The 65,302-nt window shown below is 44.1% G+C and overlaps 5 protein-coding genes, 1 long non-coding RNA gene and 1 pseudogene across 6 annotated transcripts in view; 3 read left to right on the forward strand and 4 right to left on the reverse strand.

The window, feature by feature from the left end:
* Positions 1 to 940: 940 nt before the first annotated feature.
* LOC117847116 (uncharacterized) lies at positions 941 to 3,402 on the reverse strand. Its single transcript, XR_004638542.2, has 2 exons — positions 1,775 to 3,402; positions 941 to 1,657 (listed from the first exon to the last, which is right to left on the reverse strand). It is a non-coding gene; the product is annotated as an uncharacterized lncRNA (long non-coding RNA).
* Positions 3,403 to 4,472: 1,070 nt separating this feature from the next.
* LOC117847114 (protein NETWORKED 1D) lies at positions 4,473 to 12,342 on the reverse strand. Its single transcript, XM_034728276.2, has 6 exons — positions 12,096 to 12,342; positions 10,361 to 10,590; positions 9,356 to 9,703; positions 7,953 to 9,274; positions 6,095 to 7,861; positions 4,473 to 5,911 (listed from the first exon to the last, which is right to left on the reverse strand). The coding sequence occupies exons 2-6, from the start codon at positions 10,458 to 10,460 to the stop codon at positions 4,784 to 4,786; spliced, it is 4,665 nt and encodes a 1,554-aa protein (XP_034584167.1). The 5' UTR covers positions 10,461 to 10,590; positions 12,096 to 12,342; the 3' UTR covers positions 4,473 to 4,783.
* A 7,710-nt stretch (positions 12,343 to 20,052) lies between these two features.
* LOC117850498 (uncharacterized) lies at positions 20,053 to 25,346 on the reverse strand. Its single transcript, XM_034732326.2, has 6 exons — positions 24,987 to 25,346; positions 24,784 to 24,849; positions 23,942 to 24,092; positions 23,759 to 23,851; positions 23,607 to 23,670; positions 20,053 to 20,768 (listed from the first exon to the last, which is right to left on the reverse strand). Exons 1-6 carry the CDS (start codon positions 25,238 to 25,240, stop codon positions 20,194 to 20,196), a joined length of 1,203 nt encoding a protein of 400 aa, XP_034588217.1. The 5' UTR covers positions 25,241 to 25,346; the 3' UTR covers positions 20,053 to 20,193.
* A 946-nt stretch (positions 25,347 to 26,292) lies between these two features.
* On the reverse strand, positions 26,293 to 32,422 carry LOC117849736 (protein tesmin/TSO1-like CXC 2). The gene is made up of 11 exons (XM_034731399.2): positions 32,229 to 32,422; positions 31,144 to 31,313; positions 30,335 to 31,058; positions 29,517 to 29,920; positions 29,366 to 29,437; positions 28,739 to 28,919; positions 28,436 to 28,531; positions 28,290 to 28,356; positions 27,309 to 27,474; positions 26,800 to 27,213; positions 26,293 to 26,678 (listed from the first exon to the last, which is right to left on the reverse strand). Exons 1-10 carry the CDS (start codon positions 32,274 to 32,276, stop codon positions 26,826 to 26,828), a joined length of 2,316 nt encoding a protein of 771 aa, XP_034587290.1. The 5' UTR covers positions 32,277 to 32,422; the 3' UTR covers positions 26,293 to 26,678; positions 26,800 to 26,825.
* Positions 32,423 to 46,114: 13,692 nt separating this feature from the next.
* On the forward strand, positions 46,115 to 52,228 carry LOC117848715 (methylcrotonoyl-CoA carboxylase subunit alpha, mitochondrial). The gene is made up of 16 exons (XM_034730237.2): positions 46,115 to 46,560; positions 46,895 to 47,016; positions 47,106 to 47,253; positions 47,434 to 47,571; positions 47,669 to 47,764; positions 47,909 to 47,968; positions 48,373 to 48,465; positions 48,586 to 48,697; positions 48,962 to 49,066; positions 49,155 to 49,291; positions 49,732 to 49,957; positions 50,046 to 50,209; positions 50,582 to 50,695; positions 50,793 to 51,035; positions 51,118 to 51,213; positions 51,878 to 52,228. The coding sequence occupies exons 1-16, from the start codon at positions 46,171 to 46,173 to the stop codon at positions 51,893 to 51,895; spliced, it is 2,262 nt and encodes a 753-aa protein (XP_034586128.1). The 5' UTR covers positions 46,115 to 46,170; the 3' UTR covers positions 51,896 to 52,228.
* Positions 52,229 to 53,776: 1,548 nt separating this feature from the next.
* Positions 53,777 to 58,217, forward strand: LOC117849374 (methylcrotonoyl-CoA carboxylase subunit alpha, mitochondrial-like; annotated as a pseudogene).
* A 5,604-nt stretch (positions 58,218 to 63,821) lies between these two features.
* Positions 63,822 to 65,302, forward strand: part of LOC117850633 (serine/threonine-protein kinase 52) — a 3,538-nt gene continuing 2,057 nt past the window's right edge. Inside the window, exons 1-2 of the mRNA XM_034732490.2 lie at positions 63,822 to 64,128; positions 64,384 to 64,793. Of these exons, the coding sequence (XP_034588381.1) occupies positions 64,529 to 64,793 (265 nt within the window). The 5' untranslated portion in view covers positions 63,822 to 64,128; positions 64,384 to 64,528. The remainder of the gene's footprint in view (positions 64,129 to 64,383; positions 64,794 to 65,302) is intronic.

A 65,302-nucleotide genomic window follows, 5' to 3' on the forward strand; every position in this document is an offset into this window, starting at 1 on the left:
CTTTAAAAACATTTTTTTAAAAAAGTACAATGTTATTAAAACTAAATAGATATACAATTTTTTGAAGATTCTAGAGAGACCACCTAAAGTTTTCTACTTTTAAAGATGTTTCTGGATAAAAGATTTTATACGTAATGGATATTGACATTGCTACATAAATATTATCGTGTACTCCCTCCATTCTCATTTGATAGGGTTATTTCCAAATCTGAAAAATTCTCTTTTAATAGTCTTATTTCAATCCAACTATCCATCATCTTAATGATTGTCTCGGGCTTGACGCGTGACCCTTCATTCTTCCACGCTTGTTTAAATATGAATATTGATAATAATCTTTGTTTCACTAAAAGAAAGATGTTCAAATTGTTTGAAGAATATGTACTAGAATGGTATAAATTTAGAAACAAAACATGAATTATTATGAACACTTAAACAAAATTTCACATATGTACTCGAGCGCAGCAGGACAGATATGTATTGTATAGACTTAGAACTGAGACCAAGATGTTGCACTAGTAGAGCAACGAATTGAGAGCCCACTGCTGATCCATATGGGATGCCTTCAGGGCGTTAATAATTTCTAGTCGGGAGGAGATAGCCATTGATCTGTAAAGACACCTTCACATTTATTACCATCGACTAGAATTGTGCCTCCTAGGAACGAACGGGTAGTACCAAGTGCTGTAATCGGCTGCCTTAACTTGATGTTAGGACTATTTGTTATTAAAAAATTCAAAAGAGCTTATCTAAGACTTACAATTGGTTTTGGTCAAGTTGGGGCTCCAATTTAAGGTTAGAAATAGCTTCAGCTATGAATTTGTCAAACAGAAATGCAACCAGAATCTCAACCTTTTTAGGTGACCGCAGAGGTTGTATCTGTCAACATACAAGATCAGCTCAAGTTATCAGGCTCATGTTACAAGTCCAAATGTAGTATAAGTGAACAAGGCAATACCCATTTCCATGAATAATCAAAACACATATGATTCCAGATAATATCCAGATATCTATTAACTTTACCAGACTTCTCAAGACAATCAGCTCCCATGTCACATAATTTCTTACAGAATTATTTTAGGTGTCCAACATAGATTGGGAGTTCTCCATCAAGCAAGAAATGCTTGTCGAGCATAGACTCGGTCACATTTTGTAAATCAGCCAAGAAATCCTTCAATATGGCATCAGGATTTGCAAGGAAATCAATGAAAAATTTGCTATCATTTCTCACCCGCATGTTTTCACCCCCAACTCTTTCCATTACCAATGAAAAATTTGCTATCATTTCTCACCCGCATGTTTTCACCCCCAACTCTTTCCATTACGGAACTAACGTATAACAACCCTGTAGGCTTGGCAGAGTAAATTAGTTTCCCTCCTCTTGGAGACCCGCACAGGGATTCTTAAGTGCAGCTTCAACCATCTCGCCAGTGTTCCTTTGTAGTACTGGCGCACCAATTCATCCACCGATATGTTCCATAACTCTGAGCCGCTGCTACTGGCCTGACCATTCTGGGGCTGATTTCTTTGGGGGAGCTTGCTCTTGGGCTGACTGGGGGTGGGGGGATTGCTTTTATGCTGCCTACTTTCAGGCCTAGCATCTGAGGTGACATGAGAGGTAGCGGATTAACTTGATCAGGGCCAACAATATGCAGGGATCCTGAAAATAACAAAGGTAACTATAATCAATGATAGTGCTTTCCAAGGGGTACATGAATCTGAACTGTGCCAACAAGACTGGATAACCCGTGCGGTGGGATTGGTGCTCATAAATTACCTTGGCTATTGGATGAGCCTAAGGAAGGTAGTGAGGTTGGCCAGTAGATCCACTAATCGAACTCTGCTCACTGAGGAAACGAGCTCCTAAAAACCAGAATGGCAATGGTAAATAGTGGTCGGGCTTGAATTTCAAGGAGGTGCATGAGCACAACTTTGTGCCACCGAGACCGGACCCATTTTTGGGCCTCAAAGTACATTAGGTGCTGCATGCTCAAAGATTAAATCAGCAGTTTCAAATATTGGATGTGATTTGCTTTGATGTGGCACTGTTTGCACAGTCGGTTGGTTGTAAGCTCCAAGAGGCCTATATTTTCTTGAAATTGCTATGATGGTTAAATTCCCTAAAATCATATCTGCTATTGGGTTTGGGGGTGAGATGGGAGGGAGATTTGAGAGGGAGCAGGAAGGTAGGGAGGGAGGAGGCGTGAGAGGAAGCAGAGATACTTGGGTTGGCGGGGATAGCGTAGAAGGCATCAAATTGGAGTGCGGACACTCTGCCAGGAACTAAAGGTGATTGGCTTTGATGAGGCATTGTTGGAATAGTATGTTGGTTGTAAGCTCCAAGAGGCCTATACTGTCCTGAAATTGCTGTGATAGTTAAATTCCCCAAAACCATACCTGCTATTGGGTTTGGGGGTGAGATGGGAGATACCTGGGTTGGTGGGGATAGCGCGTAGAAGGCAGGTGCGGACGCTCCGCCAGCAACCAGTCCTAAAGGTGCATTTGTTAATTTCTACCGAAATCTTGATGAGATGGGAGGTAGAAGGTGAGAGACTTGGGAGGAACTGGAGGTACGTGGGACCAAGGTGTACTTGTAGAGAAACAAATTCAGAGTCTGCTATTGATCCATATGGGATGCCTTCAGGGCCTCAATAATTTCGTAGTCGGGGAGGAGATAGCCACTGATCTGTAAAGACGCCTTCACATTCATTACCATCGACCAGAATTGGGCCTCCGTAGGAACGAACGGATAGTAGCCACCGCCGCTGTCGGCTATGGTGCCGATAGGTTTTGGAATTGGCGGAGCGGGGATTGGTAAGGGGGAATGACGGCGGCGCGACAGAATAGTGAGCGGCAATGGGGCAGGTCAGGGCGGGGGTGCGGGGCTAGGTGCAGCGCGGGCGAGGGCGAGGGTGAGGGGCAAGGGTGCGGGGTAGGGGGCGGCACAGGCGAGGGCGTGGGGCGCGGATGACCCGACGGCGCGGCGGTCGCGGCCGCCGCTGGGGAGTGGGGATGGGATGGAGGCCGATAGGGTCACGGGGAGAGCAGGTGAGACCGTGAGAGAGAAGAAAGCGGTGGAGGGCTGCTGGGCTGGAGGCGTGCAGGTGAGCAGGCTAGTGCGACAGCAACTGTGCTTCGTGGGCTAAATTCGGGGCTCCATGGCTCCCGAAGAGAATTCCCTATTTGACACTAGAAAAAGTACTCGTTCCTTTCTCGATCCTCAGAAAATTTTCGTTCCCTATTTGACACCGAGTTCAACTTTCATTCCTTATATGACACTCTGTTAGATTTTCCATCCGTGAACAGTTAAATGCCCTGTGAAAAGACGATTTTGCCCCTATGGGCCCCACCACCCTTCTCCCTCCTCTCCTCTTTTTCTCCCTCTGCTCCACACCAGCCTGCGGTTGGAAGTTTATCCTTGACACTTTTCTATCATGAACCAATTTAAATTTGTTCGCACTTGATCCCAATGATGTAACCAGGAGAGAAAGTTGATGAATAATTTCTTTAAAAACTAGTTGCCTCTGCAGAGCCAGTATCTCTGATAGATCTTCAAGCTGATCAGTCCATTTTTGCATAGTATAGCTGATACGAGTAGTCCATTTTTGTTATAGTGCTCTTTCAAACCATACTGCAGGAAGGGAATGGAAGTCTTTTCTATATTGGCGAGGCTTGCCACTCCATATTTAGTTGCCTTGAGGGTCTTCATATCAGCTTGAAGGAGAAGTAAGTTTTGGTCCATGATTTTTGTGGTCTCCAGGATGCCCTTGCTTGTTTAGGTTCACATGGTGTTCTGTTTTATTTGGGTATGCAAGCCTTGAGGTTCTAGGGGACGTTTGGATGCTTTTGCCCATGAGATTATAAATAACTTGTAAAGAATAACTTTATCTGTTCTTACCATCTAAATTCTATTTGGTCACACAGACAATCACTGCTGAGAACCAAGCATGGTGCTACCTGGCTTTGCAAGCCTGCAATGTAACATAAAAGAATCCAATGGTACTCCTTGTTGGTATTTATTTTCTTTATCTATAAACCATTATGTTATATACCACAAATTCTTGCTAATAACCCAATCTGCTGTTCACGCTACTGGACAAAATCAAATTGTCTACAATGTAATAAATCTGCGAGATTGCATAAAGGCCAACAATGTTTCTTCATCACGATTGTATTGTGTCCTGATGCATTTTGAATAGGTTTCTGCAGACTGCTTACCAGGATTAAATGCTAATGATGTCCTGTTAACTAAAGCAGCAGAAAGATCAATCAGGCAAGCAAAGTCCTTTGGGGAAAGCCCTTGGTTCATCTTGCGGGTAGGCAATGGCAGTTCTGTTTCTTGGTTATTCTAATTCATTTTCAGGCAGAAGCAAGTTGTAGTGTTTGCATTTTCATACAAGAGTAAAATGTCAATATCCTACACGATGAGGAAAAAATAGATTTTGTATATTTCGTGATTGTGATCATATTAAATATGAGATACATAGGTATATAAATTTATTTTTATTATTTCTATTTATGATACATGCTCTAGTACACCAAATGGCGCCGCTATTGACGCTGCTCCCTCCATGCCTAAATATAAGAACTTTTAGCGTTTGATTTGAATTTTGTCCCTGAATCCAAGAATTTCTAATAAAACAACCATTAACGGTGATACCCGGCTGCTAAACGTGAACATGGACATTTCGCTTGTTGCTTGAATTAGAAGTCCTGAAGATTAACCAGTGGTAGTTTTAATAGCTTCTGACTGAGCTTCTAAGCTCTGAACGAGAGCATGGGGGAGTTAGTCGTCGATGGCCTTGGCCCTCATGCAGCAGGACGGCCCGCGGGTCTTCTGCTTGGGCCGCCGGCTGTCGCGCCGCCGCCCGTAGAGGTACTCCACCAGCTGCACGCGCGACCGCCGCTGCACCTGCACGGTGGCCGCTGCCTTGGCTGCCCGCCGCGCCGCGCGCTCCTCCTCGTGCCGCAGCAGCGCGTGCTGGAACCGCTGCAGCTCCAGCTCCAGCCGCCCGGCCTTCTCCGACATCTTGCGCACGCGCTCCAGGATCTTGCGCTGGCTCCGGCTCCGGAGGTCCACGTCGTCGCCCGCAGCCGCCGACGTGAACTCCTCAGCTTTCTTCAGGAGCTTCCCGTTCGCGTCGATCAGCTCCTCGATGGCGTCCTCCGCGTCGGCCATCTGCACCTTCACGCCGTCCAGCTCAGCATCCGACGACGCCTCCACACCGCCGCGCAGCTCCTGGACAATGGACCGGAGGTCCCGGAGCCGCTGTGCCTCCGAGGACAGCCGGTCGATCACCTTCTTCTTCCACTCCCGCTGCGGCTCCATCGTGGTGGTTGCCACCGTGGTGACGACAGGCCGCGGGAGGACCTCCTGCTTGTCGACACCGAGGTCCTTCACGGTCACCACTGGCTCGGAGGACGACCGCTTCTTGCCCTTGTTGTCGTTCTCGGCCGCCTCGCTCTGCGGTGGCCGCAGGTCCACGTCGTGCCTGCGGCTGCCGCTGCTCACCCGGTCCACGCTCCACAGCGCGAGCATCTTGTCGTCGGACTGCCCTGCAACCGATTTCTTCTTCCTGTGGTGGCCGTGCGAGGCAGCACGCCGGCTGGGAGTCTGGACGAGGTCCAGCTGTATGTCCTTCATCATGCGCTCGTAGTTCACGTCGCTGGCGTCACTGTCCAGGATCTCCTTAAGCTTCAGCATCTCGATCTGCTTCCTTGCGTCCTGGAGGTTGTTGTTGAAGTCGAGCCTCTCTTGCTCCAGAACAACCCCTGTATCCGACACCACTTTCTGGAGGGCTTTGATGGTTCCATGGAGTTTCTGCAACTCCATGTCTTTCACCATCTTCGTCGTGTTTTGATCTTCGCTTGGCCGCACAGCAATCTTTGACAGTTGAGGTGACAATGCATTCTCCTGGCAGAAACAATAAGCAGAATGAGTCTCATTGGTAAGAAGAAAATAACAATATCACAGTTTCTAGATGCTGGAACTGCTTGTTAGACAAATTTTAGACTTCTCAAGTAGTATATACTAGATCTTCAACATCAACAGTTCTGGGAAAATGCAAACAGAAATATGGAACAAATATAAACATACCTCCTTGAGCATGCTTGGTGGCAAGCAATCCTTGGCCAGCGACAAGGTTTGTTTCTCCAGGGCATCAACTTCAGTTTGCAGTGCTCCGAGCAGTGTGAAGTCACCATTCAGATCAACCTTCAGCCTTCTGTTCTCAATCTCCACGGCATTTAGCTTATCCTTCAGCTCATCCACATAAGAGTTCCTCCGAGTGATCTCCTCCTTCAACACCTCCTTCTGCACCATGTCACTGATCTCAAAACTTTCGCATGTCACAATGAGCTCAAGGACCTTCTCCTTGAAGAGAGACGCATTAGCAGTGGCCAGTTGCATGTTGGCCAGCAGTTTAGTGATCTCCGCGTCGCAAGATTTCACATCAATCACAGGCTGTTCTTTGCTCCTAAGCACCTGCAGTTCACTTTTCAACTTCTGGAGCTCCTCCCTTAGCATTTCGTTCGATTTCTCAAGGCCAGCATTGTCAACTTCTTTTCGCTGTTCCATGTTCTGTCCACTCTCTTGGCTTTTCCTGCCGGATTTCAATAGCTTGGTATCTCTCCTCATCGCACGCCTTCTGGATCCAATTGAAATTTCTGCACCAGAGCTGTCACAGATGCTCAGAGTTCTACTGAGTTCCTTCTCAAGATAGTTGTTCTCGAGTTGTAGGTCTCCAAGCTTCTTGTTCATCAGCTTGATTTCCTGATAAAGCTCGTTTCCTGCTGCATGTAGAGACCCAAAATCCTCATGCAAACACTGCAATTGTGATGTCCTCTCATCATGAAGGCTTCTAAAAATGACACCAAGGATGTCTGTCCTGACTGCTTCACCAACAAGAGTGCTGAAATCATCTTCAAATGACTTTTCCTTCTCCCTAGAGCCATAAACTTTGCTAGACAGTGAGGTGTTCTCTTCTATCAGCTTGATAATCTCTGCTTGCAATGATTGTCGTGATTCTTGCAGCTCTGTGAGTTGTCTAACCAAGAACTTTGCCTCGGATTTCAGCTCATCCACTTTGCGGTTACGAGCTTCCATCTCCTTCCGTAGCTCGCAGCTGATCTTTAGGAGGTCATGCCTTTCACTCTGCAGCTTCACCAGCTCATCGCTTTTTGCTTGCCACTCTTGCTTCAGAACACTCCTTTCTGACCTTAGGTCAGCTACCTCTCTCCCAAAGTGCTCCAGAAGCGTGACAACAAGCGACTTCTCAAGGATCTGGTTCTGCTTCACATCCTGAGCATCAGAAATAGTATTCAGCAGGCACTTGATCTCATGTAAGAGGAGCTGCACAACTACATCAATCTTCATTAGATCCAATGATCCATATTTCTCATCCAGATGCAGTACTTCCATCACAGAACCAATCCCTTCTGTCAGCAGCTGGTTGTTTTGTGACAAGAAATCAGCTTTCTCCTCTTGAACCTCGCATACCTCTTGTTGCTTCTGCAATTGAGCCACAACATCAGAATTTGCTTCGGCCATGTCACCTAAGCACCTCTGTAAGATAAAAATCTCAGTCTGAGCTTCAACAATCTTGTGCTCCTCCTCTTGAAGCTGGTTCTCCTTGTGCTTAACTTCTTTTAGCAGTAGACTTATCTGCTTCTGTATAGCACTGAATTGAGTCATGTCTGAGCTGGTGGCTTCTTTGTGCCTTTCCTTTTCTAGCCTCAACAGCTCTCGTAGTTTGATCACTTCATCTAGGGCCTTGTCTCTGTCCTGCTCAAGATCCAAGCATCGCCCTTCTAACTCTGCATATTGGGTTTCCAAACTGAGTAGAGCACTGTTGATGCTATCCACCTGGCAATATTAAGGTATCCAGGGATCAATTTACATAGTTTTGAAACTACAATGAAAATAACCAGAAAGCAAGAGATTTCAAGCATCATACCTCACGCATAAGAGTTCTCTTTTCAGATCGAAGTACAGAATTCTGGTTGCGGAATGTATGAGTAGATTCCTCTGAATCTTTCAGCTTCCTTCTAAGGATCTCAAGCTCTGTATTATTGTCAGACAACAAATTTTCCAAGAATACATTTTTCTCTGATAGCTTCTCCATGGTATGAGAAATACCCTCAATCCGTGCAACAAACATGGCTCTCTCAGACTGATGGCCATTAACCTTGGAATTAAGGTGTTTGCATGATTCTTCCAATGCAACCTTCTTGTCCCGCAATCCTTCAATTTCAGTAGTTGCAGCTGAAAGGGATCTCTCCAAATGAGCATTTTTCTCCAACGTCCTCTCCAGTAGCATTAGATTCTCAACATACAAGGCTTTTACACCCTCATGATTTTTTATGGTCTCTTTTAGCTCAACATTTCCATCCCTCACCTCTTGTGCAAGTGATTGGAGTGATTCTACATTGAAATTCACCACTTGGATTTGCTCCTTGATCGAAAAGTGCTTCCTATCCAAGTCGCCCTTGTTATCTTTGAGGTATGAAAGCTCATGCTGAAGCACCCTTTTCTCCTCCACATGCCGAGACACCTCTTCCTCAAGGCGCCGCTGCGTATTCTTCAAAGAAATTATCTCATCCTGCAGACGGATTATCACAGAGGCAGAGGAATGGTTTTGATCATCCAATTTTCGGTTCTCTTCTCGAATAGTTTCCAATTCCTTTTGAAGTTGAACTTTGGTTGCTTCAATGTTCTCAATCTTACTTGCTTCACCATGCTTTTCAAGAGACAAAAGTCTTAGCTTCTCCTGTGCTTGTGCCAATTGCTTCTCCAAAGATAGCCGGGCCATTTCTGCTTGCATGCTCTTGAGTTGCTCCTCTTGTATAGAGATGCTAAGCTTCTCCAACTCAATGTGCTTCTCATTTAGCTCATCATGCTTCTCTTTTGAGGCAAGCTTCAGATTATCTAGCTCCAGATGCAAATTCTGGTTAGCTCTCTCAAGGAGAAGGCACCTTTCCTCTGCGGTGCTCAAATTCTGTAGTCCATTTTCCATCTCCTCTTTAAGTCTCTTGAACTCCTCTTGGGTATGCAATATTTCAGACTTGAGGCTCTGTAGTCGATCACTGGATTGCTGGCATTGTGAAAATGCAGCTTCCTTCTCTGATTCTTGATCTGCAAGGGCCGCCTTGAGAGAACTCACTTCAGATTCAGCCTTATTGCTCTTTTCTAATACTGATGAAATCTTCTTCTTGAGGTCTTGATTTTCCTGTGACAAGCTAGATATCTCTTTCTGCAGCTTCTCATGATCTTGGTCATCTGCAATACGAATATATTAGTTTGATCTGGCAAGTATTAGGATATTGTGCTTGTTGCGGAATTAAACTATGTAGGGAGTACCTTTAGCACGTTTTTTTGAATCACCAGCCTTGATGAATGAAAGGAAAAATGGAGTCATGTCACGATTGTCTGTTTCAGATTCAGTAGATGCAGTTTCTGTTGGCAGATCATCATCAAAGTCCAACTGAAACTCATCAGGAAATGCTTCTGCCATTTTTTTATGGGCCTGTCGGAGTTCTCCAGCTGCATGATCATATCTTTCAGCTAAAGCTCGATAAGCACGGTATAACTCCTCAAGCAAAGACATCAGTTCTGGGCGCCTTTTATAATACATTTCTGCTCTTCTTGCAAATGAGTCAGCATCCTCATCGATAATCTTGATCATCACTTTGATTTTGCTATCCATATCTGTGTGACCACACATTAATAAACACTGGTTCAGTCCAGGCTTCAATTAAATGTAGCAAAAGGAGAAATAAAGCATCAAGAACACCCAACATCTACTCGCTTTTTTTATAGGAAACCTAGCTCTCATAGTACCCAATTGGATTCGAATTTCTTTGACCAAATTTAGTGGTTCAGTTATAGAATAGCTAAAATGAATGCCATAAGCTTATATGCCAGAGGTGAAGTTGTTTATATGCTTGTCCTCAACAAAATCTGCTGATCTTTCCAAAAAAAATGTAATATAAGACGCAACACTAGATCAGAATCAGGGCTTTGAACTGCATACATGTGTTATCATTAAGTACTTCTGTTCTTACAGTTAAATGCTTGAAAATAAACAAGACAGTACTAAGATAACTGTATGACAGCCCATTTATTCCTTGATTGAATCATGCAATGAGCCAATGACCCATAACATCATATGGCAAGAGATGTTGGATTGAACACAATAAGATAACATGGAAAATCTTTCCTTGTTTTGCGCTACGATGACTGAAGTAAATTAGTAACAAAGCCTAGTGCTCATGTTTAAGTACATAACTGCTTTTGCCAGTGAACGGGGTAACCATAATTTTTGGACCAAAACTTAAATCACCATAGTAATAAAATAAAGTATACCTGTAAGATTTTCTAGGAGCCATTTTGAGTTCTTCGGGGATATATGACTATCCCACCACCAAGAGTACTTGCGCATTGGATTGGACGGCGACATCGCCATCGAAGCCAGCTAAGCAAACCGAACAACACTACCTGGCCTCAAAGTAAACCCTCTGCAACTTCAAAGCCCCTGCAGTAGATCCCAGCAACTAGAATGTAATCTGCTCTAAAATCTACTACAAACCGACTACCTGCAGAACATCAGAAACTTCCAAAATTAGCACCTTGGGCAAAAGGACATTAGTAGCCTGGAACTTAGTGGCAGAACTGAAAACGAAATGTAGGGACAATTATGGTAGGTCGCCCTGTGAGGCCAAGAAAGTTCACAGATCAAAGTTGCAGTAGATAGCAAGAATGACTCTATTATATTTCTTCATTCGACATCTCAACACAGTCCAAGAGTCAAAGATTCAGATTAGCTACACGTTCATGCGATAAATTACTTCTGAAACCGAGTGACCCAGCCTGGAACGGCCTTGAAACAGAGAAACGGTATTTTTTCCAAAGATTCCGGTGTTATGGTTTGACCGTTTGAGGGGATTCAGTGACTAAATCCTGAAGCACCACCAACAACTGAGCACCCCCAAATGTGCTGAAGATTTCTTCAACATCAGAAAATGTCCCCAGATTTCGCCAACCCAAAAGCCCAAATTCAGTGGAAAAGGACACCGAAAAAAAATTAAAACAAAACTGAGCAAAACTTCCAGAAGAAAATCCTCGAGAACGGCTCGAATCTCACCCTACGACACCCAAGCAAGGAAACTAAATCGCTGCAGAATGGAAGCTGCTACCTCCACTGCTGCGAATGGCGCATCGAACCATGGTTAAAAAAAAATGGTACATAGAAGAAAAGGGCAAAGGAGGTCAGTGAAAAGAAACCCCGCAACCAACGCCAATAAAGATGAACGCCCATGACCCCAACTACCCCAGGCCTGAAATCACCAAAAGAAGAGGACGGCAAGAAATCCACACCTGCAGCAAGAGCTGGAAATCACACCGGCAGCCTTTCATGAACTGGATGCTGCTGGAGACAGGGTCAAATGAGAAGAAGTGGGGTGGGGAATCCTTGGGAGGAAGGAACGGACTCTGAATCCTACCCAGGCAACGGCTACTTTTGCGGCTGCTAGCGAGGAGGATTTGAATATGAACGCAAGAACCGTGGAAGGAAAGGGAGAAATCTCGCCGCATTTCCTAGCGTAATCTCTGCAGTGAAAAGTGGGGCGAAATGGGGCCAGAAATTACCAAAAAAGCAGGACGGACTCGTCGCGCTTCCGCCGTTAACGGAAAGCAAAATCTTGGCGTCAGAAGAACGGCATCAAGAGAAGCATTCCCCATTTCCCTGAAGAACCAGTGGGCAAACCCAAATCCATGGCCGGAAAACCAAGGGCCAACGCCGAACAAATACTGCCACTACCAAAAAGAGACTATTTTGGCAGAGATTGATACGCAGCCCTGGCAAATGGCCACGAGGAACACGAGAAGAAAGTGGCCAGGAAGGCTAACAATAGCGGAACACGCACACGAACAACGGGAAGATGGCATCTTTCCATGCCCAAGATACACGAAATCGCCGAACGCGCGGGCAGAAAACGGAAGGAATGGCAAGCTTTTTCCAGCCCGGATGGGGATTCTTGCGATACAGCCTAGCATTGCCTAAATAACGAGACCCAAATCGAAGAAGAAGAAAGGCACTTACCATGGAGGTCAGAGGAAGGAAGATCTTGGTCAGCTGCAGCAGCCCCAAGAAAGAGATCCAGCTGCAGCTGCTCCTCATCCCACACTAGCCCTAGGCCGCCATCATCACTCTCACCACCACATTAACGCCACCATCACGAACAGAGGAGGAGAGGGAGGAAGGGAGGGCTCTCACTCCTGGGCTCAGAGAGAGAGATGGAGAGCAGCTGCAATCATGGGATGCAGTGTGTGGGGGAAGGGGTGAGGAGTGATGGGGGTATTAATTGTTTATTTAATTATATTTATTATAGGAAAAGTAAAGGACAAAGATTAAGGCACATCAGTTTGACAGTGCAATTTTTTTTGGGGAGAAGAGTACTTTGTTCTGCAAAGAACAGTAACAGTGTGTGTGATATCACAGTGGGGTTAACTTTGTTTGGCCACAGGATTTTCACTTTGTTACTTTCACTTTTTTACTGTTCTGGATGGGATATGTGCAGGGACAATGACAGTACCACAGTAATGGTGCATCAGACACAAATAAATTCTGGAGGAATATTTTTCTCTCTCTAAATTTTCTTCTTTTTGTGCTGTGCTTGCGCGACTGGTCAGCATGGTGTGTGTGGGCCTGGGCTGAGAAATTACTCTGTCACTGTGAATATTATTTTACCGTTGAGGTTTACTCTTATATGGAAGAACTAGCGTGAGTGTCTGTTGCGATTTGTTAACGTTGGGATTTGCTCTTTGACTGCTTCGGTTGTTTCCTCGGAGACGATAAGGAGGAAACACTCAAAATGAAACGGTAAAGCAGCTTCACGGAGAATTACTTCTTTTCAGCTTCCAGCCTCTTAGTTCATTTCAGAAAATCACTCCACAGAATCAGCAGAGAATTACTTCTCTTAAAAAAATTATTTGGCAGAGCTCTAGCAACTCTGCCAAACGCACCCTTACAACGTTACAGCCAGAAACTTTTTTTTATCATCAGATGCTCATCTCCTTTGACCTGTGTGCACCATGATCTACTTTATTAAAACAATTACTTTTTTCTGACGTTAACAAACAAGTTATTGTTTGAGGTATGCATAGGAAAAAAATATCAGTTTGTTACCTAGCAAAAATAAATTTGTTATTTCTAGTAGGGCTAAAATGCCTTTAACACTAGTGAATTTTCATCAAAATTAAGACAAGTAAAAAAAAGACTTATGATCACAGTTGTAGTCTTGTGTTACTCAAAGAGGAAAAGAACATGTAGCTTCACAATCACCTGAATGACTCCAAAGTGTAAAGAGAGTATATCTACATTCTACATTGACACCTGCATATCCATGAGTCATGAATGTAGATCACATGTATGCACACAAATAGTAACTTACAGCCTGTAGTTAGTCACTGTGTGTGTGGGGAAAGTATTGTGCACCAAACCACCAACTCTAATCATTGTTTAAAGCAAGCATTTGTTGTGTTAAGCATGTGCACCAGTGGAGTCAGGATGATGATGGCTAGGAACCAGGAGGATGCAGGGTAGAGAAGCCTGTGTGCCCACTGATGAATAGTTTAAGGATACAAGCAGGCACACCCAGTTTCATTGCAGATTTCCAGTACATGGGTCGTGCTGTCGTTTGTCTTCTTTTATGCTCACTTGGAGCCACAGTTGATGGTTGCTGTCTGCCTTTACATTATCCTTTTATTTTTTCCATCAAAAAAGGCAGCTTGTAGGCTGCAAAAAAAATTTGCAGCTTCTTCTATTCTATAACCCCCTAGGACAGACTCCAACCACACTGCTAACATGATTGTTAATTGAACAGAGCATCACTGGGCAGCGTAATGCTCAGCCGGTGATGACCAGTGAATATTCTCAAGGAATATTGTCAACTCATCTGTGCATCTGGTGACTTTCTGTAGTGTACTACTCTCGCATACCAAGATCACCGTTCCTACCTGCCTACATTCTACATGTACAGATTACCTCATTTGGCTCTCGCAGATCCCCAAGACCAAACAGTTTTTTTCTCAAGGGATAAATGGTCACAACAAAATTGTTTCAATTTATGAACCTTACCAGCTGAGCTACCCTAAGTTCGCCATGGACATGAACACACATTTGACTCCCAACTTCAAATACATTGTCTTCTTTTTTCTTTTTCTTTCTTCTTCTGCTAAGATATTATCTACATGCAAATATATACTAAATGACAGCTGAGTTGACAGGAAGATTATGGATGCCTCCAGGCTCGCTCAAATAAGCACATGCCATGGACTCACTGGTGAGTCGAGGTTCAAAACATGAGCATGACAGAGACACTGTTGCCAGATTCTATGTTTATTAAATATCGTTCGGATGGTACACATTGTAGGCTAGTGGATTATTATGAGGAGCACGTTTTTTAATAGTTCCTCGCAAGAAAACTTTTACAATAATTGGTTTTCGTTCGCTACCTTTGTAAAAAGCTAAAGAAAAAAAAAGGATATTCTTTGCTAAATATTGATCGTGCGGATCATGGTACTTTAAGTCTATGCAATCTCAAAAGCGCGAACAAAATTTTAGTATATTAGTGCAAATTGGATATGATATGATGAGTGTATAGGTAACACTGTGGTTAAAAAAACATACATAACAGATGGTAAAGAGTGAATGGTAATTAAGTTGGTAAGTCTCAAGGGAAAATATCGCTACAATAGGGCAAAAAAGCAAGTTTTCCTGTAGTATTCTTCATTCATGAACAATGCTAGATTTAATTTAATTTAATTATCTCATATAAAATTATGACGTAAATTGCTATGGAAAGCCTACACCATGACTTTTAACTTGGGGACAAAAAGTGAGGTAAAGATTGCTTGGAATGGGGACTGTCGGCTTGACCTTGTTGCCAAGAGCTAGCTAGCCGCTAGCGTTCTTTCTTCAATTCGGTGCACTGTCAAAATCCAAACATTTACCTTTTTTGAAAGCAACTTCACAGGCTTATGGGCACCCAGTAGCCTTGTTTGGTCACTTGCATTTGACACTCTATGCAAGTTTGTCCGTACGCAGGCCTCTATCACAGATCATCATATGAGACCATTTCGATCCTTGTTGATTGGTCCAAATAAAGTCTAACATGTCAGATTTATGTGGCTAGCTTTTTCTTTTACATTTTTGTAAAATTTGCACCGTGTTAAAATTTGCACCGTGTAATAAATGGTAGAAATAATCTCATGTGGTGATAAAAATATATTATGCTAATGTAAAGTGAAGGCATTAGTGGGGAATAGAAGCATGTGCAAGTTTGCAAGTACAACGGAGAAGATGAGTCAGAGTGTATGCAGCCCCCACACTGATATTAATGGATACACATACACTGAAGAGGACCCCCTTGCTCCAACTATCATTGATGCATAGCTGTTGTTGTTCAGCAGGGGATCCCTGGAACTCTCTCTCATGCATCCCGGAACTTTAATGAGACACCAAACTTTTCCTTCTTCAAACCTTTAATAGCCAGAGTTTACAAATACCAAGTCAATTTATACAAAAATCATGTACAATTAATGGAAATCGCGAGCTAGCTTAGTGTATAACAAAACTCAAACCAGCTCAATTTACCTAGCATGTATCTATTTGAATGTCCAGAAATATTATTTGGAAATATTTACGCAGCATGATCTAGTTTTTGTTAATCGGTCGTCTAGCCACTTTTGTGCATCTAAACAGCTTCAAATGAAAAGGTGTTCAACTACATAGCTATAGATGTCATCTTCGTCTGAAATTATATGAAAAATTATGACTTTTTAAATATCATTTGTAGGACATACGACCTGCGAATTTATAGGATCGATTCCACGGGCATATTGGGGTTTCCAACCGCTGGAAGGGTTTTTCATCCGTTGGATGGTTGATAGGTCCCTAGTCAGCTATCAGGTGACCGACATGCCCTATTTTTACAATTACGTGTATGTACATTTAATTGATACTAACTATTTTTGCAAGTCTTTTTAAATTAATAAAAAAATTCTAAAAGCTCAATTAAAAAATTTTAATGAACAATGGCGGATTGACCGCTAGACCTCCTCCTCCAGCAATAATCTTCCAAAGGCCAGTGTGTCGACGTGCACGATCGATGAAGAAACTGCGTATCTCACAACCATTCCAAGCAAGCAGCATGCGTGCGTGAAGAGTTGAAGTTGTACTAACCCTAGCTGACCGTGATCGAAGCCGTATTTTTTGTTGGATCCGTTTGACCTCGCTTGCTCCTCTCTGATATCCTATCTGATGCCGAATTATTGGGCGATTCGATGGGACGACGGCGACATGACTAGGGCCTTGTTTAGTTGGCCAAATTGGGAGATGCAAAATTACTGTGACAGCACTGTAGCACGCTGTAGCGTTTCATTTGTATTTGTGAATTATTGTTCAAATATTGACTAATTAGGCTCAAAAGATTCGTCTCGCAAAGTACAACAAAACTGTGCAATTAGCTTTTAATTTCGCCTACATTTAGTACTCCATGTATGTACCGCAATTTTGATGTGATGGGGAATCTTCTTTTTTATAGTGTCAAAGTTGGAAGTTGGGGGTAACTAAACATGGCCTAGTTTTACCCGTCCTGAATTTCGCTTGAGCTGTACGCCAAACGAATCCATGGCTCATTGGCTGTAGTACGTACCCATGTCCGGATGATTGGACGACGACGACTGCAGCATGCATGTGGTTGGGTTGGGTGCATGGTGAAACAATGCAATATGAATCTTGTTCCCTTCCCCTTGGAATGTGCCACCAAATGCATGCATGCATCCATTTCTCTCATCTCACTTTATGATCGAGACATAGTTTTTAGTTTGGATTTGAAGATAAATAATCGCAATGGATAGGTGTGGTTTGAATTTAGAAAGATTTCACCTAATCCAATCCAATCATCGCTCGCGTATAGGTCACTACTATATGAGCTATTAGGTTTTCCCTTTCTAGATGAAAAGGTGACCAAGAACCTACATACAGTACTGCAAGTGCAAGCAAGTACGTGTTCATCGACTTGAGCCGACCGGAGTTAGGCGTGCAACATGTCACGAATATGCAAGCCTTTTTTGGGTGATATGGCCGGAGCTTTACAATAGTGTCAAGCATGCTCGCAATCAGTGCGTCCATGTGTGATGCGAGAGCAAGCAACAGAAAGCGAGATGGATCTTCCATTTATATTGTTTCATCGGTCTCGCCAGCCACACTGATCGATCGACGATCTTGCTCATCTTTAGCGTGCCCGGCCTTGTGATCTCCTCCGGTATCTCGCGGACCCAAACACCTTTTCCGGGCACATGAAAAGGCACCGTAGGAGAGGTTTCCAAACGTACGTGCACTGTAGTCGTCGTCTGCTCACTGTAGGAATGCTACGTTTGACCTAATAGAGACGATGAAAACTTTGGTTCTGGCCATAGGTTTACCATGTCCTATGTAGTCATGTAGACAAGTTTGACTAAACATGGCAACAACTTCTTGCAGCCTCGTGCTCCACAAGTTGCACGTACAAATTCTTACAAGTATGTTGCAACGTACAATGAAGATGCAGCGTACCAACGAAATCGCTTATACTTAGTCCTAATACATGCAGAGCTTAAACATTGTTTAAACCGATTCGTTTCATTTTTTTGGAGCTTAGCTACACTTAAATTTCATCAAACACCAGGACAACCTAAGCTAGGTTCCATCCATCTATATTTTCTTGCACACACACACACACGTATGATTTGTAAATGAAAAAAATAGGAGAAAAAAAGGCATGGATTATTGGTGAAGATGCAGCATGGAGAACTGAAGATGCAGTGGAAAGGTTGGGAATCATGGACGGGTGGAAAAGGAGCCAAGGGAGCAAGTCACAATGATGACGACGGGTGTGCCTGCGTCTGCGGGCCACACAAGCCGGCCGAGAACGCCACTTCTCCTCTTCTTTCCATGGCCAGGTGGGCCACACGCTGCCCAACAGTCCAGCCACGTTGCGGGCCCACTGGGCTTCATTTCATATGATCTGTGGGACCAGGGACCCACCTGTTCCGCCCACTTCGACGACGAAAGCTTCTCTGCCTGTGGGACAGACATCTGGCTGGTGAAAACAGGATTAGGAAAGATGAATTTCACTAAAACAAACAGTTTTCTAAGTCGACTGTTATTTGACATCCCATGATTTTTTTTAGTATTTGCAATTCATAGCTCCTAGTAGAACATGCTCCTAATTCTACCTAAAGCAAGCTTAGACAATTTCAGTTGGTAACTAAAACATCTTATAAATAACATTAAGGGCGTACAAGAATTGAAAAAAGTAGCACGTACATAGTACATGCAGAGTACAAATTTTCTGGGACAACAAACACGCATGCCTTTTGAATGCCTCACCCACAAACCTGCAATTCTACACCCTGAAAACCCTGCCTCTATTTTCCCTTTTCCAAGCATCCGCCACCTTTGAAACCTGTAATAGCACTCACGCAAAGCTTTATTTTTATTTGTACAAAATCTAGTGCATATATAATCGCCTTAACTTTTCCTCAAAATTGTACCATGTTGAACCGAATTGCTATTTGAAAAACAAGAAAAAGAGAAAAGGCCCTAAGATGATCTTGCCTTCTGGTCCTCCAAATCGGAATGTCGGCACAGAACACAGAGGGGTGCACCCTTTGGCGACACAAGTTCCTGTCAGCTGCACTGTACCACGTCAAGTCGTCGCCCATCAGTGCGCTCCAAATTTTTATGAAAAGGAATTCGTTGGACAGTCAGGTCATATGATTATTCTGCTGAAAGGATTCGGGAAGAAGAGCCCCTATTTTGTCACGCAATGTTTATGATATGAAGCAAAATGTTTTGAATGTTGCCATTTGAATTGCCACGAGATCATATCAACGCCAATGATAGGCAGAGCCATTAAAACGAGTGTATTTCAAATCCTTTTGTCATTTAACCAGATGCAATATATCTGTTGAGCGCTTTCTAAGATAAAATATTTGTTGTTCAATGAGGTAGGCAAAGACTCAAACTTGTTCTGTGCATATATATACGATGATGTTACTCTCTCCATTCCAAATTATTAGGCGTGGTTTGACTCGGGAAGGTTCCGAAGGCTAAACTTTGATTCTTAGTTTAATGTAGTGTTTAGAGTTGTGGTGATTGTGTGCAAGTAGTATAAAACATCAAATGTAGCAGGGAAACACAGCACCGAAATGCTTCCCAGATGACCAAAACCCATTTATGACTGATCACAGGAGATACATGAAGCCATCTTGACCTCTTGGAGTCTTGGCTCATCATCCATTATCCCATCCTGCTGATTTCCGATGGCCGCCGTGTGGAGTGTGGTCCATCATCCATGGGCGCCGCCGGTCAATCAGTTCGCCGACGTGGTTGGTGCGGCCGGCTGGCCGGCGCCCCATCTGGGGCTGCCCGGTGGCGCCCATGGCTCACATGCTCCCAGGTTTGTCTCTTTGGGCCAAGGACATGCATATGGTTGGTGTGGTTTGGTTCCTGGCCAAGCCTAGCCTGATTGGTACGCATAACACACCTGTCTCTGGTGTTGTTGCCGTCTCCTGAGCTGTTTGCATCTGCACAGCACGCTGGTGCAACTGTTCAGGAGACACAGGGCACATCGTTGTCACCAGGCAACATCACCTCATGGGATGAAGAATTCATGCATCCATGACGTGATGTGGCTTGCAACCAGGGTTCCATGAACCTGAGCTCATCAGTCATTGACAGTATCACATAACATGGATGTACAATAGGTCAATAGCATTCCTACTCTGACCATTGGCCAAGTGAGAACAGCAAGTCAGCAACAGACAGACTTGTGGACTTCTCGCATTCCAGGAACAGCTGTCGATTGCTCCAGAAAGGGAGCAGAAAAGACCACCTTGAAAGCAAATGAGGCAGCTGCTGCACTATCAGAGAATTCAGAACTGCTGGTTTTTCTAGCCAAAGATCATAATCAACTTACTGCTAATTCTAATAATAGGCTGGGCTCCAAATATAACGTGGCAACATGCACCATAACTTAGCGCCAGGTACATACATCAGTTCATAACTCATCATCAAGCCATCCATATCTACAGCAGTACATCACAGGTTTATTAAGGTATACGCCGACGAAAATTTCTCACGCTATCTCTAGCTAAACGAGGCTCTTCATCTTGCGCCTCAGCCATATGGGCCTAATATCTACACTCAGTGAGAGGAAGATCTCCCGGTTGCTCGGGTCCAAGAAGACGTCGGGCGCCAGCGACTTCTCAATTGGTGAGAGGTCTGCCATGGCACTCATCACCTCGATGCACCGCGGGATGCTGAACCTGTCCACATGGATCTCCGGCTTCTTGTTGTCCCTCTGGGCCATTGCATGTGCTTCCATGGCATCAGAGGTTCCATCCTCACTGGGCCTCCTCGAGAAGCGCCATTGTTCTCCACGCGCTTCCTCAACTGGTCTCCTGGAGAGCTGCCAGGATGGCGGCTCAGGCCGCACTTGAGTCAGTGGTTTTGGGTAGAGGTGCCCGTTCATGGTCTGGACTTCGACACCGACTAGTGTCTCCTGTTGGAATGAAGACTCCCTGGATACTGGAGATGGAGGGATTGGTGAGAGCTGTCGATTCATGTAATAATCATCTTCATCATCACTCGAGTCAACTTCTGCCCCATTTCTTTCATTCAGTACAGGCGCAGCAAGAGCACTTTTACCATCCAAAATAACGCCAACTGGAGGATAAGAAAGAGGATAAAATATGTTAGTCTGGGAACAGGTAAAACAGCAGCTTAAAATCATATCAGCTTATGAGCTTATCCCATCGGGTAACCAAATGGCAAGCAAGCCATCATCAAAAAAATATCCAACACATTGTTCTTCATCAAAATGAAAACTTATGATGCAAGCTATTCTGGAAGCCAAACAAAACAATATAACATATCAGGTTAACCTTTAGGTACTCCTAAACAACAAAATAAAACAAGCTATTCTGGAGGCCACCAAAATGTTATATCAGTTCATTCTTTAGCGCACCATAATACAAAAGTGTTTCTTTGGTAGCCTATCTTTGCACTATTACTTAATTACCATACTGACATTACAGAGTCTCTAGTTCTGTGTTATCATGGCACTCTGGTGGGTCAGCACTAGAATTAAGTCAACTAGGCATCGGTGAGTTAGGTGATGGAAATATAAATGATAAATAATACCTTATACGATATGAAACCAAATAAATATACCTTGTACAGAAAGAAACTAGGAGAACCAAACATAACAGCATTATAAATCAGAGTAAATCCTCTACTCTCTCAGTAGCAATGTAAAAAAACCCTCATAGAAGCACTTCTAGTAGTGTATCATATCAACTTGCACTGAGTAGTGCCATATGCTAACACTTCGACCTACTGTCCTGTACTAGTCTGTCATACATTACTGTCCTACACATTGCCATTATGCCAAATATTAACACGTCTTAAGTTTTCTAGGCAATGCCATAAGGCCAAATAACACTTGTCACCTAGCATCAGCTAGGAACCTAGGGCACACAAGTATTACTTAAGTTACCACACTTAGCAAGGCATACATTAACACCTTGCAGTTAGCACTTAGGCACTGAAGTAAAGAAGCAGAACACAGCAGAACCAAGAAGCATCCAAAAATCCTAATGTCCTCCAGAAGGAGATAGATAGGCACTGCTCAGAGGGCAGCGGTGATGGTTAGGCAACAGCGGAATCGGGCCAAAGAGGCCATGGCAGAACCATGCTAGAAGAGTTATGACGAACTTGAGCCAGAGAAAGGCAGGCGACCACGGGATAGGACCAACAGGAGTTAGGCACAACAGGGACGGTCACCTAGCGTTAACATGATGTGCACCTACTTCACTCTTCTTTTCCAAAGTTGAGTGCCTCCCTCTTCCAGACTTATGCTTAGTTGTTGAAAAAGTTCTAATACGAGATTTCACAACAATTGAAATGGTTGGTATATCTTAGGACTAGGATATTTGCTGATTCACGCTTTCACAATAATCCAATTTATATACTACATTGGCAAATACAGACCCCATTGGCAACTATTGGTCACTATATTTGTTCACAAATTCTTATCACATCCTCATGTTTGGGGTGGACTTTCCAAACACCTACAGACTCCATGTATTAACTCATTTCTTTGTGCTCATAATTGTTATTAAACGACATCTTTTATCAAAATTTATCCAAACAATGGCATCCTCATCTTCATGCTTTGGTAAAAACAGGGTGACAAGAATTTACAGATAGATGATTGAAGTGTACAACCATACCTAGGGCTGATTAAGTCAAATGCTTCAATGGCAATAACTTAAGTGTGCTAGTTTTCATTCCAGTTGGCAATAGCCTCTTCATTCAATTTCAAGATTATGGGTTCTAACTATGACTTCATATTTCCCAAGCAAAATGAATAGATCTCAAGTGCATTCAGTTTATGACAAATCAATACTTAAGAATTTACTGTGCACACCTGCCCTATAATTAGATAGGCCCCTCCATCAACATACAAGTGTTGATGTGTTACTCCATTTTTTTTTCCTAAAACAGCTTAGCGAGAAATATAGTCAAACTTCCTAACCTTGAGCATCAATCCTTTACCATAACTGCTACATAGAAACTGTATTGCTATAGAGATCCATATTACTTCATAAATGCCATTAGTATTATGTGTTAATAAAAAGTTGTTAAACTAACATATCAACAAGATATTATATTCTAAAAAAGGACAAAGGGAGTGGTTTTGTCTTTAAAACATGAAAAATAAGGTGACAAAGTGGTTTAACTCTGTCAGATCTAGACTTGTAGATTTTTTTTAAAAAAAAAGGTGGTCTAAACATATATTTTAGAATGGAGCCCCAGCTCCAAGAATTATTGAAGATGAGGCTGTGCCAAAAGGGACATAGTCAATGAGGTTGGCAGTCACCGTTGTTAGAATGGCACCATAGTAAAGTTAAAGCCATATTGCTTAGATGAGAAACGTATGGTGGTTGGTTTTTATAACTAAATTGTATTGATGGTTCTAGGATATAAATTCTGGTATAGCAGTTTGTTTGTACCTCCCTACAGATAGGAATAAGAGGGATGTGCTGGGAATTCAGAAGAATCTATATCCAGCTGTCCCAAATCATTGATGCAATGCAGCAGGCAAATCACAAAAATGAAAACATAGCTATGGCACGAACTTCAGCAGCTGTCTAAACTGATTCTATCTGTGCAGAAGCAGAATTCCCAACACTACTAATAAAAGACAACAAAAAATTCAGAGATATGGCATTCAGTCTCACATTGTAAAAGAAAAAAAAAATGTTCCTGAGAATGCTAGAACATGAAAAATATTTGGCAGCTCCTCTACTTGAAAGATAGTCAGGCAATGAAGATCACAACAGTCACTGCAAATAACCTATCCAGTTGGCAGTTAAGGGAGAAACTTGTGCAATCTAAGGTACCAAACAACTGAGTTAAACCATGCACATCTGATAGAAAGTAACTCTACTCTAATATCATGCAATCTAGCTCATCTGTTCAGCTCCTTAATTGTATTACCTTTTCTCCCAAACGGATTTCTACAATCTTCACATTTACAGTTGATGGAGCATCCTGCCCCTCCCTTCAATTAAAAAAGAAATGTTTTCATAATCATGAAATGACACACATTATGAAAATGAAATTTGACAGGATAAAGCTGAATATGGAACCTGGAAGCAGTCACAGTACTTCTTTAGGCAGCCTGACTTCTTGCAGGTGCATTTTCTTCTAATAAGATCCATAGGGGATCTTATAAGTTGTTCCTGAAGACAGTAAATAGCAGGATCACCAAAGAAAGGAAGGAAGAGTGTATCAATAGACATAGATAACCTCATGTAATAAGAAATTCATACCATTGAATCTTGACCAGTCTCCAATGTTTGGACAGGTTTCAGAGGTAAAACTAGTGCAGTCCTTGGAGCCCCTTGCATTGGCTTGTTAAGACAAGGTTCGCATCCACATGATTCAGTACAATGTGACCCAGAAGCAAAGCACACACAGTAACTGTTACAGCATAATGCAAAAGATGATTATACACACAAAAGAAAACTTAAATTCAGTAACAAAAGGAAAAACAAGCTAGGTACACACATGTGCTTGGGTGTGTGTTTGTGCAGGAGATGGTATGCACTTGGCACCCACAGGTTTGTGCATAAACCAACCTAGTTTGTTCAATGATCACCCTTATCACCATTCATGTAAACCCCCTTCCCCAAACTCAGCTCCCTCCAAAGGACGAGTGGTACACAGAATTACATGGCACTAACAGGCAAGTCATTACACCAGAAACCTCGGCACCGTAGACTATAATAAAAAGAGAAGCATTGGTAAATTCAAAACTGCTTGGCAGCATTGTTAAATTCAAAACTGCTCAGCATGTTGAATAAAGCTGCACCATTTTGATATTTAGGTACTGTGAAATTGACAAAAAAAAATGTTTTTTTACCACCATACATTTGAAACATAAGACAGTAAGATCTAAACCTACCTAAAGCAACACAGATTCGTTAGCTACAGCAAACAAAATAAGCACCTATTTCAAAATGGTAAAGACATCGTAAGCGATCACAGACGATGAGAGGTTGGACTAAAAGGCGAAAATGAAACTTGTTCTCTCATTCCACAGTGAAACATCCGTTTGCTGTGATGAAGGAATGGAGAAGACTGCATTCCCGGAAGGAACGAGAAAACTTACAGCTTGAGGCACTTGGACTTCTTGCAGCTGCACGTCTTGCACCCCTCCCCATCCTCCGTTTTCCTCCTGATCCACACAACAAAGAGACAAAACAGAAAAGTAAGCACCAGGCGCGAACCGCACGCAACGAACCGAAAGAGGAAATTGGACGCGCGACCGAAACTTTTGCAGAAAAGGGAAAAGGGAAGAGGAGGCGGACGGACTTCTTCTTCCTGTCGGAGTTGCCGTTCGCCTCCGCCGCAGCAGCCGGAGGCGGGGACACGGCAGCGGAGACGGGGGCGGGGGGCGCAGCAGCGGCTTCGGCGGCCGGGGCTGGAACAACCGGGGCGGGGGCTGGAGTGGGAGCGGGCGGTGGAGGCGGGGGAGGGGCAGGAGGAGGCGTGCTGCGGGCATCGTCGGGCTCCGATCCGGCGGGCTCCGGCTGCGGGGCCTTCGGGGGCTCCTCCTCCGCGTCCATCGGATCGGGCGCCGGCGCCGGCGCCCCGATCGGCGGCTGGGGCGGCGTGGGGCTCGCCGTGGCGACGAAGCGAAGGCGAGCGCGAGAGGTGTGGAGCCCGGGAGGAAGGAAGGGGGGAAGGGCACGAGGCGAGGTGCCGGCTGGTGAAATGGGGTTTACGATTCGTGCGCGGCAGCTGGACGGCTCAGATCGGCGGGTTCCTCCTAGGATCCGGTTTGGCTTCCTTCCGTTTCGACCTGGGCTTTCCGGTCATAAAACGTGATTAGCACACACATAAAGTGGGTGCCTTTTTCTTTTTTGGCAGCGTGTGATTGGTAATAAATTATTATTAACTCAATTTCCAAATCCTGCGCTGAAGTTCTTGGGAGTTACTCCCTCCGCCCCATGAAAAATATAATTCTAGTTTTTAAAAAAATCCTACAAAAAAGTGCAATAACTACCTACTTGTCAGATTTGATTTGCATGTTCAAACTTACTGTATGCGGCCAACAAATAAGGACATTAAAATCTTTTCACGTCATCACTAATCTATCCTAGAAAAATTAGAATTGCGCTCTTCATGGGACAGAGGGAGTACCACTAGGAGGATAGATACTGCAGTAAATTGGTTTGGACAAATAACATATCCTAAACCAAGAAATAAATGGCAGAGCATGAAAAAAAAACATTAGCATTATCTCTTTGCCTTTGGTGTTGGGTGGTTTTCTTAGATTTCACATTAACATGCTCTGGATCGTGCAATCTAAAAGAGATTTCACATTAATATGCTCACATTAACATTCTACGGAAAACCAAACATAAAGCGTAGGAAACAAAAGGAAAAGGTACATGATTCATCTTGAGTCTCTGATCGGGTGAACGTGCATGAAAATATCCGTCAAGGTGCATGTCAACATCGACGAGTGACCTTGGTCCATAGGTACTATCGCATTCGGACGTGCCGTGCTACGAATAGCATCAAATTCTAGCTGGAAATGGAAACTACAATGTCATAGGCCTGAGCTGGAAATAGAAACTATAGTAATCAGATCAAGCTCGCTGACAGAAAAACAGGAGATCAAGCATCGAGAGTTCTTGTTCCAGTCTCAGATACATAAGTCTTTAACAGTCTGTTCATTAGGAACATGAAAGTCTCACAATTTGATCCCAGGTACATAAAGTCTTAAATAGTGTTGGGTCTCTGGAACATAAATAACATGAAATTATACAGACAGACAGCGGTAGGCATCGGGGCCTCGACATAATTTACCAGCAGACCAAATGCCACAGGTGGACAGCAGGCAGTGGATTATTCAACAGTACGTAAAAATGGTTGATCAAGCTCTGAACAGAATGGGAGAAACGCAATTTGCTTGGTTGTTATCAACTTCTAGAGTATGACAGAAATAGTCCTGATGCAGTCGGCAGGAAAGTGATCTCAGGAACCGACAGGATGAGCCTGTATAGCAAGAGAAAAATTAGGCGAGTTGAGATTGGGAAAGGATTAACATCTCAACCGCAAAAGGAAAACAAGAAGCAAAGGTTGTCCTCATATGAAAAACAAGAACCAGAAGGTTTACCACAAGTGCCAAAAGATGACGAATTTTCAAGGTGCTGGTGCCTTGCTCTTTGAATCCTCATTGTTGAAGTCACCACCAAGGGAAGGAAAAGAAGGTATGGACTTGAGAATCAGCTTCCTGCCACTCTTACAGATTGGAGACAGTCCAGTACCCATCCGTGGGGGGGAGACTCGCTTCTTATTAGGAGACACAACCTTGACAGAAGTTTGAGGAGATGAATTCCCTTTTAGGGTATCTGTTGTGCTATCGCCAAGAACCATTTCTGCGTAGTTTCCGAATTGGGCGAGCAGAATATCGGTCTTCAGAGGAGCTTGAGAATTGCACAGCCGAGAAGGATTTCCAGATTTCGCGGAGGATCTTGGCTTCTTGGAGCTTGGTTTCTTGGAGCTTGGGGGTGGAAGACAAGCCAAGGGCCTGGTAAGAGAAAATGCCTTAAACTGAGTGTTCTGCATAAGAGGTAAGATTCGAGCAACAGATGTGCAAAAATGCATGATAACTGACATACAAACCTGCACTCCACCATCGAAGGTGTTGTCAGTAAATTCTCCGCAGCAGCAAGGTCAGTAGCTTGGTAGATAACAAGTTGTTTATCGATTTCACATTTTTCTTCTTTCACACAAGCATTGCTTTCTTCTGATGCCTGCTTAGGCTCCTCTATGCTTAACGCAGCAACCCCTTGAATCAGGTTAAAAAAAGGCCTTAGAAAAACAGTAGCTTTTATGTGTAGCAAAATGTAGGACACAGTTACTGAAACAAGAATTGAAAAAGCTAAGCTAGCCAGTCTTTAACTTCATATAATAACCAAAAGTCTGGATCAAGTACAGTGATTATTATTTGCTTACTCAATGTTCTATGTGCCACTAGTGCACCCTTTTAGAGCCCAAGTATTGAAATGTTCTATATAGCTAAATGCAAGCATCTTGCTTGAAACAAGCAAAATACCATTAGAACCCAAGCTAATCTTGCGAAATGTTTACTTGGTAGTGGAGTTTTTGTTGAAATAATACAGAAGCACACTATTACAATAATCAGAGCACCACTATTGATGACTTTGTTTGAAAGTGTTATGTGACCATTCCCAGCAGAACTTAGTTATCTTGAAGAGCAGACAAAGGCCACAGCTCCAAATTGTGAAGCAGCATAACCAGACTACCAATAGGAATGGTCACTGAGGTGATGTAGGAGACAAACTCTTTAATAGGTGCATAAGTTTTTTTTTTGCTTTCTCTTAATAGGTAACTAATAGAGGGAATAGATTGTATTACATTTTTCAAGTTGAAAGGTCAAACATGAGGTCACAGAAAAATTCAATGAGTATTGGTTTTTATGTGAAGCTATTGCTAGTTCTATGATTGGAAGATCTGGTAGCTGCTTTTGTAATTTGTAGATTGAATAAGACAGCATAGATGCAACTACGATCTTAGAGCATGCAGGTTGATGTTGCAGCTTTTTTTTAAGAAAAGAAAGTCATGAAGATGGATTTGACTCACCCTCCCTTCTTCCAAAAGCATTCTTGCAGCCCTCGCATCTGCAACTTATGGAGCATCCCACACCACCCTTGACGAAGAGTAACAATAAGACAGATACAAAGGGGCCAAAAAGAAAAGGAGTACTAAATCATGGTAGGAATTGGAACCTGAAAACATTCACAGTATTTCTTTAGACACGATGACTTCTTGCAATTGCACCCTCTTTTATGACGAGCTGAAGCAGGAGTTTTGTTGTTAAAGTCCTACAATATTGAAGGTAATGATATTAGCAACAGAGGAGAAAGGAAGTACTCACTCCATCCCAAATTATAGGTCGTTTTGACTTTTCTAATACATAGCTTTCGCTACGCATCTAGATGTACGCTATGTCTAGAAAAGCCAAAATGACCTATAATTTGGGACGGAGGGAGTAACTAAGTACAATAAACAATAAAGGTAGTGGCTCTTACCCCTAATTCCAGGCCAGGCTCAGAAGTGTGAATTACTTTAGGAGCAAATGCTAATGGATTGCGAGATTCAATCTGCTGTCGAGTAGACAGAACTGTTTCCATATGGATCTCGTTATTTAGACAGCCTTGGCATGTACAAGGTTCAGAACAATATACTCCAGCCGCAAAACACTCACAGTAACTGCATGAGAATTACACAAAAAAATCATCGTAACAGAAGATAATCTATCAGTGTGATTTGTCAGGAATAGAACAAGTCCCTTCAAAAGAGTCAAAGCATTGCAACCAGTTCAGAACAGGCTCCTGTTGGATCTCATCCGTAGCCTACCCCAACTTGAAAAAGGCCCTATTGTTATTATTTGTTTAACATTCTACCCAAAGCTTAAAAGCTCTTAAAGCAATAATAGTGGGTTAGTGACAGATACACCTACATCTTCGTCAATAAAAAACATGAATAGATTAATAATCAATCATTTAATCCAAACCAGAATTACTAATAAAGACCAGCACCTTTAACATATATTGATAACTCAAAGGAAGCAATATTCAAACTCATTTCACTTATTCATCAATCTTGTCACATGCAATAGGTGGGGATAAATTTATAAAAGATGCAAGGAACCTTACAGTTTCAAGCATTTTGACTTTTTACAGCTACAACGCTTGCATGAAGTGCCATCACCATTATCAAACTTGTGCCTGCAAAATACTATTATATTTCGTGAATTTTCCAATGAAACAATGCTGTTGGCCTAAATGATGGGCATAGACATAGTACCTTTTCTTCTTGGGACTACCCTGACTAGAAGGTTCAGCGCTCACAATATCGGTTGTTTGAGCAAAATCGTCATTTATAATGTTTTGTTCATAAGGCAGTGGAGAAGATCCAGCAGGGCATGGCAAGCTACTGGATTCATTTATAGTAGAGTGGATGTCCCGGGAGACTATTTTTTCTTTTGGTATTGCAGCAAGGGCATTCAAATGCAAGCCAATACCAGGCAATGCACATGGAGGGGTTCTCAGAGGCTTTGAGTTGATGTCACCAGAAATAGTTTTGCATTTGGGGGTAGTTGAATTTACAGAATGATGATCTGAAGCTTTATCTACACCTTTATTACTAGCCCCAGCCTTTTCATTGAAAAGGCTGCGCCTACGCATGCCACGTAAATGCTGTGACAATGCCTGCAAGAGCAGAAAACATCTTTACAACCGTGAGAAAAAGCATTGATACTTCAGTAAAATCAGCACACATGTTAACTAAGAAACCATTATGCAAAATTAGATTTACTGAGAGAGAACACTATAAAGTAAAGAAAACTGAATAGTTATGACAATGTTGTTAAAATGTGAACGCAAAGATTGTGCAATTGAGAGCAATAAAATGTACAGGGGACGCAAAATAATAACAGCTAATCAACACAGATTTGCTGAGATCCATTCTGCTATATATAGTTCTCAAGTGCATAGTAACTTATATGTACAAATATATTGCAGGGGTCATTGCATTCAAATTAGGCCAATTAGCACGTAGTTACTATGCATTAGTAAAGCAAATAGCAAGTATGTCCAAAACTAGATGGTAATAAGCATACATACATTTTGCTCAGTTGGCATGTAATCTCTGGGCTCATTGAGCTTGTTACATGGCATCAACTGACTTTGCAATGCACCAGGGAGCGCTTGGGGGGTATAATTTACTGCTGCCCCTTCCACTGCCCCAGTCCAGTAATGATGAGGCTCATGTGCAGAATTTTGGGTGTAATGGTCACTAGATTCTTCATTCATCAAGGATTTGCCAGGGTAGGAGTTCTCAGCTTTCTGTGTATCATTCACTGACTGTGTTTCTGTTCCAAATGGCAAACCTAATGTCAGCATATCACCACATGGTTGATTTGTGATCATGTAATCCCCATTATACGCTGCGGGCTCATCCTTATTCTGTTCAGATAGCTGGTTTTCATGAAGATCAATCCCAGAATGTGATGAATCCATTTTGTCTGGGCCACTCTCATCAAGGTTCATACTTTCTAGGTCCGTACACTCCTGGGATATGGTAAGGTCTGTTTTACCATCAGCACATTGATCCTTGTTAGTTTCAACACTGCCAACACCATTCTGTGTAGATTGAGGCAATTGACTTTCAGAGTTTGATGTATGGTCCGAAGAATCAATAGAAGCCTCGTTTAGGCGACAAGTGGTGTTGCAATTCTCTGACACAATGTCTCTGCATCTGATCATTCTAAAAGTGATCGAGGATCCCACACGCGTCCTGACACTGCTAGGTGAGTGCAATTCTTGAGGAAGTTGAACAGAATCATCCCTGTGAACATGAAACACAAACCATAAGGCAGCAAAGACAGGTAGGTAAAACTGGAGACATTAGCTAGGAAACAATGTATACGCACCTTATAAGAATTTTAGGTTCCTTTGCTGGATTGACATGTGGTGAGGCAAAGATTGAAGAAACAGGTGCCAAGTCCGACGACTTGAATAGCTGCACATTATGTGCTCTATCTGAAGGTTTAGGTGGCGGTATAGGCGAGAGATTGTTGATGAAATTAAAGACAGGAGAATCCTGCATGCAGCAAAATCCAGTAATAAAAAAAAAGTAAGCCGCAGATCATCATTTCATCAAAACTTCACAAGTGTTAAAGTGAGCTTAGGTAACCAAATGTCAAACCAGTTGTTTCATCAAAAAATAAATGTCAACTAGTGGTGCATTGGTCAATGCAGCAGGTCTGAGCACATGTAACAGTTCCAGAAGGAAATGAAGCGAGGGGCTTGATACAAACAGATCCTAATTGGCAGGCAAATCATTTCCATGGCCTAGTAATATGCATTATCAGACCCTCACATCCATGCTAAATGCAGAGCCAATGGCACAAACAGCCTCAAGCTCTGAAGAACACACCTTTCCCACCGAGCAGAAAGGGCAGCAAATGCTATCAAATCGGTCAAATCAGCAGGCATTGCTGCGATTCCCGGATCTAAGCACCAGTGCTGCGGTGCTGCTTACCAAACCCTCCATTCCCCACCAATACACGCACCGAAGCTTGTCAAATCTCGCGGAAACGAGGCGACAATCAACACAGACAGCCACCCCCGCAGAACTCACCAAATCAACAAGCCAATTGGTCCATCCATCTACGCGTACAAGGTCCGACAAGGCTGGTCAAATCCCCCAAAAGCTCTTCCCCCCCTTGGAGCCCTCGAATCCGACATCGGGGAACGGCCGCGGACGGGGGCGCATCAGAACCCTAATCGCCCAATCGGGACCGAAAAGTGGAGCGAAAGCGGCGCATCGGCCGCGCCCCATCCAGCCGCCGACCCAAGCAATCCAGCCACCATCCCTAACCCACGAGCCGCCCCTTTCCTCCATCCCCCACCTCGAAACCCCTCGAAATTCCATAAACCCCTCGGAAAACAGTAATAAAACCCGAGAAAAATAATTTGGGGGAAAATCAGCTAAAAATCAGCGCGAGATGCGGACCTCGAACCCGGCGGCGGCGGCGGCGCGGGGCCTATCCGGCGTGTCCATCTGGTCCGGCGACCCCGCGGGGGGCCTCCCGCATCTGCCTCCCCCTACCCTCCTCCCCGCCGCCTCCCTCCTAGTCTGCTCTACTGATGATGAGTAGAGTAGAGCAGCAGCAGCCACCCCGACTAGTTTTTACTGGGCCTGCGACGACTAGTGTTATACTCCCACGCCCCCATCCCATCCCCCCACCACCGTTTCCGTGGCGTGTGGTCGGGTCGCGTTTCAAGGGGAGCGGCCATGGGCGGGAACCCCCCAGGTTTTCGGGCGCCGGCGGGGGCCGACCTGTCAGCGGGAGCAGGACGGCTGGGCCCTGGGCCGCCGCCGGCCCGCAGCGCGGCAGGCCAGTTGCGGCTGGGCCTTCCTTTGGTTTGATTGTTGTAGGGCATTTGGTTTTATTGTTGTAGGGCATGAACACGACATGAACATGGCATTTGGGATTCGCCTCATTCATTTGCCGAGGCTGCTAGCTAGGCTGGATATAGCAAGATTTTCGTGTCATCTTAGATCCCGTCTGGATCCACCAGCTAGCTGGATAAATTTAGCTGCTATGGATCCAAATAGAATCCAGCTAAATTTTAGCTAGCTAAAGATTCTTTTAGCTAGTTGAACCCAGCTAAACCCAGCTACAAGTGATAAAAGACCAAACCGCCCATCCACCTTCCTCGGGAAAGTATTTAAAGTGGGAGTAGAGATAGGATAGACAGATAACTTTTCAACTACTATTTGGTTGGAGGATCCAAACACCTCTAGCTAAACTTTAGCCAGATAAACTTTAGCTAGCTAAAAGAAAACTCCTTTAGTTAGGTGGATCCAAATAGGACCTTTAATCATGGATACGATAGCTGGATCAACACAGGGAGATCGTCATTGATCCTGCTCTTGTGCTGGCAGCTGGCATGCATGCCGCATGTGGAAAATGTCGGCGGGCTTAGCTATGCCTTTCCATATATTCTAATCTACCTACCCCAGCACTTCCCCTTATATTTCATCTTGATCAGCATTAATAGCTGCAGATATTACCTAATATATGCACAACGAAAGAACATTTCACCTTGGAAAATAAAGATTCCTTTTATTTAAAAATTACCTAATATGCATCGATCATCAGTTTTTGATGATACCGGTGCCGTTTGGTTGTGTGGAATCAAGTGAATCGCAAAATGATCGTATGCGCTCACTCACATGCTCTAAAACTAGGTCCTCTAGACTTAGGGTGCGTTTGGTACGGATCCAGATTCTCACAGAAACGTTTTGGATTTAGATTCTCTCAAGAAATATTTCTCCGATATATCAGAAACACTCTGTAGAATCGTTTGGCTAAAAGGCTTGGATTCAGATTCTTGAAAGGTTGGTAAGAAACATTATTTTGTATGAAAAAATTATATAAATGGATAGGTTTTACAAAAAATATTGAGAACTTTTGTGGGTGCGGAATGATACGAATGCCATCCATTTTAAATTATTGCACTTTAAGAGGATCAGTATAAATATTTCTAGATAAAAGAGTAGATAAGAAGAATCAGAATTATGAGAAACCACTTCTTCCCAATCAAAGTTGGCTTCTTGTATTGAGCGTGAGATTTTGGATGATAGCATTTGTGCTACTGCTTTGCATAGCTCTTTTATAGCTACTCCTAAGCTTGTTGCTTCTTCCGGTATTCCCCAAGATAATTCAAGTGGCAAGGGTGTTTCTCACATTTTTGGAACTCATACTCCCAAACCAAAGTTCTATTGCACCTTTTGCAAGAAAGATGGGCATACCGTTGAGTTTTTCTTTCGTCATGTCAAGCATGAGCGACGTGTGCGTACGAAAGCTTTTAGGAAGCCACGTAGCCTTTTCCATGGCACGTGTGAACCTAATATGGGCACCAAGTCAAATAGTGTTGTTGATGCTTCTTTCTCTAAGTCCCAAGGGACTTCACACTTGAATGAGAATGGTGATTCGTCCTCTCGGATCGTGCCTCCAAATAGACCTTTGTACTATTGCTCTTATTGTGAGAAAGATGGGCATCAAGAGAGTTTTTGTTATCGTCATGCAAGACAATTGTGGTGAACTCATGCTTCTAGGCCTTTGGTTATTCATAGCCCGTCTCATGGCATGAGCACTTGTGAGCCTAGTAAGAAGCCACATTTCATTGATGGGTTTTATGACTCATTTTCTAGTGAGTTAGGTCATGCACGTGGACATGCTTCTAAGTCTTCTTATGTTGGTCCACGACATGGTTCTCATGGTGCTTGTGTTGATTCTTCTCTTAAGACCTTGGGGAATCATTGCCTTTTTGCTAGTGGTAGCATTCGTTCTTCTTCTCGAGTTGCTCCTTTGAGGCATGGTTACAAGGGTGTTCCAAAATCTTCTCATTTGAACCAGCATTTGCATCATGCTAACTCACATGATAAGTTGAGTGCTTTTACCCATGTGACCAAGTATTGGATTCCTAAGTACATGCTTGCTAACCCTTTGGGATCCAAGACTTGGTCTTCTTTATCCCCTCATGTGTAGGTACGGGGATGCGGGTGGAGAATATGAGCTCGAAGTGACTTGATCTTTTGCTTAAGGTGATCAGGACTTGATAGTTCTCCACACCATTTGGATGGCCCTTGAGAGGCCTTTGTACGCTTGTATAGTGAGTTTTTTCTTTCTTGTATACTACTCACTTGTACACTATTTACCTGTTTTATCCTTATATCGTGCTGTGAATATACCATGGTAGGCTAGCCACCTTTTCATGTTAGCATATGTGATCTTCATGTATATTTTATCATGCTAGCTCTGTAATATATCTTGGTGGATGATCCACATGAACATCGTGCCATACTTTAGCTTAGTCTTCGTATTGGGTATGACATGTTGTTCATTTGGTATCATTTTAGTTTAGTATCTTGGTATGATCATCTGCACCTTGTTGACATGTTTGCTAGCCCAAGCTTTTATTCATATATGTGGAATCATGTTACACTGCTTCAATTCCTCTCATTGGTATCATCATTGCATTGTGTAGCATGAATTGAGTTTTATCTTAAATCTGGGCTTACCTTATCTTTGGGTTGCATTTTGCTCCTTTTTTAGATTTTCTTTTCCTTTTGATTGGCGTTGGAGGTTTTCTTTTGCCTCCTTCTTTATCTAGCTTTTCTTTGCTAGGTGTTGGTTGAGGAGGAGTTTGGCTTCATTCAAAGGGAAGTTTGGACCAAGACTTGCTTTGGTTTTTGATATCCGCTTTTGATCTTTTAATTGGTATCATTTCATCTTCTTCAAGTGACATCAATATTTGATCCTTCAATTGGTATTCCCTCTATGGTACTTAATTGGGATCGTCGGTTGTTCTTCATTTGCTATGGAGCTTTTCCCAAATTGGTTTGACCCCTCATGAGCTTTCCTGTTTTGAGTCGAACCCCATCTCTTTTAGCATTGCATTGCATTTGTACCATATTGCACCTTGTACACTTTGCACTAGATGAGCTTCTCCTATATATCCTTATCATTTTCTTATGCTATTTGTGAACTAGTGCATTGGTTGGTGATTGTGTAGCAATGTGCAGCATATGCTATTGATGATATTGTCATATAACCATATTGAGCTAAATGCTTTTCTAAATCAAATGTTAATCTTGAATAATGAATTCTGAAATGCTTATCACCCATGACTAGCTACCTGTTTATGCATTGTTCTTGCTTGAATGCTAGTTCCATGTTTAGCTTTTGCTTGGAATTCATATTCTTTTCAATTGGATCAAAGATCTAGGTATCATTGCAAATGTTTAGCTCATGATGCATTCCTTGGGGAAGCATGGCTTCTTTGTGCTGCAAAGGCACTTTATGTAACTTTTTTAATGTGAATGATGAAAAATGATAATAAAAAAAATAGTAATTCACCAAGTTTTTGTGCTTAATGTTGATATCCTTACTTGCTTAGTTGTTACATGATGTCTACCAAAAGAAGTAAGCACATGGTTTCAACAAGCCTTAACTTGACTTGTGATGCATATGTGGGTATTTGTAATGATCTTTTGTTGATAATGTATCTTCCTTGTATGAATCCTGATGGTCTAGTTTATTCTTGCTTGCGTGATTCATGACTAGGTGCTTGCTCATGTGATGATACTTTTATAAACTGCAAAACTTGACAACTTGCTTCGTCTTTTGCTATTATCATAATATCCTCTTGATGGCAATGCAATTGCTCTTTATGATTTACCTACTTGTGCATTATCTCACTTGTAGCCTTTGTAAATGCTTTGATATATTTGAGAAGTTTAGTAGGTTGTACACCTATTGCATGCATTTTGTGCTCCCATGCGAATCTTGATGTTTTCATTTAAGGAGGAGTCTTGCATTTAATGGGGAATTTTGCATTTGAGGAGGAGAATGCATTTCATTGTGGCATGTTTTCAGGGGGAGTGCATGTGTTCAGGGGGAGCTTGTGAGTTTTGTGCTCTCTTTTGCTGGTTGTGTTGTGCTTTTACTTCTTCTTGAGGAACCGGTATTTGGTTTGAGCTTTCGACCGTCACATGATTGATGTTGAGCCCTTTCAACCTCTTCTTCAGGGATCATGTGTTTTTGATCTTCACATGATTGATGTTGAGCCCTTTGTGCCTCTTCTTGAGGGATCATGTGTTCTTTATCTCGGTTGTGTTGAGCCATTACCCATGTCTTTGGGTACCGAGACTTTTCCAAGTTGATTTGGTCTTTGTGATGCTTCTCATGCCAAGTGACTTTAATCTTTGCCTTTACATGGCTTTCGATCATTTCGATGAGAGTTTTGCCTAATTGGTGTCACAACTTGGTTTTTATGGCACTTCTCATTTCAAGTGACTTTGATCTCGGTTTTCACTTAACTTTCGATCACTTGGATAAGATTTTTGACTTTTGTCTCTTAAAACATTTCTTTGTGCTTGAATGTTGTCAACACACTCATCAAGGGGGAGATCGAGAAATCAAGTTAATATGAATCTTGATTTGATTGTGACGAGCATTTGACAAATGTTGAAATGTGTTTGAAGGTTTTTGGGATTCATGAAACTCTTGTGTCTTTTACTTGACTCTTCAGTTGTGTTAAGCCTTTGTCTCTTCTTTGGGAAGCTAGAGTTTTTGGTTTGGGGCTTGCATCATCCTTTCTCATATCAAGTTGCCTGTGTTTGCGTTTACTTGGCTTTTGGGCACTTGAATGAGTTATATCAAGTTGCCTTGTATTTGCTTTTACTTGGCTTTTGGGTATTTGAATGAGTTATCTTTTGCTTTCAAATCATCTTTTGTCAATGCACTTATCATGGGGGGAATTGAGAGACCAAGTTGAGATGTGCCTTGATCTATTTGTGATGAGTGATTGAATGGATGATTTGAGGCTTTATCGGTTAAGTACATATTTCATATGTGCATGATTATGCTAATAGCTAACCGGATGTGTTTGCGTTGTGGTGTTTGTATAAACTATATGTTATGTGTTGTGTCTCTTGGCTCGTGACGTGCAGGTGTAGGATGCGACATGACGGTCAACGGCACGAGGTGAAGGTCAAGCGAAAGGTTCATGCTGATGTACTAGGCCTGTGAAGGGTGAACACGAGTAGGCTTGGACCGAGGGACCCGAGGAGTCCATGCGGAGTCATTGGCGATCTACATGGTGCACGAAAGAGTAAGAGTACACGGACGGTGATGGAAATAGTGTCGGTCGAGTCAAGCGGGACCGAGGCGAGTCGAGTAGGCGGCCTGGGAGTGGGAGCAAAAGACTTGGAGGCATCGGAGGCTTGACGGAGGCCGGACACATGTCGACATCGGTGAGTCACGTCGGGTGTGGCGTGCAAGAGGGTTTGACCGGTTTGGCTCAAAACCGGGGATGAGTCACGTCTGCAGGGTGTGCAAGAGGGTGTGAATGGTTTGGCCTCAAAACCAGGGGGTGAGTCCGGTGCGGCTGGACGGCGTCGAGTCGGAGGACGCGTGGCACCATCGCGAAACTTACGTTGAGGCAAAGCTAAGTCGTGAAGACGCCGGATTCGTCCGATGTACGAAGAAAAAGTTAGATGATTTTACCCTAGGGGGTATTTGAGTGGTGTGGTTCATGTAATGGCATTCTGGTCATTTTCCGAATGCATATATATGTGGAGAGGGCTGTTGGGCAGCGACATCCCTTTGGTTATCTTTGTGGGAATTTTCTCATTTATTTTGTGAGCTTTTGGGATAAGAGAGGAAGAGAGTGGAGTGGATCTTTGATTTGATCGTTTTGTCATCCTAGTTTTAATTGTGCTTTGAAGTGGCTTGTAACCGAACATAGTGGAATAATAGAAATTCAATCTCGTGCTCAATTGATTCATCTTCTATTGTCCCGAGCGTTTTTGTTTTTCGGTATTTTCGGAGCTATCTTTAGGATTCTTCGTTCTTATCGTTTGAGCTCAAATCCCATGAGATTTGTTGGGGGAAATTGTTCCTAGGACCCTTATGAGCATGATCCCCTCAAATCCCTCTTGAAATTAGTTTGGATTTGAGTTTTTCCCGAACCGTATTTTTCATATGATCCCCTCAAATCCCTCTTGAAATTAGTTTGGATTTGAGTTTTCCCCGAATCGTATTTTTCATGTAGGTTTTCGATTTGCTCCAAGATTCGCGATGGATACTTGAGCTTTTTGGATCTATTAACCCCCAGGTCGTGTATCTATGGCTCAAGTTTTGTCCCGAATCGTTGAGTTTTGAGGAAGTATTTTTTTTATTGAAGTTTGGGCGGAGTTCTTTGCGTTCTTGTTTTTCTTTCTGTTTGTTCGTGCGCAGGGCGTCGAGAGCGAGCGCCGCCGCACGCGAGCTGCGCGTGTCGACGCCAGCAGCAGCACGCGTACGCGGGCCGGCGCAAGCGAGGCGAGTGGGCCAGCAACGCAGGTCAGCGGGGCAGCAGGCGAGCAGGCCGAGCAGGCCAGGCGGCGCGGAGCAGGCGGCCCACCGGTCGCAGCAGCAAGCCTAGCAGGCGCAGCAGGCCGGTCGCTGCAGCAAGCCCAGCAGGCCGCGGCAGCGAGCAGGCCCAGCAGCAGCAAGGCAAGCCAAGCGCTCCGAACCAGGCCGGCCAGGCACAGCAGCAAGTGGCCCACTGTAAGCTCAGTTTTGTGTTACTGTTCTTTTAATCCATGCAATTAGTTAGTTAATTACTCTTACTTGCTTTAGCTACTTAATTTGAACTCTCATTTGCTAATCATGCCTAGCTCTTTAAATTAATTGTTTTTCCTGCATGCTTAGTTAGCAGTGGTCTTGTTTAATCTCGTTTGTGCAAACTTGTTGGAGTCATAAATCCCCTATGTCTTGAGCGTGTCAAATCGTTCCTAGGGTGAGCTTGTCGCGAGTTGACTTATGTCACGTTGGTGACTTGACACAAGATGTGTTTTGGGGTGGCAATTGGGGCATAGGACTTGTTCTCCGAGAAGAATTTTTAAAGACTCCCCCTTCTGGTCGTCCGTTCCGATCCTTCAATATATATAAATGTAAAGGGATTATATCAATCAAAATATGTAACACGAGGGATTGAACGGATTGATCCATCACCACTCCGACCAAGACAAAACTTTTACCAAAAGTTTATTGTCAATTTCAACGAAATCTTTCAATTTCTTATTTTATTATCCATCCCCACGAGCAAATGATTTGGAAATTGTCGATTCATTACTGTACCAAAATTCATTGGATCATCACTTGATGATGATGGATCAATAATCATCACATATTTACGTGTTCTATATGAGCGACGTATTTCTATGTACGTAGCCCGGCCGCGGCGACGGCGCGGGGGACCGCCGGGGCAGCGACAACGCTGACGCTCCAGGGATGACGGACCACGGCGGCGAACGCGAAGGACCCTGCAGTGATCCCACCCCGAGGAGGAGCAGCAGGAAAGTCTACTGCTGCAGGCAGCTCACTACTACTCCTCGTAGTCCGGAAGAAAAGGAAGGGCTCCCGGGGCACGTTTTACTGCAGGCTGCTCTGGCTCAAACCCACGCCTGTCGTACGTCCTTCGCCGTCCACTAACGACCTCGACCGCGGCGATGAGCCCTCGCCGTGACGCGATTTCACCCGGCAGGGAACGCCATGGCAACAACGGGCGAAGGCCGTGCCGCTGCCAGGGCCTCCAACCTCTCTCTTCTCAAGTAGTGAAGTCGATTCAAATCCTTACCCTGCCCTCTTCTCTTCCCCGGATTGAGCAGGAAATCCTAACCCTACCTAATTTGTATTACCATGAATTTCAGCTTCATAGTTGTGTTTCTTTTAGTTAATTTTGTTTTTCTTTTGGTTGTTTCAGCGCCTTGGTAGCTCCTTTCTGTTTGCCTTTGGGATGTCATGTCCCTGCTAAGATAACCGTGTTCTGGAGTCAATATTGATGCTCCCAATTTTTGTGCTTTCTCTGTTCCCCAGTTTCTAAGTGTTTTCCGGCCCGTGTGCATGTTCAAACTGATGTCGAATGGCCGAGAAGGACCGTTGTGTTGCTGTTTGCTCAAAGTCTCAGCCAAGATATTTGAAGACTCATCTGTCAGTGGTCTGGAAGGCTGGAATACTAATCATATTATCTTGATATCAGAGATAGCAGTATGCCTACTTATTTGTGTTTTGCTCCGTTCCTCTTTCCAGCTCTATCATCGGCTTAGAGCTTTCATCAGCAATTGATAATTATCCGTATAGGAAAAAAAAACCCTGCAACTTACGGTCATTTCAGTGCTATCTTTTTTTTTAACGAATGATGATAAATTATGCCAATATAGATGTTAAAGCATATGCTTATGTGTCCTTGCTTTGAACATCTTAGTAGTTCTCTTTGTTTCTAAATTCACAAAGATCATGGCGAGAGTAGTCATTTTCCTTCTCGCACGGGCAGCCGCTTAGCTAGCCGTTGTTCTTTGTTTTTTCTTTCCCGTACTTTATCAATAAAATAGGTACAATATTGTGCTCATTCATTAAAAAAAACAAAGATCATAGCGTTTTTACCGGGGATGCTATATTCTGCGGACCTATAATAATTGCAATATGATAACTATGTTCGTCAACATGCAACCTCTACGGGCGCGGCGGAACCCTACGAGATGCAGATGCAGAGCAAGCTGCTTGCATGTCAGGTTAGCGTAGCATGCGTTGGTTTTGCTGTGTTTGCACTCTCGGCTCGTGTTTCGTGCATGGGTTGCTGGCGTTTCCTCACAATCCATATCCATCACTTCCGAGGAAAAAAATGAGAAATCATGTGTCTTGGTTTCAAGAAAGACATACATGCAATTCTGTTCTGGAATCTGGTTTCAAGAAATACATGAGTTCGACTGGCGACGTAACACGATGCCGAAATTACCTCTTTGGAATTTGGATGAGCTAGGCGAATAGCCAAATCCTCGCTTCGAGATAACATGGAAAGCTGCGGTGCTAGTGTGGCACACCGAAACCTCGCTGGCCACTCGCTTTGCGCGGGCAAGGTGAGTTGTTTGGTAGCTCCTTGCCTCGCTACTTTGCTCGGCAAGCTTGCTCGGCTAGGCAGGGAAATCCTTGCCGATGCAAGAGAGTCCAATCGGCTCTCCTAGGTGGCAAGGATGGCTGCCACTCGGGAGCTCATTGGGATGCTCGAGTCAGCATCGAATCGACCTCTCGCAGCCGCAGCGATGCCAAAATCGAGGTCAATGGCCACCAAATCGAGCTGCTCTGTTGCTGAATCAACCTCCGTCGCCGCTGAATCAACATCCGCCACAGCCTAATCGAGCTCTCCTGTCACCAAATCAAACCACTGTGTCAAAATCAAGCCCCGTCATCTACCGAATCAACCAGCGGTTCGAAGCAAGGCGAGCAGAGAAAGGGAAGCAAGCGCCCCGGTGAAGTTTGCCTTATTGTGCTTCTGGGCCTCCAGAGGCAAGGGGAGGCGAGTGATAGGGAGAACCATCACATCGAATATTTAGATATTAATTAGGAGTATTAAATATATATTACTCCCTCCATCCAGTTTTTATGGACACATAAACAAGTTCCACCGAGATCAAGGAAGAGTTAACTCAGCTCTTAAAATCAAACGCCTGGTTATTTTGACGAGGCACAGCGCGGCCTGTTCCTCGCCCACCTGCTTGCATGCCATCTCGTCTTCCTTGCATGCCATCTCGCCCGCCTATTCGCATGCCATCGCGCTGCCTCCCGCTCCCGCTGGTTATTTTTGCTGGTCAAATTTCAGGGCTCCATGGCCAAATTCCCGCTAGTTATTTTTGCTGACTAAGTTTCAAAATTTCAGGGACGTTGGCCAAATTCCCGCTCGTTATTTTTGCTGGCCAAGTTTCAAAATTTCCCAGGAGTCTCCATAGCTCTATTTATACTTCCTCCTCTATGGTGAACTCTCCCTTGTACATCTCTTCAATCAATGGAGCCAAAAACTTTCGATCTCAACCAGCTGCCAAGTTGGGACACCGACGATCCTATCAATTGGGATGCCATCGGCGACTGGGAAGGTCCTGCTCATGATCTCGAGTTCCACATGGTGTGGAACGCACACGCACCCTCAGAAGGACTTGGAGAAGAACAAGCAGAGGGTGCCCAGGGAGATCATGCACCCTCAGAAGGACTTGGAGAAGAACAAGCAGAGGGAGTTCAGGGAGATCATGCACCCTCAGAAGGACTTGGTAGTCAACAAGGTAAGTGCCGATGTTATAGGATAGCAGTAGTATCTCTTTTGCTAATTTCAGTTGGAGTTTCATCTTGACTGATTTGTGATTGCAGTAGTTGCAGCTAGTACGTATGTATAGCTTCTGTTAGCTCCTGTTAGCTTCTTATTTTGTAATGGTCCCTTAGCTTTTTTCTGCATGAGCTTCTGCATGGTACTCCTGCTGCATGTATTCTTTCCATACGCCTGTTGCATGTATGAGCTTCTACATGGTACTGTTGAGATCCATGTGCATGCGCCTGATGCATGGTACTGCTGCTGCATGTATTATTTCCATGCGCCTGCTGCATGTATGAGCTTCTGCATGGTACTATTGAGATCCATGATCCCTTGTTTATTTGTAGGTTCTAATATGAGAAAGAGGAAATTCTATTCGGATGAGTTCAAGATCGCCATATATCTAGAGTTGTTGGCAAAGACCAATCCACCCGTATTGCGTCGTGGAGTGTCTAAGGAGGTTGCACAGAAATTTGTTGTCCCTCTTAGAGTTGTGCAAAAATTTTGGCGCAATGGACAAGAGTCTGGTGGTATATCTGGAGTACGAAACAAGCACGTTAAAAATTGTGGTCGCAAAAGAATAGAAATAGACATGGAAGCCATCAAATCCGTGCCTTTAAGAGATCGAACAACCTTCCAGGATCTAGCCAATGCGCTGGGTTTGAAGAAAAGCACACTTCATAACCGTTTTAGGGAAGGTTATTTCCGTCGGCACACCAATGATCTAAAGTTTAGCTTGACCGATGAAAATAAAAAGGCGCGTGTCCAGTACTGCTTATCCATGCTTCTAAACATCATACCCGATACTATTAAGTTCAACCCAATGTACAACTTCGTCTACATTGATGAGAAGTGGTTTTATAGGACTAGGCGTAACCAGAAGTATTATCTTGCTAATGATGAAGAAAGACCACAAAGGGAGGTTAAAAGCAAAAATTTTATAGAAAAGGTTATGGTACTTGCAGTGGTTACTCGGCCTAGATTTGACGAGCATGGTACATGCGTATTTGATGGTAAAATTAGTGTATTTCCCTTTGTATATGTAGAGCCAGCAAAGAGGAAGAGCCCGAACCGGCCAAGAGGTATGGCATGCATCTATAGTTAACATTGGCATTTTAACCAAATATCAATTGTGCTCAATTTTTGATGTATGTGTAGGCACCTTGGTTACAAAGGCGATGACATCAGTTACAAAGGAAGTTAGTCGAGATTTCTTGGTTAACAAGGTCCTGCCCGCAATAAAGGAAAAATGGCCAGCCGAAGAAAGAGGAATTCCCATTTTCATCCAACAGGACAATGCCAAGACACACATTGATGTGAATGATCCTGCATTCGTTCAAGCTGCCCAAGCAGATGGGTAGGACATACGACTAGTATGCTAACCACCTAACTCTCCTGATCTTAATGTGTTGGACCTTGGTTTCTTTGCAGCAATCCAAGCATTGTTTCACAGAGGCACTCCAAACAAGGTCGAGCAAATTGTGGATAGGATCAACAAGGTATTTCGGGAGTATCCGGCTGATAGGTCAAACCGAATTTTCATAACACAACAATCTTGCATGCTAGAGATCCTGAAGCACAATGGTGGATAGCACTATAACATCCCACACGTGAAGAAGAAGCACTTGGAGTTGCAGGGTGATCTTCCTACTAGCTTGCAGTGTCCTATGGACCTTTACAATCAAGCGTTAGATTTTCTTAGTTAGATTAGTTTGTGCTGCTGACCATGAACTTTAATTACCTTTTGAATTGCATAACGTTGGTTTCTTCTTGTGTGTGTTGTGTGCTTGTATCAACACGTACAGAATAGGTAGGCTCATAGAATACCGACGATATCAACACAATACAATTAGGCTCACATAAAAGGATGCGTTCAAGCAACTTAGTCTAAGTAAAACATGCAAGATGAAATAGGCAGAGAGCTTTAAGCTAGGTAACACATTCAGGATGAAATACTACTGCTCGCTTTGAGAATCCGGGACCTCAGTCTCACCAGCCAAGGAGTCCTCCACGACATGAACCTCGTCGGAATCTTCGACGTTGCCGAAGAGATGGCTTATGAGATGCCAAGGTATCATGATTGTGTCTCCATCCATCTTGAGATCGTCGATGTTGGGGAAGAGTAGCTCGCAGTCAAACTCGTGGAAGTCATAGATCTGAGCTGACAAATTGTAATCGCTGTGTAAGAGACCACAACGAGAGTACGGCCTCCTGCGTGCGCGCTGCCGTTCCTCACGGTCCATATGGCTCTCGTTCTCGGACACGGCAACTGCTTCCTCGAGTCCCTCCGCGGCCACGGCAACAACTTGCTTGTCTTCTCGTACAAGCACCGAAGTGGCAGCGGCGCCTATTGCCGGCAAGGAACAGACCTGTGCTTCCACGGCAACAGCTTGCTTGTCTTCTTGAACAAGCACCGAAGTGGCAGCAGCGGCGCCCATTGCCGACGAGGAACATACCTGCGCCATCAATGATGGTAGGCTAGGAACGAGAGAAAGAGAGCAGCAGGCAAGGAACGAGAGAAACAGAGCAGCAGGCTAGGAACGATGGAAAGAGAGCAGCGCATGCTAGAGTATGCGTTAGAGAACGAGGCCGTGCGGAGAGTATTTGACGATGCATGCATGCATGCGTGCATCTCAACGGTTGCAGATAAGGCATTAATCACGCAGCACCCGAAGCGACCCTCGCAACGACTACCGAGAAAATACGACACCCTCGCCAGTATACGCGTATGAATACTGGATGCTTTTCCCAACCTTGGACGCCCATGAAAACTGGACGGAGGGAGTAATTATAAACCAATGATTTGATAATGTGATGCTACAGTAAATATGTGCTAAGCAACCACATAAGCATCTACTCTGGTAAAAAAGATATTTTTACATGGCTTCTATTTCCACCAGTGAAAATCGTCGATTTTTACGGTCCTTCAATTATACGGCAGGTCAGCAGGTGACGCTTGTGCAAAACGGGTATACCGGCACACGCACACGAGTGAGTCCATCCGAGTCAGACCCACAACGGTCGTGCTCATCCGCCCCCGACACGAGGCGGAAGGAGGAGAAGACGTCCGGGACACGTCCCCCTGACCCGTCTGACCAGTCACCACCCTTATCCAGCGGGGCCCACCAACCCACGCCCATGCCCATCCCGTCCGTCCCCGCGAATTATTTCCCCGACCCACCGCCGCGCCACTCCGCCTTGCTGGCTCACTGCTGCGGCTCCACTCCAGCTGCTCGAATTCCCCGACCACCGAGGCAGCGATGGCCTCCCGCCTGCTCCGCCTCCACCTCCGCCGCCGCGGGGGCGGCCGGAGCCCCGGCTCACCCGTGCCCCCGCTCCCGCTCCTCCTCGCGGCGCGGCTCCTCTCCTCCTCCTCCTCCTCCGCCCCCACTTCTCCTGCCGCGGTGGCGTCCCCGGGCGCGGGGATCGAGAAGGTGCTGGTGGCGAACCGGGGCGAGATCGCGTGCCGGGTCATGCGCACCGCGCGGCGGCTCGGGGTCGCCACCGTGGCCGTGTACAGCGACGCCGACCGGAAGGCGCTGCACGTGCGCGCCGCCGACGAGGCCGTCAGGATCGGCCCGCCGCCCGCCAGGGAGAGCTACCTCGACGCCAGGGCCATCATCGACGCCGCACACCGCACCGGCGCCCAGGTTCGGCTCGGCCGCCCCCGTCCACCTACCATCCTTGACACTCGTACCTCATTCCTGTCAGTCTCAGTTCAGTTCGCGTCTGGGGTCGCGTGTCCCTCCACGCTAGTCGAAAGTTGAAATCTGCTTACTTCGCTTACTGATCAACAGTCATTGCTCCGTAGACGATAGTTAATACTGTACGTTACTAGAAATGAGCACCCCAGACGCACACCACCACACAGTGACACAATTTCCACTGCATGTGGCAGTGAAGCTCTGGCTGCTGTGCGATTCTACTACTTCGTTTGTCAAATATGGATATTTCTTAGACATTTGCTTTGTGCGCTTCATGCAGGCAATCCACCCGGGGTACGGGTTTCTTTCAGAGAGTGCTGATTTTGCGCAGCTCTGTGAAGCCGAGGGGCTTAAATTCATTGGACCGCCTGCATCTGCAATCCGAGATATGGGTGATAAGAGGTAAAGTATCTCCCTGTCTGCCGTGCTTACAGATCGTTAATTCTTTTTGTTTGGAACAATGCATTCTAAATACGACTCATAAAATATAGTGCATCCAAGAGGATCATGGGTGCTGCTGGAGTACCGCTAGTTCCAGGTTACCACGGGGCTGAACAAGACATTGAGTTATTGAAACTCGAAGCTGATAAAATCGGTTATCCAGTTTTGATCAAGCCCACCCATGGTGGAGGGGGCAAGGTATGCTGAAATGTCTCTCCTCTCCCACAGGAAAAATACTTGCTGTAGTGCGCAATGCATAAGACTTTAAGGTTCCCGGTAGTTGTTGAATTTCCCATTTATCGAGAGAAGCTTGCTCTGTTGTTGAATTTTCCAATTTTATTAGCGTCTATAACCATTTCATCCTATATCCTTTCTTAGGGGATGAGGATAGTTCAGCGGCCCGAAGAGTTTGTGGATTCTGTACTGAGCGCTCAACGGGAAGCCGCAGCATCATTTGGGGTAAACACACTATTGATTGAGAAGTATATTACTCAACCCAGACATGTAGAAGTCCAGGTAATGCTCAATTGATTTTTGGCTGCTAGTCTTGTTTCTAGAATGTACATATACATTAACTTTTGTTTTCTTTTGTGGTACTAACTTTTGTTTGAAGGTATTTGGCGACCAACATGGAAATGCAATATACCTTTATGAGAGAGACTGCAGTCTTCAAAGAAGACATCAAAAGATTATTGAGGAAGCTCCAGCTGTAAGGCTGTGTTTGCTGTTGCCCTGACATTTTGTTTTCATAAATTCTATCAAGGATGCTCTAAGGCTCTATTAGCTGCTAATTCCGCTGGAATTTGCTTCAAACTTAATCATTAATTCAGCTTGCGGTTTATATATGGTGCAGCCAAATGTTACAGCTGAGTTTCGGTCTCATATTGGTGGAGCTGCTGTGTCTGCAGCAAAGGTGATTGCTTTCTAGTATAAAGGCCTTGATTAAATCATTCACGAGATGGATTTGATATTTTCAGCTTATTATTGTAGTTTAAGTTATTTTTTCACCCTACACACATCAACTGCCAAGTTGCCAACTACCTTCTTCATACCAATATATGGAATGACAAATGCGCAAGCAATTTTTTTTACTTCTACACGAATTTCAATTAAAATCTATGTTTATTGGTTTTGTTTCTACCACTTTTTTTGTAATAATACTTGACAGTTGCAAGCTATCTAACGTTTTCCATGCTATTTGTTACAAAACAAGTGATTCTTCCTTCGTTTCCCTCTTTGACTCGTTCTTTAGTAGTTATTCTGCTTAACATTTGTATTTTATATACAGGGTCACTTATTGGATTCTTTGTGTTGAAGGCAGTTGGTTACTACAATGCTGGAACAGTGGAGTTTATTGTGGACACTCTTTCTGGAGAATTCTACTTCATGGAGATGAATACTCGACTTCAGGTACTGTATATTTATGATAACCATCTAAGATGTTCTTGTATCTTGCATATATTTTGTTGCACAGTACTTAATTAGCTCATTTGCTAAAAGGAAACTCACTTTGCAAATCGATCTCTGAAGGTTGAACACCCAGTAACAGAGATGATTGTCGGTCAAGATCTTGTGGAGTGGCAAATACGTGTTGCAAATGGAGAACGCCTACCACTATCTCAGGAGCAGGTCCCATTAAATGGTATTCCTTATTGTTATCTTAAACAGCACTACCCATCTTGTCTAGTAGTAAGCAATCAAAACATTTTTCTCTAAAAGCATGTATGGGTTACGTCATGGTCTTCTCTTGAAATGCACCGAGCTGTTATTTTTGAAGTTAATAACTTGGTGGCACTCTCAAGCTTTTTCTAAGGAATATGTTTACATATTGGCCTTTTTGAATTTATGGCGTCATCTGAAGGCAGAATACTCCTTAACTAATAACTACCTGTGTGCCTTGATCTAGGACATGCATTTGAAGCTAGGATATATGCTGAAAATGTTCCAAGAGGATTTCTTCCTGCAACAGGAACCTTACATCACTACAGACCAGTCCCTTCTGCCTCAACAGGTAAAATTTAGAGATGTCCTATGAACTGTTGTATTAGCAATTACATTTCAGCATGGCACAACTGCACACGTAACATTTTCTTGTTCAGTAAGAGTTGAAACTGGAGTTGAAGAAGGAGATACTGTCAGCATGCATTATGATCCCATGATAGCCAAGCTTGTAGTATGGGGTGAAAGCCGCAGTGCTGCCCTAGTCAAGCTGAAGAAATGTCTGTCGAACTTTCAGGTATAAACTGTTCACCAGAATGACACATTTCTTTTGACGTATTATCTGTTTGCATCCTTTTCTTTTCCTAATAGTTGGTTTCTCCAGTGATCGTCTTGCACATTGATGTAATTCTAGTCATCTTAAAAGACTTCACAAACATTCGCATAATTTGGTAGAATTAGTCTATGCTAGTTAATTTCGCAAGTTCAGATGTTGTCCTTATTTCTTTGCTTCTGCTATGCTCCTTCCATACAAAATTCAGCATACACTTTCTTTATGGTGGTTATTACTAAACTTTCTCATGAGTTCTTAATGGGTGGCTTTCCAGTGACAGTAAACTACTATATAATCTTTTATGAATAAATATTCCATTGAATTTCAGAAGTGTAGATATTGAATCCTGGTGCATTCATTTTGATAATAACCTCACTGTCATACCTTGGTTTATGAATATCCAGATTGCAGGCTTGCCAACCAATGTTGGTTTCCTCCAAGAACTCGCAAGCCATAGTTCCTTTGAAGAAGGCATAGTCGACACACACTTCATTGAGCGTTACAAAGATGATCTTTTGAGTACTTCTACAAAGGCCTCAGGTGAATCGCGTGATGTAGCTGAGCTTGGTGCAATTCTGGCTGCTGCATGTATTTGCAAGAAGGATCACATTACATCTAAAGAATCAATACGTATGTTAGCCCCAACCATTTTGTTTTTTTTTTCTTACAACACTTTTTTCTGATATGACCTGTTAATGACACAGTACATACTTTTCAGGAGCTGACAAGAAACTGTCTGTATGGTACAATAATACACCTTTCAGGATGCATCACTTTGCTAGGCAACCACTAGAATTGGAGTTTGAAGAACATGACGGATTCAGTGAGAAACTGCTTAAACTGTTCATTACGTATAAGCCTGATGGAAGCTACTTCATCGAGGTGATTACTTTTCATAGGACAGAAGTACCTTTAATGTACCTTTTGCATATTTGAACTTGAGTTGATGGAAGCTACGTCAGAAAGGTGGTTAGTACTCTGCTAATAGGCACATGGTCCAACTTGATACGATCTTACATAATCGATAGCCACAACAAAAAATATCTGGCAGAACAACTCATATGGCCTACATAGTAAAAGAGAGTATTTCTAAACCCACTAAAAATTGGTTTTCGCTGTTGAAACGAAGACAGGGCAGTATAATGTATGTTGTCCACCATGTGGCTTTTAACAAGCCACTAGAAATGGGCTTAACAATACAATACTCCTGTTCTTTCAATCAGTATCTTCACTAATTATTTTTATGTTGATCAGACTGAAGATGGCACTTCTGGTTTGGATGTCAAAGTTGATCACAAGGGTGACCATGATTTTCGTGTAGATGCTGCTGGCCTGCAAACTGATGTGACTCTAGCTTATTATTCAAAGGTTAACCTCAGACGTTTTCTTCACAGTGAAGTGAACTGATGCATAGATAGTTTCTGATGACTGTACCCTCCCCAAATTCTTCACCTTACTTCTGCAGGATAATAGCGAGCATATACACATTTGGCATGGGAAGCATCATCACCATTACAGACAGACTCTGAGAACTGAGCATGTAGTTGATGATACCTCCCAACCTAGCCATGCTTCTGAGGGGAAGTCACATCCAAAAGGGAGTGTTCTGGCACCGATGGCTGGTTTGGTTGTGAAGGTTTTGCTTGAAGATGGGGCACAGGTGGAGGCAGGGCAGCCTGTCATGGTTATGGAAGCAATGAAGATGGAGGTCTGGATAAACTATCTTGCCGGTTATTTTTTGAAGTTCTGGCCCAACTCAATGAACGCTAAAATCTCTTTACCCTTTTCAGCATGTTGTGAAGGCGCCTCGCGCTGGATATGTGGAGGGCCTGAAGGTTACTGCTGGCCAACAAGTTTTTGACTCTAGTGTCCTTTTCACTATTAAGGTACGTAGTGGTTTTTCTAATAATATCCTAGAAAGCTTGCATTTTTCTTTATTTATTTTGTCGCAACACAAAGTTAGTGCTAAGTTTCATCATCATCAGAGATGAACCAATAGTAATCGAACTTCTTAAATGCATTCAACTTAGAATATTAAGTGAAATGAAAGGAAAAGAGTGTAAAAGTCAATAGGTGACTGTTATACAGTCTGAACAGCTGCAGCCATGTGGTTTCAGTATATGGTAACCACACCATGAGTCATTAGCAGCAGCAAGCGCCTGTTGCACTGATTTTCTACCTTCTTATAGATATTAGCCATCTATAATGGTTTGAACCAACAGCGGTATTCAAAGGCGTGCTGTGATCTCTGGGGAAAGCAAACAGCAGCAGTAATGTTATCTGAAAAACCTTATCTGTAGTGGAGGAGTTGGTTCAAACCCCACCAAAATGATCGCAGCGTTTTATGTAGTAGAAAGCAGGGCTCCCCCTTCAGCCACAAATTAGAATATACAAACTTTTTAAGAGTCGGTAGTGTTTGTTACATATTTTCTGTCAGCTTCTCAAAGATGGATCTATATAATTAAATCTATATGATACCAGTACAATGGTCATGTTTTCCTCCACTTTTGCCCTAGTACTCAGCTGAATTCCAAACCAACCTTTTTCCAGGACAATACTGCGAACTGAGATGCAGCATCCCAGAAGCTGTCCGACTACAGCAGTATCAAACAATTCACGGATGATCCAGGAGTTGATCGACAACGCTGGCATTCAGATAGAAAGCAAATGAATAAACAGGTGGGTGGGTTCATCTGCGGGCAAGCAACCTGCTGGACCATGAACTCCCAGCGGCATACTGGTATCCTGGACCATGGATGGCACAGCTCTCTTGTAGTCTTGTGGTACAAAAGGTGCATCATAATTCATGTTAATTCCACATTTTATTACAGAGACAAGCTTGTCTACCATCTTCATCTCTTTGGGTTTGGATATGCATAAAGCACCATCCACTTTTGGCTACACGTGCATGGAAAATGATCGTATAGGAGTCGGACGCTGGTTTTTGAGCACGCTTTGGGTCTCCAAATACATAAGGGGTATTAACAATGATTGGCCTCAGCATGAAGCATGGCTAGTACAGAGCCGACCAAGTCACTGTAACCTCCACAGTGGCGAAGTCAAATTTCCGGCGGTCACTGACAGACCCATGCGCTGCAACCCTGAAGGCAAAATCACCGATAAGATGGGACGGCGGGTCACCACCACCACCAGCAGCAGGAGCTTTGAATCGTAGGATCAGATCAGACGCAACGATGTGATCCTCCTTCAAATCCCTCGCGAATTTGGTTTGAATCGAAGTTTTTCCTAAAACAGGATTTTCTTCAAAATTCGTGACGGATACTTGAGCTTTTTCAAGATCTTCTTCCTAGATCTATTAGCCTTAGCCTTTGAGGGGCTGCATCCATGGCTCAAGTTTCGTCTCGAATCGTTGAATCTTGAGGGAGTATTTTTCGTTTGAAGTTGGTGCCGGCAGCTTCGCACGGGCGCGGGGCAGGCCAGCGCATCGGGCCAGGCCAGCAGCAGCGAGCCCAGCTAGTGCCAGCAGGCTGCCCAGCAGCAGCACGCCCTGCTCGTGCTTCGCGGGCCAGGCCAGCAGGCCAGCAGCAGCAGGCCTGGCGAGCACCACAGCTCAACCTGGTGGCCAGCGGCCCAGCACGCACGTGTGAGAGCAGGCGGAGACACTAGCACTCTAGCCAGGAGCACGCACGTGTGGCCCAAGGAGAAGCAACCCATCATTTCCAGCTGGCCCATCAAGGTTCGGTCTAGTGCTTTTAATTCCTGCTAAGTTAATTATTGCTGGTTAATCTGTGCAACCTTGTTCAATTGTTTTGTCACTCGCTAATCATGCTTAGTTCTTAATTAATTATTTCAAGCATTTTTAGTGGAGTGATGATTTGGTAGTGTTTGAGCTCAATCGCTTGTGCAAGCTTTTCAGTATCTCACTTTGCTTTTCTTGCGCTACGCTTCGAGCATTCCTAATCGTTACTAGGGTGAGTTGTTGACTTGTGTCATCTTGACGATTATGCACGATATGTGTTTTCGGATGGTAATTGGAACATAGGTCTCATTCTCAGAGACAATTTCAAAGACTCCTATTCAACCTCCCTTTGGTTGCCCCGTTCTGGTCCTTCTTAGAGGCATAGGAGGATGCAGCAGCATACGGCTGCTAAAACTTCGATGAATGCTTCTAGGTTTGACCACTCTGATACGATATCCCTTTTATATTCTTTACGAAAAGCATAACCCTTATGACACTTAAAACTGATAAGACGAAGCAGAGACGAAGTAGACGACGACTGGTTTGGTTGGATGCTGGAATCGAACAATCGAACAAGACGCTCCCGGCCAGGTTACCCGACTGCTAGCTAAGTTGTTCTTTTTTCCTGGGACGACAACAACGACAAGCTGCACCTGCACGTGCGCGAGTTGGCACGGACTACGGCGGCGTCAGAGTTCAAGTTCCCCTGGAGCAGCCCGAAAGCGACGGCGCACTCGATCCGGCCAGCCATGGCGACGCTGCCGGCCGGCCGGCCGCCAAAGCAGAAGGTGACGCTGCACGAAAGGACAAGGGATTCCGGCGGCGACGTTTCTGTGGCACAGAAACGCATGCACGATCGAGCTGGAAAAAGATGCCTGCGGGGAGAGATCGAGGACGATCGTGTTCCCGGCGACGTGGCCGTGTCGCCGCTCGTAGGAGGAGGGAACCTGATGCTCCCAGCCTCCCAGGTTGTAGGCGCGTAGTCGCCTGCGTGTGCGTGCAGGGCTCGCCTCTCCGCGCGCGCACGTGCATGGGGTTTGTGCGTGCGTGGCGGTTCTGGCGTCGACGCCTCTCCGTCCAACAAGAACCGGCGGCCACGCACGCACACGGAGCGTTGAACGAAGGTGTTCCGTTCAACCTTCTATTCACTTGTTTACGACATCGCGGCGATGGACCACGGTTGAAGAGAGACCGAGGACGGCGACCACGCAAAAGGAATATGCATCGTCTATGCTTCAATCTACATCACCATCTTCTTCCTTTTCTTCTTTAATTTTACATGTATCTTGCTGCATGAATTGGAAATATCTCTTTATCAAAGCCTACAACTAATCAAACAAATAGCACGAAGAACCAAGTACAGAAATGATACCATGTTCTCCGAATATCCGACTGATGACCCCCAAGAAACTATAACTATCCTTATTTACTAACGTATATTTTTTGAGCTTGCATTCCTGGAAGGTAGGAGCATGCAAGCAACAACCAAATCATGTCGTCATTAGTAGGTACGTAATTTCAACGTCAACATTATTAACTACATAGCCAATGTGGACATCTTGATGCAATTATTGCATGTAAAATGTTATTTTCTGTGTGTCAACGTGGCGACATGATGCAAATAAGAAGCGTCATTCAAGATGTCGTAAAAGAGTGGACCGCTTTGCCTGAATGGGCGTTCTTGACTTTGTTGTTGCTCCAAAGAAATTAAATCCAGTTGAAACGATCATTGCGCGTTGAATCATGGCTTCTAGTGTATATACTCATGAAGGATATACTTTTCTACATGATTTATCAACTTTTACCTTTTTTAACTTCTATCTCCGATTTCCTTTTTTTTAAGAAAAAAAATGTGTTGTAATGTTCATGTCAATTTCAAGAAAACATCATAGCAGATTATCACAAAAAACGAAGGAAAGTCAAAAGAGTTATCCTTGTTGTATATTTCGCACACGGCTTTTGTTGTATAACACCTTACTACAACGATATTGTTTTCCTGTACAACCGACACTACTCCATTATTGTAACCAATAGAGACCCTAACTTTAGAATAAGTGGATAACTGAGAGCTCCCGCCGAGGACAAAATAAACCATTATTTCTCTTGTTTGATGCTCTCTCCGTAGAAATGCAGTCTTTGAGGTGTAATTTTGGCCACCATGATGTATTATAAATGACCATAATATATAGTTGTTCAAATACTTTCAAGACAGATCTATCGTGTATGATTTTTTATTATAAACTCATCATAATTATATTAGACAAGTTTGACTTAGGAAAAAATTAAAATTACTTACAGTTTGAAAAATAGTGGAGAAAGTTTTAGATATATCAACGGCTAAGATTTTGAAAGTTTGGTTGAGTTTTGGTCAATATTACTTACTAGAGGTACCTATAAACATGCCATCTATATAGGAATTCACCAAAAACTAGGCTAATTTCTATTTTCAAGACCTAGCTAGGACTCAACTCAAGAACTCTTCTCTAATTTTATGAAACCTAGTATATCGCATGAAATTCATGCCACTAAGATCTTCCACGCAGTGCGGAAGTGAGGTTAAAAAATTTGGAGCCCATCGTAAAAATAGCGTTGCTCTTTAAGGTGTATAGCATCACCGACCCCTTCCCCCCTCCCCCCATCTCCCATGACAAATAAAACACAAAATGGAAGCAGCAGAGTCCTCTCCTTTTCTTCCTCGCACGCATAGCCACATAGACTATCTTTCCTGGCTGTCTAGATCCGCCGTTGGTGAAGATCGTTACCATCCAACCTCGGTAAAAATCAAACCCACTTGTTTGCTTGGTACTCTCTGCTCTAGGGTGAGATTTACAAGCATTCCTCTCCATACCTAGTCTCCCCCGATGCGATGACTATTGAGTAGGTCTCAGGAATTTTTGCGCTAGTTTCCTTACTATGTTGTTCATCTCCATTGCTATGTTGTGGCCTCTCACTATTGAACCCTCTGGAAAACCTCCTCGCACACCACCTCCACGCCGCTAATAATGACTCCAGCTACCAACCTCCACTTTGGGCTCGACTTCTCTCCATAATTATTGTGGTATTAAGTGTTTTCGTGCTGGCAGTAGAAAAAACTATCTCTTACAAAGATGGTATCAGTGCCAACTACTTGCCCACCCCTCGTTTTCCTTGCGTGGCTGTAGCGTTGGGAGCATGTTCCAACCTTTCTCTTTTTATTTTGGACCTAAGTTCCTTTATTTCCCTATAGGAAAAGATAAAATAAATTCCTTTTTGCTTGCCAAAAAAAGAAGAAAAGAAACTCCTTTGTTCAACGAGTGGCACGCCCCTAGCTAAGAAGCCATATATCAATGTCGAAAACGTGGTTTAATCCTTGACATTTATTGCCGTAAATTCCTCACTGCTGACAATTGATATACCGCGGGCCAAACTTCTGAAACACCTATTCTTCCATTACATCTAAAGAATCAATAGGTATGTTAGCCCTAACCATTTTTTTTTACAACACTTTTTCCTGATATGACCTGTTAATGACACACAGTACATACTTTTCAGGAGGTGACAAGAAACTATTTGTATGGTACAATAATACACCTTTCAGGATGCATCACTTTGCTAGGCAACCACTAGAATTGGAGTTTGAAGAACATGATGGATTCAATGAGAAACTGCTTAAACTGTTCATTATGTATAAGCCTGATGGAAGCTACTTCATCGAGGTCATTACTTTTCATAGGACAAAAGTACCTTTAATGTACCTTTTGCATATTTGAACTTTAGTTGATGGAAGCTACGTCAAAAAGGTGGTTAGTACTCTACTAATAGGCACATGGCCCAACCTGATACGATCTTACATAATCGATAGCCACAACAAAAAATATCTGGCCAAACAACTCATATGGCCTACATAGTAAAAGAGAGGATTCTAAACCCACTAGAAATTGGTTTTTGCTGCTGACACGAAGACAGGGCAGTATAATGTATGTTGTCCACCATGTGGCTTTCAACAAGCCACTAGAAATGGGCTTTAACAATATAATACTCCTGTTCTTTCAATCAGTATCTTCACTAATTATTTTTATGTTGATCAGACTGAAGATGGCACTTCTGGTTTGGATGTCAAAGTTGATCACAAGGGTGACCATGATTTTCGTGTAGATGCTGCTGGCCTGCAAACTGATGTGACTCTAGCTTATTATTCAAAGGTTAACCTCAGACGTTTTCTTCACAGTGAAGTGAACTGATGCATAGATAGTTTCTGATGACTGTACCCTCCCCAAATTCTTCACCTTACTTCTGCAGGATAATAGCGAGCATATACACATTTGGCATGGGAAGCATCATCACCATTACAGACAGACTCTGAGAACTGAGCATGGATCTGATGATAGCTCCCAACCTAGCCATGCTTCTGAGGTGAAGTCACATCCAAAAGGGAGTGTTCTGGCACCGATGGCTGGTTTGGTTGTGAAGGTTTTGCTTGAAGATGGGCACAGGTGGAGGCAGGGCAGCCTGTAATGGTTATGGAAGCAATTAAGATGGAGGTCTAGATAAACTATCTTGCTGGTTATTTTGTGAAGTTCTGGCCAACTTAATGTACACTAAAATATCTTATTTTTTTCAGCATGTTGTGAAGGCGCCTCGTGCCGGATATGTTGAGGGCCTGAAGGTTACTGCTGGCCAACAAGTTTTTGACTCTAGTGTCCTTTTCACTATCAAGGTACGTGGCGATTTTTTTAATAATATCCTGGAAATCTTCCAGTTTTCTTTGTTTCTTTTGTTGCAACAAGTTAGTGCTGAGTTTGATCATCATTAGAGATAAACCAATAGTAATCAAACTTGTTAAAGGCATTCAACTTTGAAGATTAAGTGAAATGAAAGGGAAAAGGTGTAAAACTCAATAGGCCAATAAGGATTGTGATGCTCTATGTAGGGAGGAGGGCTCCTTTCCCCTTGGGGGCAAACAAACTTTTCAAGAGTAAAAAAATATTCCTTACCTATTGTTTTGTCAGCTTTTGAAAGATGGATCTCTATAGTTCTTCTTCCATGTACTCAGTTGAATCCAAAATCTACCTTTTCCAGGACAATACTGCAAATTGAGATGGGCGTTAGAGTCCCAGAAGCTAGCCATCAAACACCTTCAGGAACCGACTAACGACGCTGCCGTTCAGATAGGAGCCAAGGGAATAAACAGCATGCAGGCCAGCGACCAGCTCGGCCATGAACTCCCAGCTCGATCCGTTTGAACCCAGCTTTCGATTCAATTTTGGAGTGTACATGATGCCATTGGATCTCCATTTGCCGGTTGTTTATTCTCCATGTCCCCAACTAATGGTGCTTATTTGCTCCTCTTTTTGCAGGTTATGGGCGAATGATCCCCAACTAATTTGCGAGAACTGATGACCTTAGTGGCATATCAAATCATTTTTCTCGTGTTTAAAGCAGTTGCAATTTGGGATGTTTACTACCTTTATCTTCCCTTTTCGTTTTCAAGTTCTCTCCCCTGTTTGGGTGATTTCCTCGCATGTTGCATCCAGGATGGATAAACCCCTAGATAGTGAAACCACCTTCTCAGCAACAATGGCGCAACACCCACAACACGTGGCACGGCACTACCAGGAGCAAGCCTACGCCCAGCAACGCCCATAACCTGCCGCCAATGCGGGAGCTGAGGCAGCAAGTGACTAGCGTTGGCCTTCCGCTAGGCGTTGCGCCTCTCTCAGGTCGGTGTGCCCCCACATGCCTCTGCGGCCCAGCCAGTCCTCGTGCTCGGGGGTTGAGCGCCTAACTCGAACCCTGGCGCCTCCGTGGCCTCGCTTATCTCCGTATCCAGATAACGGGACATATGCTCAGAAGCAACTTCAAATTTTTCTTTTATTGACTACCATTGGTGTCCTAGGGTACCGACTAAAGGAATTACAATATAACAATTACAAGGAGCACCTTTCAACTAACGACATCTTCGGAAAGCTCACAAGATGTCCGATGTAGCTTCATCACAAGGATTCTTCTAGCATCGTTACCTCCTGACTTCACCGAAGAGACTGCGAAGGGAAGGAACATCCTAGTTTTCTTCACGAGAATTCTTCTGGCATCGAGCTTGCAGACAATTGCTACAAGTATTAAAGATTACAAGCTTCCAGCCTACGAGTGCTATTCTTTGGGTCATGGCTCTTGGCGAAGAGTGCTTGAGTTGCTGGTCTATTTATAGCGAGGTGGCTGGAATAAGTACAAGGTGCAACAGTGGGCTCGTGAGGAGTCACAACAAGACTCATCTGACTAGATAAACCTGCGCATTTTTCACGTGACGTTTGTCTCAACCTTCATAAAGGCCGATAGGAATCTTGCAGTGGCCCGGATGGCGCAATATTTTCGTGGGCAGACATCTTTGTCGTGTACCCATCGCTACATCAGCTTTTGTCCTCAAGGGCTAGGTGTTTTCTTTTGGTCGACATGCCTCCGTGGCTTGTCTATCCTTGTGCTCGGGCACTCGAACCTATTCTTGATCAAGACTTTCTTCTTTTTTGACCATTGGACTGATTATTCTAAATGCTTCAATGCTCGGGGGCTACTTCATACGGAGTGCGTCTTGCGACGCCCTCCAATCCCTTCGCTCCGACCTACTGGATGCTCGACATCCATTAGCTCAGCGCTCGACTTCGCTCTGCGCATATGGCTCTACGTTCACTCGGATTTTTCTTGGTTTTTGAGCATTGCGCAGCCTCTATAGTGACGTCACCACGACTTCAGCCGACTACTTCACAACGTCGTGACACCGTCAAGCTCCTGTTCGCATACACATCGCTCGGGGGCTTGAGGGATATGGGTAGCTCATGGGTCCCTACCGACTAAGATATTGGTCGGTCCTGACGAGTGGGCCTGCCCGACTAGAACGTTCAGGTCAAGGACACGAAGATACTTGGTGTACAAGACAAGGAAGGTCGGGCAAATCAAGCCAGTCCGGATGTTGCGGAACTCTATCTACCAACCGACCTAGATTGTTTTTCATGTAATAACCGACTAGATTAGATTCAAACCGACTTGTAATCCTCAGTCGCCAAGCTATATAAAGCGACCAGGGCATCCCTTGAAGGCATCCATCCAATCCCACGAGAGCATCAACCCTCGCGACTTGAACCTTAAAGCAATACAATCCGACGACACACAGAACGTAGGATATTACTCTCCGAAGACTTGAACCTGTCTAAACCCTTCGTGTTCTCATAATCACCTTTGAGTTTTTAGTCTCGCAATCCTCTTTGTCTACAAATAAATTACTTAGGTAACCCTGATGCACTGCGGGGTTTCAAAATCCGACAAACCCCTATCCACCTTCCGGAAGATGGATAGGATTCCCTGCGCATGTCATCTCCCCGTCAAGCAAAGCCCAAATGCAAGCCCGTCGTTTTGGGCCCACCAAATGGCAAACCTGGCAGCCCAAGACGGCCCACTACGAGTGGGGCGTGGCCCAATAGCATTCGGTGAGCTTTTCATTTTTCGTGTTCTTCATAACTGCCCGTGGCTGCGGCTAACTCCGTAACTCGGCATAGGAGGATGCCGCAGCATATTCGGCTGCTAGTTCTAGGTTGAGCACTCTGATGATATCCCTTTTATCTTCTTTTCCAAAAGCATAAACCTTATATTTTTCTGGATGACACTTAAAACTGATATAAGACGAAGCAGAGACGAAGAAGTAGACGACGATGATGACAGGACGTTTTGGTTACCCGACTTGCTAGCTCTTCTTCTTTTTCCTGGGACGGCGGCAACGACAAGCTGCACCGGCAAGTGCGCGAGTTGGCACGGACGGCGGCGTCGGAGTTCAAGTTCCCCTGGAGCAGCCCGCGACAGCGACGGCGGCGCACTCAATCCGGTCCGCCAAGCAGAAGGTGATGCAGCACGAGAGGGCAAGGGATTCCGGCGACGTTTGTGTGGCACAGAAATGCACGCACGATCGAGCTGGAAAAAGAAGCCTGCGGAGAGAGATCGAGGACGATCGTGTGTCCCTGCGACGTGTGCACAGTACGTGGCCGGGTCGCCGCGGAGGAGGGAACCTGATGCTCTCAGGTTCGCACGGAGCGTTGAACGACGAAGGTGTTCTGTTCAACCTTCTATTCACTTGTTTACGACATCGCGGCGATGGACCACGGTTGAAGAGAGACCGAGGACGGCGACTACGCAAAGGAATATGTATCGTCTATGCTTCAATCTACATCACCATCTTCTTCCTTTTCTTCTTTAATTTTACTTCAATCTACATCATCTTCTTCGTTTTCTTTTATATATACAAGGTGGAAGACGACGAAGTATCACAGTACAGATGCCGACGCTCACATCGTATTGAGGGTTATCTATATCTTGCTGCATGAACTGGAAATATTTAATTTGTGGGCTCCAACGGCCAAGGCCTACAACTAAACAAGCAAATAGCACGAAGAACCATGTACGAAGATGATACCATGTTCTCCGAATATCCTACTAATGAGAAGCCCCCAAGAAACTATAACTATCCTTATTTATTAGGTGGTTTGCTTGCTCAATGTATATTTTGAGCTCGCATTATTCCTGCAACAACCAAACCATGTCGTCATTAGTAGGTACATAATTTCAACACCAATGCAATGTGCAATCATATTAGTCATCACTGACATTTTTTAGTCAATCATCAGAGATAACTACAGCTAAATGTTGACACCTTGATGCGATGATGCATGCAAAAATGTTATAGTTTCTGTGTCTACGTGTCGACATGCACGAAGAGGATAACATTATCAAGCAAATAAGAACGAAGCATCATTCAAGATTTCGTAAAAGAGCGAACCACTTTGCCTGAATGGGCGTTCTTGACTTTGTTAAATCCAGTTGAAACGATCATTGCGCGTTGAATCATGGCTTGTAGTATCATACGGAGTATATATACTACTCATGAAGGATATACTTTTCTACATGACCTATCAACTTTTACCTTCATAACTTCTATCTCCGGATTTCTTTATTTCTAAGGAAAAACAATGTGCTGTAATGTACATGTCAATTTCAAGAAAACATCATAGCAGATTATCACAACACATGAAGGAAGATCAAAAGAGTTACAGTTGTTGTATATTTCGCACACGGCTTTTGTTGTACAACTCCCTGCTACAACGATATTGTTTTCCTGTAGAATGACACTACGTTATTGTAACCAATAATGCATGGAGTCCCTAACTTTAGAATAAGGGGATAACTGAGAGCCCCCGGCGAGGACAAAATAAACCAATCTTTCTCTGATTTAATGCTTCCTCCGTAGAAATGCAGTGTTTGAGGTGTAATTTTGGCCACCATGATGTATTATCAAATGACCATAATATATAGTAAAGGTATATAGTTATTCAAATACTTTCAAGACAGATCTATCACATATTATTTTTATTATAAACTTATCAAAATTATATTAGACAAGTTTGACTTAGTTTGAAAATAGTGGAGAAAGTTTTATAGATATCAACGGCGAAGATTTTAAACGTTTGGTTGAGTTTGGTCAAAATATTAGGTATTCATTATTACTTTACTAGAGGTACTTATAAACATACCATCTATATAGGAATTCACCAAAAACTAGGCTAATTTCTATTTCTTTGTGAAACCATAAATTAAAAAACTAGGTAATTCATGTCACTAAGATCTTCCTCGTAGTACGGAAAGTGAATCTAAAAAATTTGAGGCCCACCACAAAAATGGCGTTGCCCTTTAAAGGTTGCAATGTACATGGCAGACCCCACGATAAATAAAAAACAAAATGGAAGAAGAGCCCTCTCCTTTTCTTCCTCGCACGCATAACCACATGAACTATCTTTCCTGGTTGTCTATAGGAGGCAGTTCAAATCCGCCACCGATGAAGATCGTTACCATCCAACCTCGGTAAAAAATCAAACCCGCTTGTTTGCTTGGAACTCTCTGCTCTGATTTCTCCGTCAATTAGATATCCATGTTCTTATCTCGTCAAATGGATCTAGGGTTGCATTCCTCTCCATACCTAGCCTTCCCGATGCGCTAACTGTTGAGCAAGCCTCAAGGTTTCTACGCTATTTCCTTACTATGATATCCGTCTCTGCTGCTATGTTGTGGCCTCACCATTAACCCCTCTGGAAAACCTCCTCGCACACCACCTCCATGCCGCTAGTAATGACTCCAGCTGGCGACCTCCACTTTAGGTTCGACTTCTATCCAAACGCACCGTGGAATTGATAGTTGGTGCTGGCGTAGAAAAAATATGGTTTAATCCTTGACTTTATTGCCGGAAATTCCCATTCATGACAATCGAATCGATATACAGCAGGCCAAACTTCTGAAACACCTATTGTTCCATCTGCTGACCCGCTCCGGCCTCCTCGCACCAAACCAAACCAAACCCACCTCGCCAGCGTCCACCGCCTCGCCCTCGCTGCAGCCACCTCCTGGCTCCCACATCCGCCTACCTCATCCCATAACCTACCCTCACCGGAGCGTGTCACCTCGAATTCCCGCTTCTTTCCCAATCCTCGCCGCCCTCCTGCTCTGCTCCCCACTCCCTGCTGCTGGAGCTGGAGTTGCAAATGCACCGGGACCTAGCGACCGGGTTTTCCTTGCGTGGCCCTAGCGTTGGGAGCATGTTCCAACCTTTCTCTTTTCATTTTGGACCTAAGTTCCTTTATTTCTCTCTAGGAAAAGATAAAATAAATTCCTTTTTGCTTGCGGGAATAAAGAAAAAAAGAAACTCTTTTGTTCAACAAGTGGCACGCCTCCTAGCTAAGCAATGCCGAAAACGTGATTTAATCCTTGACATTTATTACCGTAAATTCCCCACTCCTGGCCAAACTTCTGAAACACCTGTTCTTCCACCTGCTGACCCGCTCCGGCCTCCTCGCACCAAACCAAACCAAACCCACCTCGCCGGCGTCCACCGCCTCGCCGGCGCCGCAGCCACCTACCGGCTCCCACCCACGCCTACCTAATCCCATAACCTGCCCTCACCGGAGCGCGTCACCTCGAACTCCCCGCTTCTTTCCCTGTCCTCGCCGTCCTCCTGCTCTGCTCTCCCCTCCCTGCTGCTGGAGCTGGAGCTGCAGATCCACCGGGACCTGGGGACCGGTTCCTCCTTCCGCTGGTAAGCACACGCCCTCTCTTGCTCGGGAGGAATCTCCCTTGCTCCTACCAGAGTAGCTAGTCTGGTTGCTGGTTGCAACCAAATCCGAATCCGAATCTTTCTCCCCTCCCTTGCTCCAATGCCCCCATTCCGCAGTGATTTGCTTGCCGCGTGCTGGAGCTGTGCTTGTAATCAGTTCGTGTCCCAAGAATTTTAGGGGCTTGCTTCCTTCAATTCCGCCCATTTACGCCAATGGCTTCCTGTTTGTGTATGCAGAATTTGCGACCCTGGCCTCTGCCCCTGGCGGCGCAGAGGTCCTGTGGAGGGCTCCACTGCTCCATCAAACACAGCGGAGGCTGCAAGTCTCCGCCAAGGGAGACAAGTTGAGGTCTTGGAAGCCGGAGGCCGGTCCCGGGCCGCGATGGCGTCGAGCGCCGGCGATGGCGCGTCGGCGGCGGCGAAGAACGAGACCTACGTGCGAGCCGACAAGATCGACCTGGAGAGCCTGGACATCCAGCTGGAGAAGCAGCTGGCCAAGACCTGGGAGAAGCACAAGGGCAAGTCCACCCTGGGGCCCCGGGAGGACTGGGAGATCGACCTCGCCAAGCTCGAGATTCGGTACGTCATCGCGCAGGGCACCTACGGCACGGTGTATCGCGGAACGTATGATGGGCAGGATGTTGCAGGTACCCTGTTTTCTCTCATCGTTCATTCGTTCTTCGTTTCGGGTGTCTGCATGAGATGAGATTGTTCGGGCTTAGAATTCTTGGTTTTCAGTAGATAGTACAGTGGTTTACTTACCCGTGCAGGGTAGAAAATTGATACAAGCAGCAGGTTAAATGGGGCATATGTGTAACCATGTCGCATGATGCAATTCTTGATTCAGTTGGCACATGTACATGAATGCTAGGACTTAGAATTTTTCGTAACGGGATTTCCTAGTTCCATTAACAGGAACAGCTAGCTCTTATGTGATCTGAATATTCATTGTTCTGTTTTGTTCCTCTTCTATCTTTGGATACCTGTTCTAGCAAATAGTTGGTCACGCTCTGTTTCATTTTCCATGTGAATCAAGGAGCAATTCTTGTTCATGGAAAATAGAACTCTAATGTTTACACTACACATGTCAAATGTGTAATCATGTATGTATTGTAGCGCAAGTGATGTGCGATGGTTATGTGGTGCTGACTTTTCT

Source organism: Setaria viridis, chromosome 3 (genome assembly GCF_005286985.2).
Source record: "Setaria viridis chromosome 3, Setaria_viridis_v4.0, whole genome shotgun sequence".
Taxonomy (NCBI): domain Eukaryota; kingdom Viridiplantae; phylum Streptophyta; class Magnoliopsida; order Poales; family Poaceae; genus Setaria; species Setaria viridis.

What these genes read in the sequence shown, in the direction of transcription:
- LOC117847114 (XM_034728276.2), bottom strand. Translation starts at nt 10,460, where the DNA reads ATGGCGATGTCGCCGTCCAATCCAATGCGCAAGTACTCTTGGTGGTGG. An exon ending in TTCAAAAAAACGTGCTAAAG is followed by an intron (nt 9,275 to 9,355) that starts GTACTCCCTACA and finishes TTCGTATTGCAG; the next exon opens with ATGACCAAGATCATGAGAAG. An exon ending in CACCAAGCATGCTCAAGGAG is followed by an intron (nt 5,912 to 6,094) that starts GTATGTTTATAT and finishes TGTTTCTGCCAG; the next exon opens with GAGAATGCATTGTCACCTCA.
- LOC117850498 (XM_034732326.2), bottom strand. Translation starts at nt 25,240, where the DNA reads ATGGACGCGGAGGAGGAGCCCCCGAAGGCCCCGCAGCCGGAGCCCGCC. An exon ending in AAGTCCAAGTGCCTCAAGCT is followed by an intron (nt 24,093 to 24,783) that starts GTAAGTTTTCTC and finishes ATGCTGTAACAG; the next exon opens with TTACTGTGTGTGCTTTGCTT. An exon ending in AGACTGGTCAAGATTCAATG is followed by an intron (nt 23,852 to 23,941) that starts GTATGAATTTCT and finishes TACTGTCTTCAG; the next exon opens with GAACAACTTATAAGATCCCC.
- LOC117849736 (XM_034731399.2), bottom strand. Translation starts at nt 32,276, where the DNA reads ATGGACACGCCGGATAGGCCCCGCGCCGCCGCCGCCGCCGGGTTCGAG. An exon ending in CCGCCGCCGCCGGGTTCGAG is followed by an intron (nt 31,314 to 32,228) that starts GTCCGCATCTCG and finishes TGCTGCATGCAG; the next exon opens with GATTCTCCTGTCTTTAATTT. An exon ending in AATACTGTGAATGTTTTCAG is followed by an intron (nt 28,357 to 28,435) that starts GTTCCAATTCCT and finishes CTCTTCGTCAAG; the next exon opens with GGTGGTGTGGGATGCTCCAT.
- LOC117848715 (XM_034730237.2), top strand. Translation starts at nt 46,171, where the DNA reads ATGGCCTCCCGCCTGCTCCGCCTCCACCTCCGCCGCCGCGGGGGCGGC. An exon ending in CTGCTGTGTCTGCAGCAAAG is followed by an intron (nt 47,969 to 48,372) that starts GTGATTGCTTTC and finishes TTTGTGTTGAAG; the next exon opens with GCAGTTGGTTACTACAATGC. An exon ending in TACATCTAAAGAATCAATAC is followed by an intron (nt 49,958 to 50,045) that starts GTATGTTAGCCC and finishes CATACTTTTCAG; the next exon opens with GAGCTGACAAGAAACTGTCT.